General features: G+C 57.9%; 2 long non-coding RNA genes across 2 annotated transcripts; one reads left to right on the top strand and one right to left on the bottom strand.

Moving 5' to 3' along the window:
• Positions 1-32,322: 32,322 nt before the first annotated feature.
• LOC140607225 (uncharacterized) lies at positions 32,323-42,479 on the bottom strand. The gene is made up of 3 exons (XR_012009344.1): positions 41,950-42,479; positions 39,606-39,808; positions 32,323-38,968 (listed from the first exon to the last, which is right to left on the bottom strand). It is a non-coding gene; the product is annotated as an uncharacterized lncRNA (long non-coding RNA).
• Positions 42,480-49,174: 6,695 nt separating this feature from the next.
• Positions 49,175-60,278, top strand: LOC140607226 (uncharacterized). Its single transcript, XR_012009345.1, has 3 exons — positions 49,175-49,580; positions 55,826-56,013; positions 56,290-60,278. It is a non-coding gene; the product is annotated as an uncharacterized lncRNA (long non-coding RNA).
• The last annotated feature ends 6,765 nt before the right edge of the window (positions 60,279-67,043 follow it).

The raw sequence follows: 67,043 nt of genomic DNA on the forward strand, positions 1-67,043 counted from the left end.
CCTAGGTCCTGTCACTGCAGCCAGCATCGGTCCAACACTTAGAAGGTGTTGGTTGAATATGTGTCCAGCAGGAGCTGAGAAAGGGGACTGGGGCTGCAGGGGACCTACAGAGTGCATGGATTGTTCTGGAATGGTGAGGGAGCACCTCTCCTCAACGGCTGCCCCAACACAGGAAAGCCAGAGTGGAGGAGGGGTGGCTCGGCCCTGCCCAAGTGGGGGAGGTCAAGGAGGCTGCAGGCCGGGCCGGACCCTGGATTTGGGGCGTGGAGTGCTGTGGGTGCGCTGGTAGCTGCCTGCATTTAGGGTGAGCAAGGCTGGAGACAGAATTGCTGGAATTAGGACAAGAGATGGTGGGGTGGGGGGGTCTAGGGGGTCGGGGTGCCGAGCGCATAGCTCTCTGGGGAAGACAGGGGGCAAGGTGGATGAGGCGTAGGACAGGGGTTTGGGAAACAGCCCTGGGGAGATCTTGAGGGCACAGGAAGGAAAGGGGATGCAGGGGCTCAGCCCCAGGAACCCCACCACCACCACTGCCACCTGCTGCGAGCTGATGCCTCTTGAGCCAGTGCCAGAGGGCACCCAGCACGGAGCAAACACCCCCGAGTCTGTGTCTCAGGGAAAAAGCACAGGGTCAAGCTGCTCCCTTCCCGGCGGAGCTCAGAGGCGGCCAACAGCATTGCTTGTTTGACAGACTTTCTCTGAAAACACATGAAATTGAGGGGAATGAGGAGCAGACCTTGCAACATCAAGGGAGGCTGGTGGAGGAAGGGCCTAGAAACCAGTGGGTGAAGCATCTGCCCTCGGCTCAGGTCATGATCCTGATCGTGATTCTCAGAGGAGAGAAGAGACACGGGAACCTAGAACCTAGAGCCACAGGCCTCAGGTGGCGGCGGGCAGGGTGCTGGTGCCCCTCCCTCCCTGGTTCCCTCCGCTTGTGCCCTTCCAGAGGGTTCCCGCCCGCCTGTGAGGCCACGCTGCCCCGGAAGCTCCTAGACATCTAAGCCCAGGGTGCGGCGGGGGCACCCCAGCCCGCCATTCTGAGCCCATCCCTGCTCTGGGCTCCCCACGGCCCTCGGCCTGCTGGGCCCCTGCCGACTGCCAGCAGTCTGGGGCTCTCTTCCCGCAGCCCTCCTTCCTTCTGCCTCCCCCCCTCCCCTTCTCGGAGGCCCCCTCCTGTCCCTCTGTTTACCCTCTGCAGGCCGTTCCCCCAACACAATCCTGGGGCATCCAGCTCAGTCCTGGCATCGGGCTCCCAGGGGCTTTAAAATCACTCCTTCCTGGGAGCTCAGAGCAGACACCTGCCCCTGCCCTTCCCCCACACTCCCTCCCACGCACCCCCCCCCCCCAGCCAGTCGCTGGCCCGTAGGCCTTCGGCCCACCCGAGGGCGGTTCAGCACCTTGCTGGGGTGCTGGGGTGCTGGGGTGCTCGGTGGGGCTCCTGCAGGACCCTGGTCTGAAGGGAGCCCCTGAGGCTGGTCAGTGGTGTACACGCTGAAGGCTGTGACCCGAGTGACCAGTGAGTCCTACTCTGGCTGCCTTGGGTCAAAGGTCCACACGCAGGGGGGAGAAGGTCTTTTTCTGCCTGGTCAGAGTGTGTTCTAGGTTCTAGGTGCAGAGGTGGGGAGGGCCAGAGAGCCCACCAGGTGGTCACTCTGGGAGAGGTGGTCAGCCCAGGAGAGATGGTCACCGCGCGAGAGATGGTCAGCCCAGGGGAGGTGGTCAGCCTGGAAGAGGTGGTCACCCCAGGAGAGGAGGTCACCCTGGGAGAGGAGGTCAGCCCAGGGAAGGTGGTCACCCCAGGAGAGGTGGTCACCCTGGAGATGTGGTCACCCCAGATGAGATAGTCACCCCAGGATTGGTGGCCCCTCTATCACTGGCCACTCTAGCGAAGGAGGAGGGGAGAGGAGGCTGAGGGCTCTGGAAGCTTCTGTCCTTTCTCTGCCTGGGAATCTGGGGGGGGGGTGGAGGCCCCCAGTTCCTGACCTGAGCCCTTCAGCCCTTCAGCCCCAGCATTCACACCTGGGTCGGTGCCCTCCTGGTCCTGTCTGCAGCAGGAGCTCCTCCCTGAAGGGAAGGAAAGAGCTGAGTTAGTGTCCTGGGGCCACGGAAACAAAGTGCCACCAACGGGAGGCTTGAAACGGCACCGTATTCTCTCAGAGTTTTTTTTTTTTGGCGGGGGGGGGGGGGGGGGGAGTGGGCAGAGGCGGGTTGCTTCTCTCTGGAGGCCCCGGGGGAGAATGTGCTGTCTCCCAGCTTCCATTGGCTTCCCCCCCCCCACCCCACGATCCCTGACCTGTGACCGTGTCTCCTGAGGCTGCCTGCACCCTCAGGGGGCCTTCTGCACCTGCGCCCCCTCCCTGTCTGTCTCCTTCGGGCACTCTGGTGGGATTCAGGGCCCTCAGGCCTTAATGACACCTGCAAAGATCTTTATTCTACATAAGGTCACACTCTGAGGTTCCAGGTGCACGTGAATTCTGGGGGGACAGTATCCAGCAGTATCCACCATAGCAGAGGAGGGGAATGAAAGCAGCCCCCGAGGGTGGATGGGGCACTCAGAGTGTCCCTGAGCAGGAATGGGCTCCATCAGGTCCAGAGGGCAGAGGGGAGGGGAGCCCCCCACCCCACCTCCCACCTCGGACTCCCCCTCTGGAGCCCTCACCATCCCCATGCGCCTTCTCGCTCCTGCTTGATTGGCGGGGGGGGGGGGGGGGGGGGGGGGGATGCCAGGATGCCGCCTTCCGATTTAATCAAGTTATTAAGAATCAATGATTCAGGAGCAGAGACAAGGGCTCTTCCGGAAGGTGATGAGGACCAGCAGCAGCAGAGAACAAAGGACGAGGTGCCGCCACCGTGGGAGCCGCCGGGGTTGGCTGAGCAGCGGTGGGGAGGGGAGGGGAGGGGAGGAGAGGGGAGGGGAGGGGCGGGAGAGGCCCAGCCCTCCCCCTTCCCGGGGAAGCCGCCCCCATTTAATATGCAAAGGTGGAGAGGCAGGGGAGGCACGGGCCATATTTCAAACAAAGAATATACAACAAAGGGCCCGCGGACGCAGGGATTTGTCAGAATCGGGCGATGGGAAAGATTTATCTAAGCGAGCAGGGCCCGTGACCTTGGGCTTGAGAGCTCTAAAGCGAGCGGCGGCGGCTGAGCGCCCAACAAAGCGCGCCTTGTGATTATCGTTATTTAATATCATGGCCTTAAACTGTCGGGAGGGGGAATTAGGTGGCACAGAGAATTGTTTTTTATTCCAGGAGGTGTAAGGGAGATGTAATGGAGGGGAAAACACGGGGGTGGGGGGGAGCTTGGGGAGATCTCTGAGCGCAGGGAAGGAGAGGGAGAGCCAGTGAGAGGCGGGAATAAACAGGAGCCCTCCCTCCCCGGGGCCAGCCTCAGGCCCGGAGCAAGGGTGTCAGGGAGGGCCAGGTGCAGGGGTGTCAGGGAGGGCCAGGCGCAGGGGCTTCAGGGAGGGCCGGGTGCAGGGGTGTCAAGGAGGCTGGGCGCAGGGGCATCAGGGAGGGCCGGGAGCAGGGCTGTCAGGGAGGGCTGGGCCTCTGCTGCCAGGGGCTGGGGGCAGGTGCCTGTGGATGTGTAGGGGTGCTAGCAGCGCCCCCAGGCAGGTTGTCCGGGGCTGCAGGGAAGCTGGGCGTCACCCTCAAGGATGCGAGGCACACAGGAGGGGTGTGCGCAGCCCGGCGGTCTCCAGTCTCCGAGGACCGGGGTCGGGAACGGAGGCTGGAGGGGCAGAGAGCTGGGGGGTGCTTCCGTCAGGCTCCCAAGAAGAGGCCTGTGCCCTCCCGCTGGCGTCCGATCCCTGGGAGTGCCGGCCCTCGGAGCCGTGGCACTCGGGGTGACCGCAGGCGCGGGAGGAGGCGGCTGGCTGGCGGCCTGGCTGCCAACCGAGGCTGAGAGCCGCGTGAGCCCGTGACAGGTCCCATGTCAGGCGGGACCTGGGCCAGGGCCCCCGGCTTTGGGGCCCGAGCAGGACACCTGCATTCTCTCAGGGCACATCGGCCTCTTGCCCTTTGTGGTCACAGTCTTCTCTCAAAATGCTGCCTCCTCCGCGCTGTGTAAGTCCCAGATCCGGCGGAGATGGGATCGGCTAGGTGGTCCCCACAACACATCCAAGCCCGAATGAATATGCTTCCTCCTGGAATGTGCCAGAAGCCTGGTCCCCCGACAGCTGGGGACTCTGAGGAACTCTAGAGCCAGGTGGGGGTGGGGTGGGGGTGGGAGGGCAGGGGAGCAGCTCGGTCCTGGAGCATTCCAGATGCCAGGTGGGCCACGCAGGGACCCCGTCGCCTGCCCCGGGGCGGCCGGCCATCCACAGCAGGTTTCCACTAGAAGGATTTTCCTCATTTCACACTAGCTGCTCGGGCCACAGGCCAACCCACACTCGCGAGACCAGGGAAGCAGAGAGAAGATGACAGTTTCTTAGTCAGGCTGGAGGGGAATAGGGTCACGCAGGAAAGCGGTTCTGGTGTTCCGAGGGGGCATCCCCGTGTCGGGGTGTGCAGGGGTCCTCTGGGGAGTCACAGCGCAGAAGCTGGATCATCCTTGCCCTGCAGGAACTCGGAGGCAAATGTCCCCAACCTGGCTGTGCGTCGGGGCAGCTACGGGGCCCCGCCCTGAACCTGCAGAAAGCCCTAGAATGGGCCAGTGCCTGTGATGTCCCCAGTGCAGCAGCAGGCCAAGGACCAGTCCTGGAGGAGGCAGGGCGCTCGGCCCCACGGGAGGGGGGGCTCTCGCGTGCAGGCCCCGACGCTCCGCAGGCCGCTGCCTTCGCCCTCTGGCTCATCTCTGGGCGTAGGAGAGGCTGGGAAGCCTGGACGGGAAGAGGGAGCACTTTCTCCTTGACCTCCGCCCAACTACGGACCGGCCCAGGCCAGAACGTCTGTCTGTAAATGGGCTAAGGCCCCAGCTGGGGTTGGGGGTCATTGGCGGGAAGTCTTCCGGTGAGGGCCCAGCTCCAGGGGACGGGGTGGGGGGGCCGGGAGGAGAACATGGGCAACCCGGCATGACCGCCCCATGAGCCGGAGGCATGCCCAGGGCTGTATGGTGGGTGCCGTCGCCCACCCTCACCCCCAGCCTTGCAGGCCAGCCCTGACTGGACCTGTGCCCCTAGGCGAGCTCGGCCACCTATTCAAGGTGGGGCCCTGGGCCTCAGCCTTCTCAACTGTAAAATGGAGTTAAGGATCTGGACCTGTTTATGGGGTGATGTGGGGCGGGGCGCTCTGGAGGTTACAAAGGCCTAGTCACCCCACCCTTGTCACTGCGTCCTCACCCACCTCCTCGGCCCCCTGTGTCTGCCCAGAAGGGAAGCTGCCTGCGGTCAGGGTGGGGCTTTAACCAGAGGGAAGACGTGCCCGTGCTTTATCCTGCAGGTGCAAAGCCGTCAGTGCTCCAAGAGTCTCCCGGGGACCTGGTCAAAGGCTGAGATGTTTCTAGATGACAACAGGGCAAGTGTGGCCTAAACCAGGTCTGCATCTCCCTCTCTCTGTCTCTCTGTCTCTGTCTCTGCACCTTTCTCTGTCTCTCTCCTCCTCTGCCCCACCCCAACCCCCAGTGCCCCCAGAACGTGGGTCGGAAGCTGGGGCTGAGGCTGTGACCTCGTGTCGTCTGGCCCCCTCGCCGCTGCCGTGGTGATTCCCAAAAGGGAATCCGTCCCCAGCCTGGTCGTGGAACATCCGCCGGGAGACGGGCACGCCTGCCTTCTCCCTCCCATTGGGAACTCCTTCTCCTTATCCAACCTACGTCCTCGTGCCGTAGCTTAAACTTATTTCACGGTCTGCCTCTAATTTCCAGGCATTTCTCTACTCGCAGACTCTGATGGGTGGAAAGCGGTCCTTCATCAGGCACTTAATTCTGTGTCTGGACCCCTGGCTCCTTCACCGCCGCAGAGGAGCCCGCAGGGCCTGGTGCTCGGGGATCCGGGGGGAAGCCCTCGGATCGGCCGTCACCCAGCCCCACAGGACCCAGGCTTGGGGCCCTCTCCGCCTTCGCTTCACGTCATTATTAAGAGATGATGCAGGTCTTGGAGCACGAACCCTTTGGCTCTGGAAAAATTATGTGTGACACTTTACATATGGATCAGGTAATTAATGGATGCCCCGATTTCCTCCACCAGAACATAAAGCGGGTGAGGACGGCGCTCTAATTCCAGATAATTAAAGAGCGAGCGAGTCGGCTGGCGCTGCTCGGGGAGGGGGGCTGCTGTCATTAACACAGCCTCCTCCCCTCCGTCTCCACACCTCACTGCAAACCGCGGGCTCCCCGGGGGCGACGCGCTCCCAGCGCCCAGGCGCCCGCCCGCCACGTAATTGAAGTGGCCCCGTGTGCCGCACCAGGGATTGCAGAATAGGGTGGGGCATGCTGTCACCAAGGGGAGGCACGGCTGCCGCGGGGGGGGCCCCCCAAGGGTCAGCCTGCCTCTCTCTGCTTCCCCCAGCTGTGCGTTTGTGTGTGTGCACGTGCATGTGCATGTGGGTGGATGTGCACACGTGTGTGTGTGTTTGTGTGTGTGGATTTGGGATGGAACCCCAGAATGGCCTCCCCGGGGAGGCCACGCCCAACCTTACAGACTTGGTTCCTGGGGGCGGGGGGGGGGGGTGGTGGAAGAGAGCAGGGGGACTTGAAAAGCTCAGAGGCTGTCACCACCACCTGGGGAAATGCGGATCGCACCATAGCAGAGCCACCCCAGTGATGGCACAACATCCCTACACCAGCCCCAAGAAACTGCTGCCCCCCACCATCTCGGGAGACTTCCCGCCCCCCCCGACAGGCCTTGCCTTCCCCAGAGCCGGAGGCTCCCTGGGTTTCAGAAACAAACAATCCTGCTCCAGAGGATCATCGTGCCCACTGCAGGCCAGGGGCACCGGGCTGTCGTTCCTCCTGGGAAAGATGCAAGCGGCCAACGGGCACCCCAAGAACATGAGAGGGCGCGCTGGTGCTGAGAGGCCTCACCAGGAGCGGAGGCGCGGCTGACTGTGGCCAAGAGGACAGACAGATCCCCGTTCAGCCTGCGCATCCGTCACGTCCCTGGTGACTATCGGCCCCTGCCCTGTCAGCCGGGCTCTTTGGGGTCCCCGTGATTCTTTGCCTGTCGCTGCTCGCTCCTGGGGCGCGGGTGCTCGTTCCCACGAGGACGGACTGAGCGCGTGCAGGCACCGGGCTAGTGTCGGGGATGGAGGTGGCTCGTCTGCTGCATGGGACGAGCTGCACGGGACGAGCTGGAGCGGCCCTGGCAACAAGCCCAGGAGCAGGAGTCTTCGGGAGGAGTCCCGGGGAAGGGCCTGGAAGGGAGGGCGGGCACGGGCGGCAAGTGAGCCGTGGGAGCCCTGCAGGTCCCCTGTGCCTCGCTGGCCAACGCCCTCTTCCCGGGGAGCCCGTAGCCACAGCTTTTGGGAAAAGGCCTTGAGGAGGTCGAGGGCGCAGCTGTCTGGCTGACTGGCCATCACTGCCTGCTGTCCCCTGCAGGTCCGGGACAGAGTCAAGTTTTTGCTGAAACCCCCTTTACCCTAAGTCTGCATACAGGTTGCTTCCACTTAGTGAGATTTTTATTTCCCCCCAAATTCCAGAGCCCTATCCACTCCACTTGCCTGCTCACGTGGTCACACGGATAGGACCTCAGGTTCCAGATAACCACAGCCTCTTCCGCTTTTAACCTGCTCCTGCCTCTGCCCTTCCATTCCCAGTTCGGAGGCTTGGAGTCACCCCCACCCCTCCTCGATTCATCCTTAATCCAGTGATGAGTGACCTGATAAGCGAAAGGTGGAGGCGAGGTGAAGGTGGATTTGAGGCTCGGAGACACAGGAGGAAGCCCACGTGACCGCAGAGGCAGAGACTGGGGGGACTTGGGGGGACCACCAGCCCAGAACACCCGAGCCTGCAGGAGCTGGAGGAGGCAGCAAAGCTCCTCCCCTCGAGCCTTCAGAGGCAGCACGGCCTTGCTGACACCCGATGGCAGATTCTGACCTCAGGACCCATGCAACACTGAATTGCTGTCATTTTCAGCCCCCGTGGTTTGGGGTGACAGCGCTGGGAAACTCATGCCATCTGCTGAGGACCCGAAGAAGGGCCTGATTGTTCGTTACAGTATTTGCCACCGTGTGTTGAGAATGAATGTGCTCTAACCCAGCAAGGAAGGAAGCTGAGGCTCTGAGGGTTTAGGACCCTTGAAAGCCCTCCTCTCCGAAGAGGATTCCCGGGCCCGACAGAGCCGAGCCTGGGGGTAGCTGCTTCTGCGCTGCCGCCCACATCCGTGGGCTCTGACAAGTCACCGCATGCTTGCTCCGGTCTGCCGTGGAGGCCGGGTGGCCTGGGGGAGACCCACCGCATGGGGAGCCGCTCTCAGATGTGGGGGGTCCAGGAGCCCGGCTCTGCAGCCCAGCCCTGGTGCCTGCTAACCTGAGCCAGCTGTAGAGAAGGACGGAGCCTCTCTCCTTCCCGTGTGTCCTCCCTGCCTTCTCCTCACCTGGCCTGACGCCAACTGCTTGCGATGGACTGAGGGGCCCTTGACCCTCGGCCTCCCCCACCCGGCCTCCCCAGCCTGTTCCGGCATCTTCTTTGCTGCTCTCAGTGGCTACCCTGCACAGAAGCAAAGAGAAAACTGACTTTACATGGAAGGCATGACCAGAGGTGGAGGCGTTAGGATGGATTCCGCAGGAGTTCGGGGCGGCCGTTTCCCGGATCGATCCTGTATCCAGCCAGACCTGCACTCGGAAACGCAAGCACCCGTGGGGTCATTCGCAACATCACCACCACCTGCCTTCGAGAAATAATGCTGCAGCAATAGGCCGAGAACGTTGTCCTCGCAGACCTCTGTGCACAGTAGGCGTGCAAGAAACGTCGGCTGGATGGATCTGGAAGTCAGCATGTACAAACACAGCCGCGCGTATTTTCCTTCTGTCGGCAGGGCGGACGGCTGGCATTTGAAATCCACCTCTTGTGATAGCCTCTTTCCAGAGCCCCCGAAGGCTCACCCGGGGCCCGGCTCTGGGGCAGCGTGTGGAAGTCTGTACAAAGCACACATTCTCGAGAGAAAGCTGATCACGGCATCGAGTGGAAAACACGGTAAATACGATGGCACTTGTGCAGCGACTTCAGCTGTGCGGAAAATATGTGCAGAGAAAACACCTAGGGGGGAGCCCTTCGTGCAAAGAAAGAGGGTTTTATATAAATAGATGCACAACTGCAAGGGGATGCTTTTTTTTTCCCTGGAAAAACACACATAGAGACACAAAACCTATAAACACTGATTAATTTGAGGGAAAGGGGAAGGAATAGGGCTGACCAGAAGGCAACTTTCTTTTTTCTCTCTTTATTTTAAAGATTTTATTTCTTTATTTGAGTTAGAGAAAGAGAGAGAGAGAGAGAGCCCAAGCAAGAACAGCAGGCAGAGGCAGAGAGAGAGAAGCAGGCTCAGCCCAATGTGGGGCTCGACCCCAGGACCCCGGGATTATGACCTGAGCCAAAGATAGATGCTTCACCGACTAGCCCCCAGGCTGCCCGCAACTTTCTTTATAGTTGATTTCCCTTATAGCCAAAGGCAATAGCAGTCATTTTAAAGGCAAAAGAAGATAATCGGGCAGCAGCAGGCAAAACCATGAATCGGCAAGTTTTGCGGGGGAGAGAGCTCCCTATCTTCCCATCCCTGGCACCCGGACACCTGTCCAAGCCACACCTGCTCTGTCCTTGGTGGCCAGGTCCCTTTTGGACCTGAGCTCCTGGCTCCTTTCTTCCGTGGGGATCCAGGCTAATGCCCTGACTTCCATGGTTTCACCACGCTGGGAAACCCCAAATTCAAGGTCAAATCTTCACGGATAGTTGTGGACGAGGCTGTGGGCGAGACACCGGGCAGAGAACAGGACACATGGGAAAGAGCGCAGAGTCTGCAGGTCAACCACCTGATTGGGGTCCCCGTCCCCCTCTTTACAAGCTGCGTGACTCCGGGCAAGTCACTCAATTTCTCTGTGCCTTGCGTCCTCACCTGTAGATTGTGTACACCCAGAGCTCCTAATGTGCTGATCTGTTGGTTGGTCTTCAACCAGATGATCCCCATAAAGCCTCGGGACATTGGGTGGCACATGGTGACTGCCCCCTAAGGAAAGGGAGCTGCGTTGATTGTGAGCAGCCAGCGCATGGGGAGAAGGCCGTCCTGGCAGCTGCTCTCGGCTCCACGGCACCTGCGCTTCGTGGACTCCACACTCGGACGCTGACTCGGGGCCCAAGGGACGCAGGATGTCCCCCGTGACTCCTGCTGCTTTGGGACGGGGCTCTGGGGGCCTGGGGGTGACGAGGAGGGCCACCGTTGAGTGATTCTCTCCAGCCCAAGGGCAAGGGGCGGTCTGGGGGAGTCTACTTGCCGTCCGGGAGACGCCGGGGCTGCAGAGGGCAGTCTGTCCATCTGTGAGAGGCACGTCTGTCGAGGGTGGGGTGGGAGGGGTGTTTTATTTTTTGTTGTTTGCTTTTCCTTTGCCAGAATCAAAGCTGCCTTTCCACAGAAGAGCCAGGGACAGAGGAGCCGGGCTACGCAGAGCCTGGATGCAGATGGTGGCAGGTGGCCATCTGGGGACTTGTGAGCTGACCTTCCCTGCTGGTCACAGGCAGAGAGGGAGGCTGTGTCTCCAGAGGCCCCTTGAGATCCAGTCTGCAGGGGGGACCAGGATGGGTCTCTGGCCTCTTGACCCTCAGCACCTCTGCAGGCCAGGGGGCAGCTCCGGGTCTCCTCTCTCATCCCAGTGGGTAGGCATCTGCCTAGGACTCGGAGCTCCCCACAAGCACCGCTACCTGCTGAGCTGCCGCAGGGGTGGGACCCGGGAACCTGAAGTCTGGATGAGAGTCCCCAGGGATTCTGATGATGAGGCCGGCTTGGGAAAATGACATTAGCTCTGGGCCTGTGGTTGCCCAGGGCCAGCCCCGTGCGTGGCCTTCCCTGGGGATGTCCTGAGAGCCAGGGCTGAGGCCTCTCCCTGTGTCCCCGGGGCCTGTGTCTCCTGGACGAGTCACAGGCCTAGGCAAGCAACCAGCTCCCGGTGCGTGTTTATTGCCCGAACAAACAAATAAACAGAAGCTCTCTGTGGACCTGCAGAGTGGCTTGGAAGGAAGAATTTGGGTCACCAGGGCCTGGGGGTTGTCCAAACCACAGGCATCTCCGTTGGCAACACTGTAACACAGCGACAAAGGGTTGATTGGCTTTTTGCTTTTTTATTTTTACGAGGTGTGTGTACATGTGTACGTGTGTGTACGTACACATGATTGTGTGCGGCAAGATGCCAAGGGGCACAGGGTTGGGGGGATGGGGGTGTGTGGGGGTTGTGGCTGCTGTTTGGCAGCTCCCTGGTTCCCGCCTCCTGAGATGGACACGTCCGGTGACCCCTCCCTGAGTTCAGGCCGCTGGTCCCCATAGTGCTACGGAGGAGCCGGGCACCGTGAGGGGTAAGGGGACGGTCCCCAGGGCCGGGGAATCAGAGGAAGAGTGGAGCAGGAATCACACTGTCCTCACGGAGCCACGTCAGTGCCCCCCCGAGTCCCTCGGGGTGGGGGGTCCTGCTGAGGCCGATGGGAGAGTTTGCCCAAAGGAGGCCCAGCGGCTTCTCCCTGACTCCAGCGGGCACAGCACCCCTCGAGGGAAAGTGCAGCAGAGGAGCCGGAGAGCAAAAGTGAGGGCTTGGCTGAGAGAAGAGAGGCCCCCACTTCTTACACACACACACCCCCAGAGGAGGAACACAGCCCAGCCTGGGGGGCCTCGAAGGCCGAGGCCAGTGGGAGTCCTACCCAGTCCCGACCTCCCCAGGCTTCCCCAGGCCAGAGCTCGGGGGCCCTTCTCAGGTGCTGGGTGCTACGTGGCTCTCACCAAAGCAAGGAGGGGACAGAGCTGGCTCGGCTGTGGCCTTAGCCATTTGGCCAGGCTTCCAGCGGAAACCCGCCTGGGATGGAGATCTCCGGGGCCAGATCAATGACTTTTCCTCCAGAATTTTCCAGCAGTTCCTGAAAGGGGCCGGCAAGCTTCTCCTAGCCTCTCCTCCTGCCCCCGTCAGGGCCCGACAGCTCTGCCTCAGGCTCTGGGCATCCCCCCCTCATCCTTCCCTTTCCTCTCTGGGCCTGGGTCTCCATCTCCCGCGTCCTGGGGCCACAGGCCGTCTGGCTCCCTCCCCTCGTCCCCGCGTGCAGCCCGAGCTGACAGTCTGAGCCTCTACTGCAGACACATCCACGGGCCGCTCCTGCCTCTGCCTTGTGAGTGCGCCCTTCCCCGGACGCTGCCTCCTACCTTCTCTCGGGCCCTAAAGAGATGCAATTAGCTGCAAGAGATGCTTTTACCAGGCCTGGCTGGGAAGCTGGGTCCATGGGACGGGGTGCCCAGGACATGGGGTAAGCCTCCGGGGGCAACAGTGCCCACCTCTCATGGTCACCCGGGGCCGCAGGCTGGGCCCACCCTGGCTCTGACGCCCGGCGGGGAGGCGGCCAGCACGGCGAACACCTGGACGGGGGCTGAGCCACGGGGAGCTATGCAAGCCCCAGGCAGTGGGTGGGTGGGCAGAGGGAAGGGGCCGGGCCCTTTCCTGTCTCGCTGGGGGAGGGAAGGTCAGCTGTGAAGGTGGAGGGCCATGCTTTTAGCTCTGACATTAACTCTCAGAAGGCTTTACAGAAGGGGATGAGAGACATGGGGAAGCCCATCCACAAGAACCCCGGGCGTCCGTGGACACACCCCCCCCACTTAAAGGAAGGGTGCCGGGAAGCAAGTGCTGCACACAGCAGATGCCTGGGTTTTGCAAAGACAGCAAGGGTCATGATGCGACCCTCTATGTGGGCATAGGGAGCAGTGCCCCTGGCTGCCTAACGGAGTGCCGCAGACCCCGGAGCGGCGACGCAGAAATCCACTGCTCCAGTCCTGGGGACCAGAGGTCCCGGGTCAGCAGGACGGTTCCTTCCCAGGCCTCTCTCCTTGGCTTGTGGGTGGTGTCTCTTCCCCATGTCCTCACGGGGTCGTCCCTCCGTGCATGTCCATGTCCTAATCTCTTCTTCTAACAAACACACCAGTCAGATGGGATCAGGGCCCCCCACCCTGGTGACCTCAGGTCAACTCAATCTCCTTTTTAGAGACTGCTTTCCAAGCACAGTCGCACTCCGAGGTGCTGGGGGTTAAGACTTCAATCAACATATGAATTTTGGGTGGTCCATGATTCAGCCCGTAATAGAACATATATAATAACCATATATTTTTATTTATTTATTTTTAAGATTTTATTTATTTATTCATGATAGACACAGAATGAGAGAGAGAGGCAGAGACACAGGCAGAGGGAGGAGCAGGCTCCATGCAGGGAGTCCGACGTGGAACTCGATCCTGGGACTCCAGGATCACGCACCGGGCGGAAGGCAGGTGCTTAAACCACTAAGCCACCCAGGCTGCCCTAATTTTATTTATTTTTAATTTTTTAAAAGATTTTATTTATTTCTCTATGAGAGACACACAGAGAGAGGCAGAGACACAGGCAGAGAGAGCCTGTGGGACTCGATCCCGGGACCCTGGGGTCACTCCCTGAACCAAAGGCAGATGCTCAACCACGGAGCCACCCTGGCGTCCCAACAATATATTTTTTAAACCAGAAATTATCTCCGATTAGTCTTCACAAGTTAAGTGGGCTGCTAGTTTTCATGCTTTGGACATATCATCTTATGACTCGAATTCTGATAAATATCCAAACGTTCTTGAGATCCCACTATGTTCCAAGTCCTGTCCTGGGAAGAAGGACACATGGATGAGTCCCAGACATGGTCCCTGGCATCCAGGACCTCAGAGTCAGGAAAGGATACAGGTACGCCCACGAATAACAGCAGTGGGTCCCGCGACACTTCCCATAAAGTGAATCTACCCAGGGTCAGTGGGGAGCTGGTGAAAGATGTCAGCCAGCGCAGTGACATGGTCACCCAAGTGTCTGATATAAAAATACATAACTTGAATAAATAATTCATCCACTTTGCTGTTTTCCAAAGCATGGAGTCTGAGTGGAAGGGTGGTCTACCCACCAGGGTCCTTTATGGTGGAGAAGATGGAGATACAGCCCAGCCCGGGGTCCCCACTGGACTGTGTGGCCCCATTGCAGTGTGTTCTGAAAGGGGGTCTCTCCTCCTCCGAACTTTGGTCTCCATAAGCACTGAGAGGGCCTGGGTCAATGCCATCCATTCCAGCTCTAGGACTGCGAGTCTGGGGAGAGCCTCGAGACGGGGAGTGGCGGAGGTGGACCCCGAGCCGAGGGGGGTGGGCTGCTGGGCTGCTCTGACTTTCCACTGCTCCCTGCTGATCCTCCCTGCAGTCCTGAGCTGGAGACACGACCATCCCGTCTCCCAGATGGCCCCACAGAGCGTGAGGTGGGGGACCTTCCCGGAGCTGCAGGGGCTGGGATTCGAACGCAGGTCTCGCAACAGACGACAGCATACGGGGTGATAACAGGTAAGGGCCTGATGGAAACCACCCCGATTTGGACCGTGTGCTTGCTTCCCTCGAGAACGCGCTTGAGAGAGAGGTCGCCGAAGGCTTGCCTCTCCTGTGAGCTGCTGCCAGAAAGTACTAGAGGAAAATGAGCTCCCCGCCCAGGCCGGGGAGCCCCCAGCTGCTCAAAGTGGATATATGTGTTTCTGAAAAACAAAAGCAAAAGTTGCCCCAATATTGAAAGATAGAAAAGAGACTCCAGAAGGATCCTGGGACTGATTCCTAGTTAGCAGCAAAGTATTTGGGAAAGTCCCTTGCTCATAGCAGTTAATCCTTCACGGGAAGAGCTGCTGGTTTGTACCCGCGGTCTCAGGTGGGGGCGGGGAGTCCACTGGGTGGGCTCTTCCACTCCAGCCTTCCCCACGAGTCCAGAAACACACGCCCGCCAACCATCAGGTGTGTCCACTCTGATACATGTTCTGGGACCAGAGACTATCTTGACCTGGGTCCGTGGGCCTCGGGGACCTAATTTAAGTGGACTTGGCCAGGATTCCCTGGAAGAATGACCCCCAGGCCGTCCCTCTCACAGGGGGCTGCGGGAATTTACTGTCATTCCCATCGATAGCATCATAGCATCATAATGATTGTTATGAATAACTGACCTCATGGGCACTCCTGGGCTGGGCACCGTGGTGCATCGCACACACGTTATTTCTTTCAAAGACCCTACGGGATGGGTACCAGTCTACATGTTGTAGATACAGACACTGAAACTCATTGGAGTAAAGCTCATGTGCCCAAGGCCCTACAGAAAGTCAGCAATGGGGGGCAGGATCTGCACCCCGGCTCTTAACTCTACTGACCGTTCCCTTTCCAAGCACCATTTCAACCCATGGCGGCGTGGGGCAAGTGACACAGGTGATGTGGGCAAGAGCAGCAGAAGGAGATGGAGTGTGGACCTGTGTGTGGGGGACCCCAGAAGAAGGCACTACAGAGGCAGCGGCCCCTCTACCCCAAATCGGGCCTCATTCAGGGACTCTGCCCTCTTCCACCTGCCTGACCCAGCTGGTCCCCTCTCCGGCTCATCCTAAACCCTCCCGTTTCAGGTCTCATCTCTCACCTCTCCTCAGCCTGGAGACTCAGCACCACCGCTCTGGCTCAGAGGTTTTGCTCGGCTCACAAAGACCAGTGACCGTGGCAGACATCACCAATCCATCACCACACTCCGGCTTGCCGAGCCTCCCCCTCTTTCTCAGTAAAGGACCCCGGGGAAGCTTCTGGCAATGGTTCAGAATTGCCTGAGGAATGAAATCCATCTCCATCCTGCTTCTAGCCTTCCTCTCTGGCTTCGCTGCTCTGGGCCATTCTGGGGGAGAGCTCGGCCCGGCCCAGCCTACAGTTTGGGGTGCACGGTGATCGGGGCATCCCTCCTCCCCACCCACCCAGGGAAAGCCCTGAGCAAAGCAGGCACCTGCAGCCTGCACCCCTCCCACCCCAACACCTGGTGTCGGGCTCGCGGGCAACTCTCAAAGACAGTCCCCCTTGATGTCATGTCTGCTTCCAGGCTGAGTAGATGTACTAGACGAGGCGTCACCAAGCTGGGCTCCCTGAAACCTAGACGTCTGAGTTGTTTTCAGGATTACCAAATGCCAGCTGACAATTGTAGTTTCTGCAGGTCTGTCCTGGATCCCTGTTTTATACTAGGACTTGTCCCCTCCTGCCTCCAACCCGCCCCCTTACCTTGTGCAATACGCCTCGGTGGCATTGATGTCTCCCACACAACCATCCATAAGAGGCGTATTTGTTGTGTTTACTGTTCGTGCCATGTCCCCACTGCTGGAACATAAACTCTGGGGATCTTTGTTTTGTTCACCAACGTATCTCAAGCACCTTTAACAGGACACTTAGTGCGTGCACAAAATCCTAGGGGTCGAGTGAACGGAGGAAAACCTCTCCCACTAAGTGAAAGCTCTCAAGTCTGGAGGCCGAGCAGGAGCGGTGATTGGCGGGTACATATGTCTTTGATTAATAAAAATGGGGAAACACATTCACACTTACTTGATGCTCTGGGTTTTGTTGGCAACATATTTCAAAATATGGAGTCCTTGCAGGGGAGGCAGAGGGAGTTAAGGACGGTGACAACTGGGAACACGGGCTCAGGAGCGGGAGAAAGGCCAGCCTCGGGTTTGAGGCCCATCCCACAGCCCCATTCACTAACCGTGGGGCCTCCCGCAGACTCTGCTCCCTCTTCACTTCCTCATCTGCAAACAGGTGCCTGTACCTGCCCCGTATACCTGGTGGAGGCGTCGTAAGTGTTCGAGGAGATAATCTAGGAAAAGATGTCAACTTTGCATAACCCTGTAAATTCACTATGTGCTTGCTAGTCCTTAGGGAAAAAGCAATGTCAGGGAAGACTCTGGATCCTTCTGCAGGAGAAGACAAACTCTCCCCTAATGAACACTTAGCCCGGGGCAACGTAAATTAACCACAACGTGCATCCTTGTCTGCACCAGACACTGTTGCAGGCCTGTGCGGGTGACACATCCAGCGCTCGTGAGAGCACACGGGGTCCACCCTGTATCGGGGCTCAATCAGTCTGTGTTGAGTTCGATGAAGCTGCCAAGCCTCAGTGTCCTCGGTTGCAAAAAAGTAGCACCAAGGGCAGCCCCAGTGGCTCAGCGGTTTAGCACCACCTTCAGCCAGGGGTGTGATCCTGGAGACCCGGGATCGAGTCCCATGTCGAGCTCCCTGCGTGGAGCCTGCTTCTCCCTCTGCCTGTGTCTCTGCCTCTCTCCCTCTCTCTCTGTGTCTCATGAATAAATAAATAAAATCTTAAAAAAAAAAAAAAAAGTAGCACCAAGAATACCAGCTACGTACACTTTGAGGTCCCTCTTCTCACAGACTGGAGCATAGATTGACTATTCTGAACAGGGGTTGGGGGGGATTTGAGGGAGACACGGGACCTCTGGTGTAACCAGATCTGAGTTCAAATGCTGCTCCCCACTTCCCAGCTCTGCACCTTTGGGCAAATGACCAGAGCTTCGTCTCCGTTTCCTTCCCGGTCAGGCAAGAACGTTGGACCTGCCAGCGGCGATCATGAGGCCCAGGCCCCTGGTGGGTGTTCTGGAATCCCACTCTGAGAAATAGATGGAGAGTGCCACCGGCCCCAGGAGAAGAGCGTGGCCTGTCATCCAGAGTCCCACTATGGTCGTCTGGCCGCATTTCCTGGGGCTCCGCGTGCCCTTCAGATTTTGCAAGTGTCGGAGCTGGCCGCCCCCCGTCCCCCGTCCCCCCGCGAGGGCGCATCGGCGGCCACCTGGGTGATTTAATTTGGAAACGGCGCTGTTCCGACGTGTCAAACGCCCCTGCCTTTGCTGCTCCTGGCACACGCGGTCCAAGCTGCAGGTCCCCTGCCAAGGAAGCCGTCCTGTGGGCAGAAGGCACCTTTGTGCTCCTGTCCTCTGGGAACGACAGCGGCGAGCGAGGTGAGCCGTCCTCCTTTGGAAAAGTCCACGCCGCGCCCCGCGGGAATCCGCGCCCTGTCTTTATCAACAGGGAGCCTTCCACAGTCGCTGGCCTGTGCCGCTAGCTCTCCGGCTCTCATGTCTGCCCTGGAGCGACTGGTCTTGGGGCGACAGCCAGCGTGCATGAGTCAGTTGGCCCACAGAGCCCTTCGGTGTTGAGGAGCCCTGGTCCCACTTGGAGGGAAGGGACCCAGATGCCCAAGGAGCTGGCGGCGGAGTGAATCCCAACCGCTGCTCTCGAATGGTCAGGCTGGCAAATCTGAGGTTCGAGGGGTTCGAACAGCCAGTTCGACCCTGAGTCCTGGGTCCCACAGCCAGGAATTTGCAGTCGGGGTTCTGGGAGTGGTTTCTATCCACTGCACCGCACTGGCCGCCCCATCCCAGTGATAATTCTTCTCCAGATGAGCCAGATATCTCCGTAGCCGTGCCCCCCTCCGCTGTTTCCTCTGATGGCCGTCCCTGGGGCCAGCTTAGCCAGGAGGGACATCATACCCAAGGGTCCCAAGGAAAGGGACTCCTCAAGCTCTGGGCCTGTTCCAAACCACTCTGACAAAACCTCCTGCTGCAGCGTCTCACGCAGCTAAGTGGGGAACATGGGGTCACAGGTCACCTATGATGCTGAAGGGACAGTCCCACCCTCCATCACGCTCCCCGTCTTCCCAGTTGCAGTCCTCCCTGTGGCCTGGCCGAGCTGCCAGGCTTCCCAAGGCCTCCTGGAGCCTTCAGCAGCAGCGAGGTCACCTCTACCTCTCACCTGGCAGTGGCTGTCTTGCCCACTCATGGCTCGACCTGTCCTGTGCATTTGCACCCCCAGAGCCCAGACAGTCAAAGCCCTGGGTTCCAGAGGCTGTGACTGGCCTTCGTTTAGTTGAGTGACCCAGTCTAGGGGGCCCGATCCAATTAGCTGCTCTATTTCATGAGCCCAGGAAAGAAAAGAGAGAAGGGATTGTGGGTGAGGTACCGGGTCCGTCAAGGATTTCTTCAGGGTAGGATGCAGACATGTGCATATTTGTAGGGAAAAGATGGTAGAAAGAGAAGCAGGAAGGGGCGATCACAAGATCAGTGAGACAAGTTCCTGGAAGAGGCGCCCAGCAGGGAGGGGGGAGCATAGGGGGAAACTGGACGTTGCAAGGGGATGAAGGGACTGTGCCCATCACTGGTTTTAAAAGACATTTGGAGCAGGGGTGCCCTCTAAGACCCTTCTTGGCTTGAGACGGAGGAAATCCCTTCTCTCCGCCTCCCTTGTCGGCGTGGGGACAATGATCCTGGTGACCATCCTACTGCCTTCCTCGGTGCTCGGCCCTTTCCATCCTCATCCCCAGACGCATGCAGGGATGTGTGTGTAGGTGGGACCTGCCCACAGTAATCTGTGCGGGGCAGGTGCTGGATGGCCCAGGGCAAGGTGAAGCCACTCAGTGATACATGGAGCCCCTTTCTGCTCCAGAGACTTCGAGGAGTGAGACACTCACTCTCTGGAACCTCGCAGCATCCGGAAGCCACCTCGCTGAGCCTGATGGGGGCAGGCCTGTGTGGCCCCAGACCCCTTGGGAAGCCGGGGTTTCTCCTCACTCCCCTCACCTGCCCCCATCCTTCTGGCATTCTCTCTTGCACCTCCGAAGGGAAGGCAAACCAGGTGCCACGGGCCGTGTGTCGTCCTGAGGGGCACAGGTGGTGTCCGGGACACTCTGGCTCTAAGTGTGGAAACGGGAGGTGAGAGACCTTTGTGCCCATGAGAATTTTTCTGTAGATAACAGAAAATCCCTCTGGTCACCAGTCACCATAAGCAGAAGAGATTTATTGGGGGACCGGGGTGGGGGAGGGGTGAAAACACAACTGGGGGTGTTGGCAACTGTGGCCTCACACTGGACGGCTTTGCCCAACTCCTGTGGCCTGGAGTCCCCTGCTCAAGGGGCCAAAGCCCCAGGAGACGGTCTGATTGGCTGGGTGAGGACACGCCCACCCCTGGCTGTCCTGGGCGGGGAAGGTGGACACCTGGCCTCACCCTGCCCGGAGTTCTCCACTCACTCGGAAGGGAGGTCGGGACCCAGAGGGAGGCGGGGTGCCCTGGGCTGCATGAGCATGGAGTGCGGGTGCCAGGAAGCCCCCACAGCCCTTGAGCAAGCTCCCATGAAAGTCCTGAGTGCAAAGGGGCGACTGAATGCAGGACGTGGTGAGGCGCAGGGTCCTGGGTGGGGAGGGGTTGCTGGCGGAGAAGCCCTAGCCCAGGGTGGGGGGAAGGGGTTGCGGGGGTGGCCAGGGCCCCTCCAGCCCAGAGTTCTGGCATCTCCTGAAGACCACGTGTTCTATTTAGAAAACTTGGCAACTGGGGTTGAAGTTCAGATAGCAGCCCCCGCGTGCTAGTCTCTGCTTCCCACGGCTCCTGGGAGGCCCGGGGCTGTTCCCCCACCAGGGAGGCGAGAGGGGACCTCCAGGGCTCACCTTCTCTCTCCTCAGCCTCCGTGCTGGCCGTCCTGGTGCGCTGCTTTCACAGAGCCGATTGGAGCCCACTTGCTGGGGCTTTGACCAGCCTTGATTGGGGACCCTCTAGGAAGGGGGGAAACCCCCCCAAATTCTCCGTTCCGTGGAGTCAGCCCTTATTTCAGTCAAGGAGCCTCAGTTGCATGTGTTTCTATTCTTGGGAGCTGTGGGCTTTCCTCTTACAGCTTATGATCTTCAGTTGCCTCTTTGCATAGCCAGACACACGTGGACGAGGCTATGGTTTCCCAGGGGAGGGTGTGGAGGGGCCCGGGGACCCCTGGGACCTGGGTTTGGATGGTTGCCCTTCACGGCTCATCCACGGCTCATCCCAAAGTGCCTGCGAGCTAGCATCTCCCAGCACAGCCTGCACCCGGCGTGGGAGCCTCCCCCAAAGCCAGCTGCCGGCTGCATGCCCTACACCCCCTGTGCCCCCTCAGCCCCGTCAGTGCTGGGTGCAGGTAACTGGCCCCTCTTCACATGCTGGTCCGGGGCTTTGCATCCTCTGTATCCCCCTCCTCTTGCTAGGGTTTGGACTGGAACCTCCTTGACTCCTGCCTGGACCCTCCAAGCCTTTTCTGCACTAGGGGGCTGCGAGGAGCACTGCGGGGAGCACTGGGGGAGCACTGCAAGGAGCACTGCGGGAGGAAGCTTTTCTGTGCCCTCCCCCCCCACCCCTCCACCACTCTCTCATCTTCCCCCTGCCCTTTCCGCTTGTGATTGCTTGTGTTGATTTGCATGCCATTTTGCTTGTGGTCTCCATAGCAACAACTACCAAATGGCCTAAAGATAATAGAGGGGCTCCGGGGGCTGGGGGGGGGAGCAGGTGGGGGAGCCCTGTGAGGGGCTTTGACTTTAAAAATGAACTTGATTCCACTGCATGCCTGGCACCTGCTCTCCATCACTCCAGCCCCCCTAGTGCCCCTCGCCCAGGGCCTGGTCCCTACCTTCCGAGGGGGAGGGGAGGCAGCATCCTGAAAGGAGCGGTGTGCGCTCCAGAACAATGGCAAGAGCAGAGGGAAGCCAAGGAGGCCAGAGAGGAGGTGAGAGCATCCACCCAACCCACCCACCGAGGGCAACAGAACCCTCTGGAAGCGCCTCCAGCTTAGGACGAAGATCTCAGCCCAAAGCTTGCCCACCTTTGCCTCTGCCTCGCTCCCCTTCTTCCCCCCTCCCCAGCCTCCTCTGCAGAAGACACGAAGCGTTGCTTCCAGGACTAGCCTCTGGATCCGGAACCTGGAGAACTAATTCGCCAATTCCTCACCTGCGTCCAGCCCTGAGCTGTTCACAATAAGCGTTCAGAGCCGCAAACCTCGAGCCCTGGTGGGACCGAAAGGCCCGGAAGGTGAATCATCATCCTCCTTTATTTTTTTTTTAAGATTTATTTATTTATTTATTTATTTATTTATTTATTTATTTATTTATGATAGACATAGAGAGAGAGAGAAAGAGAGAGAGAGAGGCAGAGACACAGGCAGAGGGAGAAGCAGGCTCCATGCAGGGAGCCCGACGCGGGACTCGATCCCGGGACTCCAGGATCACGCCCTGGGCTGAAGGCAGGCACCAAACCGCTGAGCCACCCAGGGATCCCCATCATCCTCCTTTAAAAGTGAGGAAATCGGGCAGCCTGGGTGGCTCAGTGGCTTAGCGCCACCCTCAGCCCAGAGCACGATCCTGGAGTCCCGGGATCGAGTCCCGCGTCGGGCTCCCTGCATGGAGCCTGCTTCTCCCTCTGCCTGTGTCTCTGCCTCTCTCTCTGTGCTTCTCATTAATAAATAAATAAAATCTTTAAAAATAAATAAATAAATAAAGATGAGGAAATCAATGCTGGGGCAGCAGTGGGGCAGGTGCAGCGGGCAGAATGGGCAGGACCGGGCCTCCCCCAGCCCCTGCCGCTTCCACAGCCAACTGGAAGCCCCATCCCTATTCTGAAGGTTGTACTTCTGAGTTGGACTAGATTTTGTTGATTTATTGATTTTCAGAGCATACGCCCAGGTAATGTCTCACCTCCTATCCCCACAGTCTGCTGGTCAAGGGGGTCTTCGCCATCCCCTCACTCTCTGCAACGCTTGGCCTTTGTCCCTGGCACCCGGGAACATGGTAAGAGTACGGCATCGGGGATAATGTGCCATTAAAAAAAAAAAGACGACATGAAAACGCATTGCGTCGGGAGCAAGAATAAACCCTTAGCAGGTGCACGAATGAGACCCAGGGATGCTAAGCAAGTTTTTGAGCATGTGTGGACACACGTGCACACACACATGATGTGTGGACACACAATTGTGTGCAAACACATGCTCACACGTGCACACATAGGCACACACATGCTCACACCCACGTACACATGCAAACACACATGGACACAGAGAGTGTTTCTGTTGGAACCAGATGTCACAAAAGGATGAGCCCCACTTGCTGAAAACCTTCCTACTGGTTCCTCAGGGGGCCTGGCCCTCTTCCCTCTCTGCCTCCACACTCCTACCCCCCCCCCAACACACACACAGTGAGATGAGTGCTCAGACTTCTCACCCTCAGGCTGGGGGTAGTTAGGATCGCAGAAGAAACAGTGTGGGAGCAGGGGCAACAAGTGGGTGTTCAGGGACAGGCCGAGGGTCCGTCCACAGCAGGCACGGCACCTGGTGTGCTGGGTCACGCCACCTGGGCTCCGTTTAGGGCAACGGAACACAAAGGGTGGCCTGCGGGCTAGATCCAGCCCTCACCTGTTTCTATAGTTACTGGAACACAGCGTGTGCATTTGTGTGTGTGTGTGTGTGTGTGGCCCGTGCACGCCCTCCCTGTGCCTACTTTCGGGCTACAAAAGAAGAGCTAAAGAGACAGCAGACTGTACAGCTCCCAAAGCCTAAACATTTACTACTTGTCACTTTAAGAACAAGTTTTCTGGCCTTGGTTTAGGGCATCGATCGATCGATCGCAGGCGTGTTCTCAGGTTCATCCTCTTCATTTCCACACAACTGGGTCACCCGACCGTCCAGCCACTACCTGTCAGTCACTGTGTTGGGGGAACCACTCACTTAAGGAACATTGATCGAACCTCTGCTGTCAACTAAGAGCTCGAATAACCGAGGATATACACGGAGGGCGCCCCCTGTCCTGCCCCCAGGGGGCTCGTAGGATCCCAAGGGACTGTGACCCAGGACCACGGTGGCAGGTTACGACAGAGGAGGCGGCTGGATAATTCAGGGTTGGCGGGGCTGGTGTGCTACAGGTGGGAAAGGGTCAGAGAAGTTAGGGAAAGCTTCCTGATGGAAGTGACAAGGAGCCGAAGGTCCCCAAACCACTAGCAGCAGCGGAAGAGGGGAGTCTGAAGACGCCTGGCTTGGAAAGAGGAAGGGTGCTTCGGGTTGGGATGCGTGCAGTTTGAGGTATCGGTGATACACCCAAGTGTAGACGAGCTCCGCGCCGCGGGGTGCGTAAGGGCGCGGGACCCAGCAGAGAGCCTGGGTGGGAGGGGTAGGTAACTGTGGTCGGTGTGGTAGAGAATGCTACCTTCTTCTTTTTTCTTTTTTAAGGATTTTATTTATTTATTCATGAGAGGCACACGGAGAGAGGCAGAGACACAGGCAGAGGGAGAAGCAGGTTCCCTGCAGGGAGCCCGACGTGGGACTCGATCCCGGGACCCAGGATCCCACCCGGAGCCAAAGGCAGATGCTCAACCCCTGAGCCACCCAGGTGCCCCAGGACGCTACCTTCTTGAGGATAAAAGCTTTGACCACCAGGTAAAAGTGGGCGATCATAGCATTTGCCTTTGCTACTTTAAAAATAAGACAGCACTTTAGGGGCGCCTGCGGGGCTCAGGTCATGATCTCGAGGTCCTGGGACCCAGTCCCACATCGGGCCCCCTGCTCTGCGGGGAGTCTGCTCCTCCCTCCTCGTCTCCTCATCTGCCTCTCCCTCTGCTCGTGCTCTCTCTCTCTCACTCTCTCACTCTCTCTCAAATAAATAATTTAAATATTTTTTTAGAAAAAAAGAAAAGATATGACCACACTTTGTACTTCAATATGTTTGAACCCACTCTCTCTCACTTCTCTCGCTCTCTCCAGTAGACTGTAAACAGCTGGCCTTTGGCCGTGGTGGGGTAACAGCTCCTGCCTTGCACAACTAACCATACAGCAAACAGGATGCAGCGATTTCCAAACACGAGACAACAGGCATCGTAGAGCAGGGATCTCTGAAGGAGGAGAGCAAGGGAGTCGGGACCAGCAAGGGCCCCAGCTCACAACCCGCGGAGGGTTTCCAGGCCACAGCACAGGAAAGGGGACCTCCTGGGCCTCACGAGGTAGGGTTCAGAGGCTTTGCAGCTTCAGTAATCGCCTCTGCCTTCCACCACCATCCCAGGGGACCAGGGAACAGAAAGCCTGACCTCGGGTTCCCAAATGACCAACTGGGAAACAGAGGGGTGTGTGGTCGGTGAAGAGAGAGCACCTAGGTCTGAGGGCTTGCGTGACAACGTGCTACAGAGGCCAAGTGGGGACACGGGCATTTTAAATGGGAGGGTCAAAGCGGGTTTTTCTGCAGCAGATGCCCCTCCCACGGCCCCACACAGCATTTGTGACCATCTTCCTAGGATTCCACGGGATTAACGGGCACGGATTTGAGCTGCAATCAACACAACTGTTGAGATGATCATCGCAGTCGAAGGTGGTTTTTGCTTTGTTTGAAGTGCTGTCCCAGTTGCTGAAGACTGACCAGCTCATTCTGTGATAAAGGAAAGGCCCAGTACCTGCTCTGTGCAACAAGGAAGCCACCACCGCCCTGTGGGGCTGAGCACTTGGAATGTGGCAAGAGCAGACAAGGGACCGAATTTCGCATTTTGTCTCATTTCCATTAAGTTTATTATTTTTTTAAGATTGTGTTTATTTATTCATGAGAGACACACGGAGAGAGACAGAGACACAGGCAGAGGGAGAAGCAGGTTTCCTGCAGGGATCCCGACGTGGGACTCGATCCCGGGACCCCGGGATCTTGCCCGGAGCCTAAGGCAGACAGACGTTCAACCCCTGAGCCACCCTGGCATCCCTCCATTAATTTAAGTTTAAACAGTTACACGAGGCCAGAGGTTTCCATACCAGTCAGGACACTGCTGGAGCTGCTCTCATGCTCCCTGGGCTTCTGCCAGCGGGGTCTGGGTCTCCTTCCTCCAGGAAGAGCCTGGAGGGTGTTGGCCGTGCGGGGACAGACGTCCCCATCTGCTGAGTTGACAGGTGCACGCGGAGGGAGGCATGCGCTGACCTCCGAACAGCACAGCTGGCCTCGCTCTCCAAGGAGTCCCATCCCCCCACCTCCCATCCCCTTCCAGGACCCGGCACGTGGGCACCGCATTGGACAATTGGCACTCACGACCGCTCCGCTTGCCAACTCCCGCCCACCTGCCTCCCTCCTTCCTTAATTAACTCAGCGGCAGCAACTTTGTCTCCCTTTGCCAAGATCAGGAGCTGGCATCCTGGCATGTGCCAGGCCCCGTGGAGCGGAGGTGAAGCAGGCAGCCCAAGCCGGCACCGCCCCTCCCTGGAGCCGCCTCCCTGCACCCTCCCCAGAAGCTCAGGGTCCCCCGAGGAGCTGCTGGCTGGCTGAGCCACAGTCCCTGCGCTCAGGGATCTGCACGTTAGTGAAGCGATCTGGCTCCTCCCAGGAGCGGGCTGGGCGCACCGAGCCGTCTCCATCCTGGGCAGGCCCATCCTGGGAAGGCCTGGCCTCCGCCCAGGGGAGGGGCTGGACGGGAGAGCGAGAGGGAGGGGCGGAGGCTCCTCTCCAGATAACTGGGCCCTCCAGAGGGTCCTTAGAGGCCCTGCCCGCTAGAAACCTCTGCTGCGCCTCTGCCCCAGGCCTGCCATCAAGGCATCTGGTCTTTAGTGCCCGCGGGGCTTACCTGAGGGGGAAGCCGGAGGATGAGCAGATTTCCAGGCCCCAAGCCCAGCTATTTCAACCCCCACATCTGGAATGGGCCCCCGGAGTCTGCATTGTCAGCAACCCCCCAAGGTGACCCTGAGACTTGTGGTCCATAGGCCATATTCAGATAACGCCTAACCAGGGAGAGGCTGGGCTGGAGGGGACCCCTGCCTCGGCTCGTCCAGGTTCGGTGGCACTGTTGTAGATGGAAGCCCAGAGCCCCAAGATGGGCAGCCCACGGCATCCGGTCACCCAGCGAAGACCAGGAAGGAGAGGAAGGAGCTCCAGACTCTCCTCTTCATCCCACAGCCAGGACACAGTCCTGATGCAGAAGGTGCCCCCGGAGGGGTCATATGGACCCTATGACCCTAAGTGCCCAGGAGTCGAGTAGCCTGCCTGTGGACAAGGACCGAGTCCCCGAGGACCATGCCCAGGGTACCTGCCCCAGTGCCCGGCTCCAGGTTAGGACCCTCTGCATATGGAGAAGACACCTGACCTTGGCCCTCCTAACCCTGTAGGTGACCCTTCATGGCCCAGGTGGCTCTGACTGGGTCCCAGGGGCCCTGCTCTGACAGGCAGAGGGGACAGGGCCAGTGTGGACACAGGACTGTGGGAGAGTGTGCCTCCCAGAGCGGCTTCTCTGCTGTCCCCTTAAACGGCCCCAGGTGGCTGTCTTGCAAACTGGGGCTGAGTGAAGAAACGACAGAGGACATACCTGCACAGGGAGGGCTCTCCAATATTTGTGGAAAGGGAGGGAAGCCAGGAGGCAAAAGGGAGGAAGGGAAGGAGATGGGAGGGAGAGAGGAGGAGTGGGAGCAGGGAGGAAGCAACCATTTCTTAAAAAGCTGCTGGGGAAGCAGAAGAAGAGAGAAGTGGATCTAGAAGCCTGGTGTTGGCCTTGCCCTCTCCTTCACTGGCAGCGCGGCCTGGGGCTTCTCTCCTCCAGACCCTTTTGGGGAGCCCCTGTCTCCAGGTCCGTGTCCGGATCTGCAAGGCACAGGTGGGCCCAGATGCCCTGACATTGGCTGTGACATTCTAGGTTCCCAGCCCTCCCTGGGCTGCTGGGGAGCAGAGGGGGGTGGGGATCATCTCCCGAAATGGTGCTGATGGCGCCCGAGCTCCCTCCAGCCTCCCTAACCGGGCAGGGAGTGCAGGTGAGGCTCATCAATAAAGACAGGAAAGGATGTCAAGCTTCATCTGAAGCCACCAGGGGCCCAGCAGCCTGCTGCGCTTTGTCATAAAATATGTTGTCACCTGGGGAAGAATCATCACGGATGAAATATTTCAGGAGACAAAAACAAGAGGTGCATTGATTTTTCCACGAGGTCAGACAACTTCTGGGAAGCCTCTGGTAACTCAGCTGTCACCGCGCCTCTCCCTGAGCATTCATTTCCCCTACGATGATGTCAGCGGCCTCTGACCCAAGGGGCTCCCTGCCCCATCACAGGCTGCCCTTCCCGGAGGCCCGCAATGCCATCCAGGCTTCCCAGACCCCGGGGACTGCGGACCACCCGGACCTGGGAACGATTCCTCTCCAAATTTGCCCAAACTGGCTCCGAGAAAGTTCTGCACAGGTGGCTCCACGAGGGACTCTGCTGATGAGCAACATTTGTCATTAGTTTCTGACACGCGTGGAGATGCCTGCCGGTCCCCCGACCGCCACCCCCATCCACAGAGCCAAAGCCAGAATGTTCTAACATACGGTACATTAGTAGCAAAGTTGCATAGCGAGGCCACCAGATCAAGAAGAAATTGCTGCTGCAAATATAGTTTGTGACTCACGGGGCCCAAGAAGAGGGGGTACATCGAGCCTTTCGGGGTTGCCCGGGGAAGCACCAGAGGCAGCAAAGGGGAAACATGCACACACACGGGCAGGAAACTTTATTATGGTTTCCGTGGAAAGGGCCCAGTGGGTCAGGGTAAGCAGGTTTAGGATTGGTGAATTTGAGTAATTTCAGGGGGGCTCTGGGGCATAGGAGCTGTTCCTAGATGTCTCCCTCCTGGTCCTGGGGTCACAAGGGGAGGAGGTTGGGCACCCAAAGTGGGAGAGCCCAATAAACCAGGGTGTGGGCTCTGGATTGGTTGCTTTGTATTTGGAAAGCACATTCGGGTGAGTTGTTTACAAACTCTAGGGATGGGCTCCCCCCTGAGTGGGGTGGGGGGGTTTTCTCCGGGGTGAGCAAAGCCCCAAGTGTCAGAGCATCAGAATACAAAACAGTAAAAACCCTGCCTGTCTAAAGGGAGAGGAAGTGACTATCCTTCATTTGCATATGCAAATCAGAACCTATACAACAAGGCGGACAGCTACACAGAGATTGTAACTTTTTCTTTTTTTTAATTTTATTTATTTGAGAGAGAGAGTGCACAAGTAAGGGGAGGAAGGGACAGAGGGAGAGGGAGAAGCAGACTCCCTGCTGAGCACGGAGCCCAGTGCAGGGCTCGATCCCAGGACCCTGGGATCATGATCTGAGTCGTGGGCAGACGCTTAACCGACTGAGCCACCCAGGTGCCCCTGTAACTTTTTTTTTTTAAGATGCATTTATTTACTTGAGAGAGAGTGTGGTGGCAGGGACAGGGGTGCAGAGGGAGAGAGAGACACAGAATCTCAAGCAGACTCTGTGCTGAGTGCAGAGCCAGACGTGGGGCTCCATCCACGACTCTGAGATCACAACCTGGGCCGGAAACAGGAGTCAGATGCTTAACCAACTGAGCCACCCGAGTACCCTCACGACTATACCTTTTTAGGGGTCCTAGCAGGTGCCCTTCAGGAACAGGATGTAGGCATGAACGACCGTCCACCGTGAAGGCCACCAGCCACATGCGAGTCTTAAGTTCCTGACGTGCAGCTTGTCCAAAATGAGATGCGCTCTATGTGTAAAATACACACTGAATTTAGAGACTTAGTACGAATCAAATATTGAAAATATCTCATTAGTAATTTTTATATTGACTGTGTTGAAGTGATAATATGATATGTGTTTCTTTTTTTATTGTATCTACTAGAAATCTGAAATTGACCTAAGTGGCTCATAATCTATTTCCAATGGACAGCGCTGCTCTTGACCTGCCCCAAAGAATGGGCCCAGGTACACCTGGGTGTGCTCCTTTACTCTCTCTTTCCTGAGCTCAAAGGATCCTAGAGAAGGGGTCAATCCAGCCTCTCCAACCCCAGGCCCCAGATATACACACAACTGTCTGGTGAGAACCCATAGCCTCAAAGTTGAGATCTTTCCCAAAGCTTCATGTTTGACCCAGCCTGCTATAAAGCTTCAAAAAAGAAAAGAAAAGAAAAGAAAAGAAAAGAAAAGAAAAGAAAAGAAAAGAAAAGAAAAGAAGAAAAAAAAGAAAAGAAAAGAAAGGAAAAGAAAAAGAAAAAAATCAGGGGCACCTGGCTGGCTCAGTCAGAGGAGTATGTGACTCTTGATCTTAGAGTCATGAGTTCGAGCCTCATGTTCCATGTAGAGATTCTATTAAAAAAATCAGTATACAATAAGAATAAAAATAAAACTCTGTTAGTCTTAAATGATTTGATGGAGATGTGGGCAGTCCAGTGTTTTCTACTTTGACTGAGAATCCAATCTTTTAACTGGTATGAGTCGTCCTAGGTCTTCTGAACTTGCCCAGGCCGGTGCTGGTGTGGACGGGCAGGGCAGGCCTGGGGTTGGGACGGGCTGGTCCAGCTGGTGGACTCCTGTGAGGTCTTCATAAGAGAGGCTCGGGGTCCTGGCTCTGGAGGGGTCCCCTGGCCCTGATTCGCCAGAGCCACTCGCTCTTTCCCTGGCTGAACCACACACCTCCTCTTTGACTGCATATAACCTCACCTCCGGGCACTTGATCTGCACTGGCCCTCGGGAAAAGCTGGCCCAGTGTCCTCCCCCTGTGAGTCCCTCACCTGATGCCCCAGATCCGTGAGGGTGAGCCCAGAGACGGGATCCGGACAGGTCTGAGCAAGGCTTCTGTGTCCTCCACGGACTGGCGGAGGCGGGACTTGGATCAGGCTACCCTCTGGGCCTCAGCCAGCTTTCGGGATGACGCTGATAACCGCTCTCTAGTCTGATGAAGAAGATACCTGCTCTTTGTCCTCAGTTCTGGGCACAGATCTTCAAAAGCGCTTGGACTTTTGAGAGTGATAGGAAATCCTCTTTGGGATGCTAATGAGCTGCCCCAGGCAGGTCTGTAGGTGGCCTGGGGTGGGCCGGCCCAGGATTACAGAGCCCCAGGAGGGACAGAGGGACAGAGATGGAGTCTACCCTTTCCAGTAAAACAGGAATCAGAGCATAGCACTGCCCTGAGTTCTGGGAGTCATTTCAGGGAATGGTCAGACCCGAGAGGGTCAGAAGAACTCCTGAATTTGTGCCCAGCTGGTCAGAAGTGAGGGTGGCTTGGGGACCCCTGGCTGGCATCCGAAGCGGGGGCAGTCTTCTGAAGGACCCAGTCCTTACTTTGTGGGACCTGACGCGGACTTGGGGTGGCAGTGACGACAATGAACTGCAGCTCGCACAGCTGGGGTGGGGATGGAAGACCTGTATAAGGTCATTGAAAAGGTCAAATGAACAAAGAAATATAAGAAGTCAGCCCAGTGTCACACCCACACCCAACACTCAGCAGATGGTAGCTCTTACTTATATTTGACCGTTTGAACACAAATGTCTTCTTTGGCTTCTGCCGAACGCTGAACTCTAGGACCAGTCCTGGCTTCCAAACGAATTTGAGGTCTGGGGACGGTGGAGCCACCTCCCGGTCCTCTGTTTCCCTATCTGTGAAAGGAAGACCCGACAAGATCACTTATAAAGTGGGCTCCGACTCTAAAAACCTGTGACTGAGTGTGCCAAATGCTACCTAACAGTGTGCTTTGAAATCTCAGAAATACAATATTCTATGGTACTCTGGGCTTACTGATTAATAAAATATTCTGCTGCGAGAAAGAGATTCGTTTTCATGGAAAATCATAACCGACTGGCAGTGTGTTTGTCTCCTCTGGGACCCATGTTGAGGTTCAAACGCAGCGTGGCTGTGCTCCAGGTGAGAGCTCACCCAGATTGCGGGCAAAGTACCTGGAAAATCTAATGTTACGGAGCGAGCTCCATTCTTGAGAGGGAAAGTGTCTGCTCTCACGGACTGGAGATCCCCAGGCCCGAGCAGCCGAGATTTTTTTTTTTTTTTAATTTATTTATGATAGTCACAGAGAGAGAGAGAGAGGCAGAGACACAGGCAGAGGGAGAAGCAGGCTCCATGCACCGGGAGCCTGACGTGGGATTCGATCCCGGGTCTCCAGGATCGCGCCCTGGGCCAAAGGCAGGCGCCAAACCGCTGCGCCACCCAGGGATCCCTGAGCAGCCGAGATTTGAGCAGGACCTTCAGCGGCCTGCATTCAGAGTCCAGCCTGATTTCAAAAAGCCGTGCAAACCGTCCCAGGCTGAATCGGGCTCTGCTGAGTGTGTTAAAAGTATTCCGTTGCGTGCCGATCCTTTTAAGTCCGTGACTCTGTGCTACTCAGATGCAGGGCCCCATGCACCTGCGAAGTGCTGTGTCCCCAGAGGGCTCCAAGCTCCCTTCCCTCACCCTCTTCTTCCCCTGTCTCTTCTCTGCTGCTCACCCCCACATCACACCGCCTGCTTTCTCTCGGACTCTTGAGCCTGAGACTCCAAGACATTCTTTGCTTCCAATCCAGGCTCGTGCTTCACTGAGGGTCCAGCCCCAGCCTGGAGACGCTGGCCGGGAATCTAGCTCTGGTGTTCTGCTCATTCCAGAGCCTTGCTTCATCCCTGACAGGGTAGCAGAGGGGGACAGCAGTCGTTTCTGCCAGTCATGAATTTGTTTCCCCCAAAACAATGCAAATACTGTTAGAACCATGTCACCTTTGTGCTACGAGGATCTGGGGTGTCTTCTGAAAAACTCCCTTTATTTACCAATGGGGAAGGTGTGGTGCATAGAGATGGAATGGGGGCTGGCAGCAGTGCAGGCAGTGAAAGAGTTCCCCTCAAAAGACAGAACAAAGAGAGAGAGAGAAGTTTATTGAATACACAGCAAGGGAGCAGCGGGCAGGACAGCAGAGGCGAGACGGTCTGCTATGAGGTGGTGGTAACGGGGCTATAGTCGTAGGGTGGAATGAGGGAGTATGAGATTGCATGGGATTTCCCCCTTTTTGGGTAATCTTAGGAATCGTGCCTGGTTGTAATTGGTCAGTTAGAGGCTATTGCTATTTGGAGGTGGGTCTCCTAGTGAGCCTGTTTGCAGCAGCTGGAGGTGGCTCTGGGCCCTTGTGTCTTGCTCTGGTTTCAGTGGTCAAGCCTATGGCCTAAAAGCAGCCTCTACAGAGAGGACTTAGGGGGACAGGGAACACATACCTGAGCATACATCTTGCACGTGGGCAGGTGGGAGTTCAGGGGCCCCCAGGACCACCCACACGCAGGCTCCATGATTCACTAGAAGGGCACAGGGCTCAGCAGGGCCTCACACCCCCGTGAGGACCGTCCATGATAGCAAAAGGACACAGATGGAAATCAGCAAAGGGAAGGGGTGCCTGGGGCCGGGTCTGGATCCAGAGAGACTGGGCATCTTGTCCCAGTGGAGCTGTGTAGACGGGGTTCAGTTCTCACAGTACTCTGTGCAAGAACGTGCGCATTATTGCCAACCAGGGGCGCTCACCTGAGCCTCAGTGCCGGGGTTATTTACCGGGTGTCCTAGTCAGGACTGTCCACCCATGTGGCTGACCTCGGGGTGCAGCCCTTCCAGGGTGGAGCAGATACTATGCAGCCCAAGGCCCCCTGCTGCTCAGACAGGAGCTTCCCAGAGCTCAGAGGTGACCTCCCAGGAGCCAGGGGCAAGGGGTGAGCCTCTCCTTGGGCAAGGCTCATGCTTTACGGCTCGGAAGGGATCCCACGGTCCTCTTTTGGACCCTCTCCATACACACCTGAGCCCCCAGGCACACAGCAGGCGCCTAGGACTACATGCTTAGTGAGCCGAAGGCATTAACTGGCCAGCTCCCACTTTCTCCGGCCTAATCAAACATGATTCTTCTCACTTCCCTCTGGGAGCCTCCAGATCCTATCTCTAGCAGCACACTGGAATCAGGACAAAGGCAGAAAAGGTCCCTGAGTAGCCAAAATCCTTATCACCCAGTCGCATCCTTATCAGCCAGAACTGGGCCTTACTCACGGTCTGCCCCGCGGTATCTCCTTCCTCAGTTTGAACACGGAGAGTTTGGGTTTACGACCCACAGCACATTATAAGCAGCAGGTGGGGGGGGGGCAGGGGGACAGGGAGAGAGCTGGGACAGAGGCGGGGAAGAGGGAGGAGGGGGTGGACAAAATACCAAGAAATAGTCAAGAAACCAAAGATTACGGTTCTGGGACAACTTCGTTGGGGGCATGTTGTTCCTTGTGCGGCAGCCACCTCTGGTACCAGAAGGTACCAGAGGGCGGTGATTCGTAGCCAGCGGCCTAACCCCCAAAACATCAGGAAAGTGGCCAGGGTGGCTTATCCTTGGAGAAGGCACGAAAGCAGCCATGCGTTTTCGGGAGATGGCTGCGGTTGGTGGAAAATCCTCCGGCCTGGGGTGCCCACTACCCCACCAGCGTGGGCTTAGAGCATCGTGAATGGGACCTGTGCTCACAGACTTCTTCCGCCCCTCCTCCTTCTACCCGTACGTCCGTCACACGTCACTGGGACTGGGCGCAGGGCCCACGACGTCTGGCTCCCAAGCACCACATCCACCTCTGCCTGCAAGGCTGCCTCTCCCAAGGCGGGCCAGCCGGGGCAGTCACAGCAAAGGGCATTTCCCCCCATTACCCATGACCTTGAGGCCCCAGGGAAGCTTGCGGGGCCAGGGGGTGGGTGCGGTAGGGACGTGGAGGTGACTCAAAGAAAGCAGATTCCTAGAATCACAAAACAGGGGCAGGGTCTGGAAATGTCCTCGAGGTTCTGGAGGCATGACCCTGGAGCCAGCAGAGGGGAACGGGCATGGCTGGACCCCCAAGAGTGAATTTCCCTCCCAGGGGGTCCCAACAGACAGTTCTCATTTCACTTTGATGCTCTGGGGCTTTGATTCTCTGACACAGACCCTGGGCTCTCGAGGAAGAGCCGGGCCTGAGCCCAGAACAAGGACTGGCTAGAGAAACTGAGTCTGGTGGGCCCCTCGCTCTCCCCCTCCCTGGGGCCGTGAGGCTGTCTTCCCATCTGAGGCTCATCCCTGGGCTCGCACCCTCTGCTCCTACCTCCAGCCACACTTTCTCCCTGCTGCTCCCCCTCAAGCACTCACCCTTCCCTGCCCGCCTGGCTCCAAGCGCCCTTGCGTCTGCCCTGGCCTCCCGTCCCCCCGCTCTGTCCACACTGCTCCCCAACATGCAAGCCGAGCTGGTCCCCACCCATGTGTCCCCAGTAGAAACCTCTCTGGCAGGTTCCCATTCACTTTCCCCTCCGGTCTTAACCTTGTGGGCACCACAGACCAGTGAGAGACTCCGACACGACCATTCACCAGGAAAGGCCCACGTGTGACTTCAGGGGGTCTGGGATCACCCCAGGGTCACCCACCAATCCCTGGCCATCTGTGGACCAACTCCGGGCTGAGATCCTGAATCCAGAGGCCTTTCCTACAGGAGCCTCTCTTGGGCCATGTCCTCATCAGCCGGCTCTTACAGAGGGGCGACTGCGCGCCAGGCCTTGGGGTGGCACTGCTGGGACCACCAGGGAGGCCGCTCCCGCTCCCGGAGCTCTTGGCTCACGCCTCTGTCAGGGTGCCCTTCATCCAGCGCACTTTACACGTGTGCACGGCCACCTCCCCAGGCACCCGGTGTCTCCCCAGCAGGTGCGGTGGGAGATCCACGTCCCAACACCCAGTGCACACTCAGCGCCCCGGGGAGGCCCGTCAGGTGAACGAAGGAGGACACTCGCGGCCAGCGTTCACTTGGGGTGAGACGTGCAGCAGGTGCTTTGGGAAGAAAGTGTCTTTAAAGGCCTGTGCGGTGCCTGCCCTTCTCCCGACCTCCCCGGCGCAGCCAGCAGCTTGTCCTCAGAACCGTGGGAGCCTGGTGTGAACACCACCGTCCTGGCTTGCTTGCACACTTTGCACAAAACGCTCTTTGTTATATTTACTGAGGAGGGCACGTAGGTATAGTTTCCTTTCTGCGTTCCGGTGTGGCCGAGGAAGCCGAGGATTCTTCTCACCTTTTAGCTGTTACTATAATAATACATTTGGAGGGTCACAGGCCGTTTTGCAAAGTAACTGTAGATGTGCGACCTCATCCTGACCTCGCAACGGCCCTGTGAAACCAGTGGGTAACAGCTCCGATCTCCAGCAGTAACACGAGGCCCTGGAAACTTCCAGAGGTGAAATTACTCATGCAGGGCGTCCTGGTCACAATGCAGCCACTCCCCCTGGCCCTCCGAAGACACTGTCCTTCTCATCGGCTCCCCGCCGGCCCTCCATCCCTCGACCTCCCAGCCTGGGGAGCTTGCTGGCCATCCCAGCCCCCCACCCCCAAGACTAGACCTTTGAGAGCTGACCCTGCCCGTCTTTCCCCAACCCTGCTGTCAGCCGTTTCCTGGTGGGGATGCTTAGGGCCCCGGTGGGAGTTTCTGCACCACAGAGCTCGGCCGCGGCTCGGTGTCCATCTCCGGCCGGCTGTCCAGCTCCCTCTACGCTTGCATCTTCCCCCCGCTGGTGCTGGTCAGGGGCCCGGAGCTCTGGCCTCCCAGAGGGGAAGCGCAGGGCGGCGAGGGATGCGCTGGGGGGACACCCCCCCCCCCCCCCGGCGCTGAAAGAGCCTGTTGGGAGTAGATGGGAGTCGGGAGCCGGAGTCTAACCATGATGAGCCTTGAAGCTCATTCTCCCCCAGTCGAGCCTCCTTCAGAGCCTCCTTATAAATGCCAGTCAAACCTTGTGATTTTCGTCTTTCATTATTCATCGAGGGGAAAGCAGATTAAAAATACATGATGGCATTTTCCAGGTCGGATCACTCAGCGTGGCAAGGGTGTTTATCAAGGGTCCTTGTTCCCGCTGTGATGTCTGCGGCAGCCCCCGGAGCCTGCCCGGCCCAGAGCCCCTCCGCCTCCGCTGGCCTGGTCGGGCATCTGGGAAACTGCAAGCACGGCTCCTGCCAGAAAAGGCAAGGCTTTTGTGCTTTATTGAAAGAGACAGGATTTATTTTCATTTCCCTTTGCCTCCTGTGCTTTGAGGTTCCCTAAAGCCAGGGGATTCCAGAATAAGCAAAGAAACCAGATCCCCCATAAGAGTGGCTTTCTGGCTAATTGCCTGGCTAAGGATTAGCTTCAAATCCTCTCCTGCTTTGAAATCTGCCTTCTCATTAGGCTCTGCTGATCCTCAGGTAGGACAGCTCCACCCCCCCCCCACTTTCATTTTGGGGATGCTTCTAGGGACCTCGCCCTCCCTTTGTACAGGGCTTCCGTGCAGGGTGGAGGGCCATGCCGGCCCAGGCTCACCTGCGCCCTCAGCAACCCCCCCACCCCAACTCAGGCCTCCCTGACTGCTTCCTCCGGGGCCCCCCAGGGTGTGCATGAGGCAAGGGGCATCTGGAGAAGGTGAGGGGTCTTCTGGAGCAGGGTTCAGAGCCGTCCATCCCTGCTCGGCTCCAAGGGGCTCTGGAGTCTGCAAGAGCCAATTCCCTGCTTAGTGACATCACACTGACAGCCTGAAATGGGTCCTGGTGGGAGCTTTTACACCAGGGAAACCCAAACACCACCTTCGGGGCTTTTGTTTGCTGGAGAGCCAGTTTACCAGCACACCACCTCCCCTCGCCCGCCGCAGGACCTGGTCCACCTGCCAGGCACTTCCCTGTGGGAGAAGGAGGTGAGCGGGAACCAGGAAGGTCGGAGGGGAAGGCTGCTTTTCTAGGTAACAGAACTGGAACTTAACTGCTCCTGGGTGAGCAGGCTTCTCTGTTTACCCAAACTGGCACGAGTGGGGGGCTGTATCTGCAGAGGCCCCCACGGGGGTGAGCTAGACACGGAGAGACACCTGTCTCTTCCCTCAACCGCAGCCTTTGGTCCAGTGTCCGTTTCCCCCTGAAGACAAGGTGTCTGGGTCTGGGTTTGGGAGCAGTGAGTAGGGAGTGTGATGGGGCACCTCTGACAACTGCTGGACACCCCACCTGGGAACCTGGCAGAGGATGAGGCCCTTGAGGTCCAGTTTGGGCTCGTCGACCCCGGGCTGCCTGGGAGAGCCCAGCAGAGGAGATCAGGACATGCCCAGAAACTGGACCAGGGACAGCCAGCCCACTGGGAAGGCAGGACAGTCTGGCTCCCTGCCCTCTCTGGTCACGCTGACCAGTGAATTGTCCTAGAGCGGCGAGTCACTAGCCACTCCCTGGACACAGCTGGCAGCTGGGTGCCAGCCCAGGTGAGAGGCCTTCCCTGGCTCCTTCTGGTTACATGGAGGTTCTGGCCCCGCTCCCAGGAAGGCACAGCCCAGCTGCATGATGACGTCTCTAACCTCCTCTGCCTTGTCCCTGCCCCCCTTCAAATTAAAGGGGTTCTAAAGTCCAATTACGGCAGGGAACACGTCGCTTCTTTTAACCAGAGAATCTGACTCTGCTCAAGGGATATTTGCAATTGCCTGCAGCCTCCCCTGAGCTAAAAAATTATATGCTTTCTCTCTTTGCTAAATTACCACATCCTCAGATTGGTGCTGAGGGGGTCCCCGCCGGAAAACCAAAGTGTCAACCCTTTTTGCAAACTCTGAGCCTGTAATTGGTTTGGAAATACCAAGTGAATAGCTAAAAAGGCTTCAAGGGGATTAATGTCAAATAACACGTCCCCTTGATGGCGTGGAGAGCTGTCGTGTGGGCATCGGTGGTGGCAGGCGCAGTTAATTTCAGCCCACGGTGCAGAAACATCATTAGGATTCAAGATTTGGGAACATTGCGTCCAGAGCCCCAAACCAGCGTGCAGAGCTGAAGGATGCCGCAGACCTCTTCCGCAGGGCGGGTTGGTGGGGGTGGCCACACCTGTACCTGCCTCTGAGTGGCACCGGGCTGCAATGTCCTCCGCCCGGAGAGCATTCCCTGAGCTGTAAGCAACTCGAGGGCACGTTTCTTCTCTTCTCCGGCCTTGAACGGGGTCTGGGCATGCTGGGGAGGATCGGGTTTTCAGGTCAGACACCAAGCCGCGTCTAGCTCATCAGCCATGTGGCTCAAGGCAAATCATGCAACCGTTCTGAGCCTCAACGTGCTCATTTGTAAAATGGGAAGAATGTTTCCAGCAAGTCACTATGAGGATGACATGGTTCCATAGATCTTCCCCACCCCACCCCCCTTCCCGGTCACCCAACCAAAGACCGTAGTCTAGATTCTTCCCAACTCCCTCCTGCCGAGACACCCATGATCCCTTAGGCTGTGTTGCTCTCTTTCCTTACGCCAAGTAAGAAACCCGGTTTGTTCAATGGCAGGTGCATTCCTGGTGATCTTTGCTGGAGGACACTGGCCCTCGCTACCTTTCAAGTCTTCGGTAGTCACACGTGGCTAGCGGCTACCATGTTGGGCTGCCTGGACATAGAACAATTCCTTCATTGTAGAAAGTTCTCTCCGGCAACCTTGCTCTACAAGACCTGATTCCGAATCCTGGCTGTGCAGTTAATCAGCTGTGAGAACATGGGCGCATCATGCAACCCCTCTGGCCTCCTTGTCTGTAAAACGGCAGTAATAATCATTGCTGTAGAATCAAATGAGATAACACACGTTAAGAACCCAACATTGTGCCTGGCATGGTGTTTGAAACCATGTCCACTGAGGCTTTGATACTCCTCCCTTCGAGAAGAGCAACCACTCTGGGCACCTGGGAGGCTCTGCTGGTTGCGCATCTGACTCTTGGTTTCAGCTCAGGTAGTGATCCCACCCCATGGGTCATGGGGTCTCACGGTCCAGCCCTGCGTCAGGCTCCACGCTCAGTAGGGGAGGGGGCCTGCTTGAGATTCTCTCTCTGCTCCTCCCCAACAGTGGTGCAAACACTCTCTTTCTCTCTCTGAAATAAGTAAATCTTGGAAAAGAAGAGAGAGAAGAGAAACTTCTCTCTCTTGAATGTGTCTGAACTTAGGGACTCACTTCTTTTTTTTTTAATTTATTCATGAGAGACACAGAGAGAGATGCAGAGACACAGGCAGAGGGAGAAGCAGGCTCCCTGCAAGGAGCCCGATGTGGGACTCGATCTTGGGACTCCAGGATCACGCCCTGAGCTGAAGGCAGGCGCTAAACCGCTGAGCCACCCAGGTGTCCCCAAGTCGCTAAGTTTTGAGGTCATTTGTTACCCAGCAATAGGTGACTCACACACGTGGATTGTGGCAGTGCTTGATTCCCGTTAGCCGTTCTGGCCAGCGTCCACAGAGCTGGCCTACAGGGACAGCACCCGGATTTGCCACACGAGCGATGCTGTCTCCTGCTGGTCATCCTTACTGCAGATGAGGAAACTGGTCTTCTGGCCTTGACGTCAGCCTGAGTATGGGCGGTGCGGCCACTCCCAGCATGGTCATCTGATGAGAAACACCAGCCAGGAAGTGAGCAGGTGCTGGCAAGTCAGGGATTTGGGTGCCAAGGGCTCAGGACCACCCTGGAGGCCCCTTCCAGCCCCCGAGGGCCTTTCCAGCAGGACCTTGGTGTCACCCTGTTCTGCCCCCATCAGCCTCGAACACACGGCAGGCTGCCCAGGGGGCTGGGGATGGAATCGCCCTTTGCAAGGAGGGGAGTTATGAGATTGGAATGGGGGAGAGAGGGCCAAGAGTTCCCCTCTCTGGTGGCAGCCCCTCCTTAGCTGTGCCCCAGAATCTCCCCTGGCCCAGCCTGGACCCTGTCAGGCCTCATCCCCTCGGTGGCCTCCCTGCTTCCTGGGACACCACCTGCCAGGCAGATGGGCAAACAGAGATTGCGTGTCCCACTCAGGGACCTCAGTGGCTCAGAAACAGCAGGACTCCCAGAACCCTCCCTGCACCTCTCCACGAGGACCCCAGGGAGAACAAAGGGACACCTCCAAAAGTGGGAAGACGGGATGGGCCAGCACAGCCTCTGCCACACATTTCTTGAAGAGCCGTAGTGTGTAAGTTCCAGACCTGAGTGTGTGCGCAGCCCTGGTTGTCTCTGGGAGCCCCAGGGCCCGGGAGGGAGGGTGATCCTGCCAGCAAGCACTTAACAAATTGGCCTGAAATGCCCCATCCCTGGCTCCCAGACCTCCCGGCGCCCGGAGGGAGCAGGGAGGGGAAAGCCCAGAACCCAGGCAAAAGAATTAATTGAAGGTTGAACTCTGTGCTCAGAGGAAGAGGCACATCCTCTCGGGTGAGTGCACGGTCCCAAGGCTGCCACCATCCTCTGCCAGGCCCTGCATGTCAGCGCCTGATGGCTATGCAAAGCAGGGGGCCCCTCTCTTTCGAGTGAGTGAGAGTAAGCCGTCTACACCAGGGTTAACAATCTATATTTATGAGATGTCGCCAGCTGCTTCTGTGTTTCACATGTGTTTGTTAATGAGAGGTAACCTGAAGGTCAGGTTATTATGTAAATAACTCCAAGGAGGGGGGTGGAGGTGACCCCCCCCATGAGTCTGCAGCTTTCGGGAGGCCCTAATGAATACTGGGGCTTGTCACTTGTCCCATGATGGGAACTCACTTTACTGAGCAGAGGGATGGAAAGGACGGGTCTCTCCCTATCTGAGCTCAGATGAGCTACTTTCCCTCCATTCCCACGTGACCAGAGTAAATTCCAATTTTCCTGCCTCCCCCTCCCCGCTGCACCTGCTCCTGTATCCCCACGCAGATGGGGGCGGGAGGAGACGCAGACGGGGACACTGGCTGCAGGACCTTCTGGCTGCCGCAGTCTGCAGTGTCAAAACTGCAAACCATCCCCACCCACCAGGCCCCGAACCAGCCTCACGCCTCTGGCTCAGAAATCACCCGCTTAGGCCTCCCAGAAAATGAGGAGAAGGTTAGCCAAGGAGCGTGAGTGGCCTTCCAGAGTCCCCAGCGGAAGGCTGACCACAGAGTGGTGGACGGCAGTGAGCAGGGGAGGCAGGGGTGCCCCTGGCCCCGCTGGCAGCTGGATCTGGGGATGCACGGCAGGTCCCCGACCCCCGCAGCCCACCCCGGGAAGGGGACCCCCGGCCTCTGTGGAGGACTGCCCTGTGGGAGGAGCAACAGAGCTGCCAGGCCCAGGGGGCACCAGGGGCAGGCACCTGCCCGGAGACCCAGGAGCTGGGCGTCCCGGTGGGGCAGGTGGGCCGGTGGTCATGCAGAGGGCTCCCGGCTCCTCCTGGGGGCTGGGGTTTGTCCAGCATCCAGGCTGGTGGCGCCGACAGTCCGTCCGCAGGCAGGGGGCAGCTGGTCCTGACTGAGGAGAGCTGCCCGCCCTGCTCACCCTGCCCACCCGGCAGCCTGCTCTGCTCACCCTGCTCACCCTGCCCACCTGCCCTGCCCACCTTGCCCTGCTTGCCCACCCTGCCCACCATGCTCACCCTGCCCTGCCCACCCTGTACCCCTGCCTGCCTGCCCTGCTCACCCTGCCCTGCCCACCCTCCCCACCCTGCCTTGCCCACCCTGCCCACCCTGCCCCGTCTGCCCGCCCACCCTGCCCACCCCGCTCACCCTGCCCACCCTGCCCTGCCCTCATATCGTTTGTGCAAAGCTCACACCTGGCTCTGAGCAGTGCGGTGCAGCCACCAGAGTGTCTCTACGAACGAGATGCTGCGTCCCCCTAGACTCCTCTGGCTGAATAAAAGCTGAATATAAATCACGTGCCTGCGTCACGCTCCGGCTTTGCCTTTGACTAGAGGGAGCATGCCGAAATGGTTGATTAAAAATAAATAATATTAGGCTGTTCTGGGTCCTCCAAGCGGGCGGCCGGCTCCCCTCTCCATGTGCCAGCGAGATAAAGCAGCCCGGCCCGTGGGAGCTCCTGCGGAGCCGGTGCGATCTGGTTAGGGCTGCTTTTATGGCCGCTGTATGATTTACACCCGCATGCAGACGTGTGCAGTGTTTGAGCAGTAATTGTCCCGTATATATGGTCCTTGAGTGTCGGAGAAATGTCCCTTCGGGGGAAGGCGGGTGTTCCCATCTTTTCTGTCAGAAGCAAGGGTGGTGGGAGGCAGGACATTGGGGATGGTTGACAGGCTGGACGAGGGGACAGGGACACAAATGAGCCCAGCATGGCTTTCCTCTGCCCCTTCTTGGACACGATGACAAATGCCACTGCTGGAGGCCGCCACCATTACCCACCTTCCCCCGCTGCACCCTCCACAAGCTGAAGGACCCCTGGGCTTCTCTGTCCAAAGCGGAGGGGCGGCCCCTCCCCTTTACCGGCCGACCTCAGAGCAGGTGCAGGGCTTGCACCTGTGGCCGCGCTCGCCGAGGGGGTCGGGGCATCCGAAGGGAGTCGCATCCTTCTTAAGCAATGACAACATGATGACACAAAGATACTGATAGTGACATGTGTCGCATGCTTCCTGCACTCGCACTTGCCATGCACGGCCACGTTTAAGCCTTGCAGTGTCCCTTAAAGCAGGCTGTGGGCGCAGCCACTGAAGTGGCCGGGGAAGTGAGGTGCGCGGAGAAGGAAGGCCCAACTGGAACCCTACCCGGGCTTTGTCGTGCTGCAAACTGGAAAGTCCAAGAAAGGAGAAATCTGGCCAAGCGGTGGGGTCACGGTGCATTCAGCAGACACCCCCAAAATGCTCCCTGAGTGAAATATCTGATATTCAGTCAATGCATGGGCTTCATCCAGTATGGATCTTGCTTTCAAGTTCTAGATGATGCATCATCAAGTCCATTCCATTTCCACCTCGCGGCAGCTAATCCTGGCTCCATTTTCTCTCGTTCGTGGGAGGATCTGTTCCTTCCCTACGACAAGCTGTGCGAGCCGCGGGAACCCACTCCACCTGGCTGGGTCGCAACCCTTCCATCTGTAAGGCAAAGGGGGTGTACGGTGCTCAGTGAAAGAAGCCAGACACGGAAATCCACACACCGTGTGATTCCGTTTATATGAAGTGTCCAGAACAGGCAAATCCATAGGGACAGAAAGCTGACGAGTGTTTGCAGGGTTGGGGGGGGTGAGGGGATGGAGAGTCACTGCTAATGGGGATGGGGTCTCCCTTTGGGGTGATGGAAATGCTTGGGAACTAGGTAGAGGTCGTGTTGCAGCACGGTGTGCATGCGCTAAGTGCCGCCGCGCGTGCACTTCAAAACGGATGACTTTGTGTTATGTGAATTTTATTTGCATTAAGAATCAAGGAGGGGATCTGGGTGGGCTGGCCTTGCACCCTCGGGTATGATGTTCTATTATTCCGTGTGGCCAGGTCGCTGCCCCTCCCTCGGCTGACATCCCTATGTACCATCCTGACACCCTCGTGGAACCACCCATCATATGGCTCAATTGATGGACAAGTCAGGAACCTCACAACTCAAGGTACAGGTGGTACAGGAGGAGGACGTGCTCCAGACCGCACGAGAAGGGTGGACAGTGAAGTGACGGCGTCAGGTCAAGGGCAATTTGAAGCGTGCTGGCTTGGTGAGAGGCTGAGAGGGGGGACACCAGGACAGAAGGGTCGCCAGGGCCCTCAGGGGAGGGGGCGCTCCCTCTGCAGAAGCGGGGATGGGAGGAGGCTTCAACACAGAAGGACAGGGGCCCCAGGCAGGGGGGCAGCGACAACGGTGTTATAGTCCAGGGACATTTCTTGAGGGAGCTCGTGGTACCTTCCTCCTAGGGACCCAGACCTTGGGATGTGAGGAGTGCATCCTCATCGAGACACAATTTCTCTTTAAAACTATGCCGTCAATGTGCGGGTGAGGGGTCTGTGCTTCCAGAGGCAGGAAGGGGGCCCGGTAATGCCCTGGGGAGGTCAGGAGTCCTGCCTGCACTGAAGGCACATCTCCGTGGGCAAACCCAGAGGTAAAGTGGCCCTCACTCTGCCCTCTTCCAGGCCGTGACACCCCTGCCCCTGCGAGCAGCCCCCTACCCGGCTGCAGAGGGGTGTGCTGCGGGCCCCGACCCGTCTAAAGCATCCATTGTCCACTTCCTCTGTGATGAGGGTGACACTCTCAGTGATAGAAAGTTTTGTGCTCACAGAAGAGCATGAAGAAGAAGACTGAGACCCCCCTCCTAGCTCTCCCTTTAGCACTTTGGGGAGCATCTTTATGCACAGATGCCAGGCCAGCTCCTCATTTTGGAGCAAGACACACTGCATTTTCACTTTGCACCAGGCCTGCGAGGTAGCCAGTCCTGGGTACCCGCTACTAGCAGCAAACTGGAGGTCATATACTGTTCATACTACTGTAATGAGTTATCTGTCACCGTGCGCTGAGTGTCCTGTCCTCCAGATCAGATGTGGGTACCTAAGCCTCCCGGTGGGTGGTGTCAGGAGGCGAGGCCTCTGGGACGTGAGAGGTCATGAGGGTGGAGTCTTCATAAATGGGGTTCACGCTCTTATAGAAGAGACCCAGAGGGCTCCCTTGCCCCTTCCTCCCTGTGAAGACACGGCCAGAAGGCAGATAAGGGACATCTGTGAGCCGGAAAGGGATCTCTCACCAGACACCCAGCCCCAAAACACCCTAATCTTGGGGTTCCAGCCTCCAGAACCATGAGAAACAAATTTCTATAGTTTACAGCCACCCTGTCTGTGGTAACTCATTACAGCAGCCCAAACAGACTAAGATATCCATTTTTATTTATTTAAAACAGAAGTTGTTGAGTAATAAACATGTGGTTTCAAAAAATCAAAATATATGGAAAATCCACCAGCCTGTCAGCGCCTGCTGCCCCAGGGCAGCCTGGGTATCTGGCACGATGCAGCCAAATGGGCGAGTGAAGGAATGAATCATATGCTGTGGGAGAGGTTCCCAGGTCATCGGGGCCCAGGGTTCTCAAGCTGTGCTCCAGGAGCTCAGGGTGGGTGGCAGGTGGGTTGGGAGCTGGGTGTGCTGGAGGCATCGAGGGAGGGTGCCAGTCTCCAGTGCAATCAGAGGCCCTAGGGGTCTATCTCTTGTATGTATGGAGTTCCAAGCAAGATTTAATTGATAAAAGTGTTCTGCTGCAAATAAGCAACCACAACGAGCTTGCCCACCATATGCTTTTATAAATAAAGTTTTATTGGAACACGTCACACCTGTTCATGCACAGATTGCCTATGGCTGCTTCCATGATGCCATGCAGCGGAGGAGAGAAGTTGCCACAGAGACTTTCTGGCTGCCAAAACCTGAAATATTTCTTACCAGCCTCTTTACAGAAAAAGTTTGTACAACCCCTGATCTAATCGAATCCCCCCCCCCCATTAAATAGATGAGCAAGCTGAGCCTCAGAGAAAGATTCGAGGTCACAAAATAAGATAACAGGAGACCTCGGAATAAAATTATAATCCAGGGACATCCAGTGCATAGAGATTTCTGAAAGCCACCTGTCTCCACGCCCCCCACAGCTCACATCCAGGGAACGGCCAACCAGAAGACCTGTTTTCTACGTTTTTCAAAAAATCTACAGGCTTTCTGCTCTGGCTCATTGTTTCCTCTCTTGGTGAGCCTTGGGGAGACAGGGTGCCATCTTCCATGGGTCTGAGGAGGGCACAGAAGAGAGGCTGAGGTTGGACAACTAGTAAAAACAATCAGCCTGCGTTCCCTCCTTCTCCTTCTAGTGACATGCAAACAGCCACTGTCGCCTGGGCTTGGCCGTGGGATCTGCCCAGGCCATTCAGGAAGCACAAGGGGCTTTCTGACACCACGAATAATGAGCAGAGAGCATGGATTTGCTGATGATGGAGGGACCTTCTGAGAAGCAAAACAACAACAAGAAGGAGCCTACGCTTGCCCAATAATACAGATGATCAGAGTAAGTGGAGTGGACGCATCATTAACACCAGCTTGGCACAATAATTACATGCAAAGGGAACCCGTCAGCAAAAAATGAAAGCAAGATAAAAGCTGTGTAGTGTCTGGTTTTAAAGGAGGGTCATGGGTTTCCAAAGTCCGCGCGTGTTTGTGCGCCGATGCCTGGGCAGACCGTGAGAAGGGCTGGGGGGCAGAGGGTTCTGTCCTAGTGCACAAGCAAGCGGCACCACTGTGGGAGCAGAGCTGTGAACAGAGAGGCCTGTGTGGTTCTGAACTAGTTGTTAAACCTTTCTCAGCACCGGTTTGTTCATTTGTGGTGTGTTTTTATTCCAAAGGGTTGTATGAGTAATTGCCTTGGCCATTTGGCTGGAAGGGGTAGAAAACTTCAGTTCAAGGTAAAAGGGGGTACTTCTAGCAGCAGTAATCATGATATGATACAAATCATGGATTTATAACCCACTCTGAGGGAGCTTAGCTTCCCAACGTCCATGCATTGCTGACCTCTGCCACACTCCATTCCCAACTCAGCTCACTGCCTGCGGGGACACATTCTGCACCAGAGGGGAACACTCTCCCCTGGCTCCCTCAGTGCTGTGCCCAGAGAAATGGGAAGGATGCCCCTCTACATTTTCACGGAGTCAGCACTGGGCTTGGGAGGGGCCCCTGCCTCTCTCCCATACTATTCCCTCCTCTAGAAATAGCTTCCCCTCCTTCTGTCTGGCCAAAAACTGCATAAACTTCATAACCCAGCACAGCCTTCTTTGCTGCCACTGCATCACAGCTGTGGCGGCAAGAATGCAGTCTCTGTGAAGGCAGGGACCACTGTCCACCATCATTATCATCCTGCAACCCAGCACAGCCCTGACACGTATCCAATGTCCAGTAAATGTGGGTGGGTGGATAGAAAGATGAATGGAGTGATAGATGGACGGATGGATGGATGGATGGATGGATGGATGGATGGATGGATGAATGGATGGGGTGGTGGATGGATGAGTGGGTGAGTGGGTGGATGGCTGACTGGATGGAGTGATGCATGGGGTGGTGGATGGATGGATGGATGGATGGATGGATGTATGTATGTATGTATGGATGGATGGATGGATGGATGGATGGATGAATGGGTGGGTGGGTGGATGCACGGGGTGGTGGTTGGATGGATGGGTGAATGGACAGCTGAATGGAGTGATGGATGCGTGGGTGGGTGGGTGGGTGGGTGGATGGATGGATGGAGTAATGCATGGGGTGGTGGATGGGTGGATGGATGGGTGGGTAGATGGACTGATGCATGGGGTGGTGGATGGATGGATGGATGGATGGATGGATGGATGGATGGATGGAGTGGTGGATGGATGGGGTGGTGGATGGGTGGGTGGGTGGGGGGTGGATGGATGGGTGGGTGGATGGACAGATGAATGGAGTGATAGATAGAGTGATGGGTAGATGGATGGAGTGATGGATGTGGTGGTAAGTGGGGTGGTGGATAGATGGTTATGGTGAATGGGTGGGTGGATGGATAGGTGGATGTCAGCACCCAGTAGAAAGAGCCAGTTCCTAGCTTTGGCGGCCCAGTGTCAGCAAAGGGAATGGGTCATCCCAACCCAAGGCAGCCCAGAGAACATTTGAGGGCCTCTCCCTCCAAGCCTTTCTGTCCTATGCAGTGGCCTCCACTCCCCTGGAGACCATGAAAAATGACTTGACAACAGCCCAGAGGAAGCGTGCCTCTTCAGGCTACAGCTTTCAAAATCTTCTCCTGTCATCAGAGCCTGCAAATAAAATGGTAGCTATGCCTGGCAACCTCAGAGGATCAAAGGCAGCAAGAGAAAAGCAAAATCAAATTACCCTGGAAGGCAGCAGCCCTGGAAGAAGCATGGCTTGTGAAATTGAAAGCAGAGACACTGGAGCCTGCCCCCCTCCTCTGCGACCGCCCCGCCAGCCGCTGGACGTTTGAAGCAGGGATTGTAAACTGCTCGGGTGAGGAAGGAGAAGCCAGCCCACAAAAGGCTTTGTTTGGCCCGTACCATGCTTTCTCATTTTAAAATCTGGGTGCCAACATCTAAAATCGTGTGCTTTCACATAAAAATCTAGTTCACAGGTCTGGTTCCTCCAAAGAAACCAGATATTGCAGGTGACTCCAGGTTCCCCCATGACGGCAGTTATCTGGAGCTGAGCAGGGGCTGCCTGTTGGATGTGGCACTCCCCAGGTGACCACAGGTCCACCCACCACCAGTACCTGCCTGGCCCCCGAAGGTGAGTGGACGGACACCCAGCGTTTCTGTTCACGGAGGACTCTGCTCCCCGCCAAGAAGCACAATTCCGTGGCTCCCAAAATGTCCGGGTTTGAGAGGACTCAGCCTGGCATTTCCAGGATGCAACCAACACAATTGCTCTTCCTCCTGACTTTCTCCTGCTTCTGAATTTTCTGGGAGACCTCAGACCAGGATCAGGATGCTAATTCCCTAATCTCTGTGATTTGTCTGCCTAAAAACAGGAGGCCACTGGGGGCAACCAGGGGTTCGTCTCTGACCTGCTCTCAGCTTTCCATCTCTGCTGATGCTGAGTCAAGGGCCGCATGGGGGCAAGACGTGCCTCTCTCCCCTTTGAGGACCAGAGGGAAGCTCGCGAGGGCCTCACTAGCCCACTCCAGCCGGTGGATTGGGGTCCCCGTGGCTCCTCCAACATGCAGGCTACCTTTCTGCAGGTCACCAGCCACTGGCTCTGGACTCTGCTGGTGGAAGATGGTTGCCAGGCAGAGGGAGGCGGAGAGAGGAGAGAGAGAGACCGGCGGGGCTGTTTGCACATGGATAATGCAGTGGGGTTGTGTGCAGGGAGGAGTGCCGGCGAGGGCTGTTTGTTCTGGGAATGGTTAATCCTTGTTCAAATTTATATCCTGAATCTTTAATGCAACTGTGTCAATGAAGAGTTGGCCGCCTGGCTCCGTACAGCTGGGCCCGACTCCCGGAGTCATTGACACGCTCCAGGGGTTCTGAAGGACATGGGAGTGTCTTGGGCTCCCCACCCCACTCGCTCACACTTCCAGGAACCCCTGGAACCGCCAACTTCCAGGAAGGTTGGCTCCGGGAGAGGAACAGATGAAAGCTCGACATGGCTAAATTTTGCAATGGGTGATGCTGACCAGGCTCTGTCTCCCATTCACTGGGTAAAGAAATCAGGCTGCCATACGGCTCTGGGTGGGGACCTGGTCTCGTTCAGTTTAGAAGCATTTATTTTTTTAAAGTAAGTCCTGGTGTTGACTGGGAGTTGAGGGTCTGAGGCCAAGTTAAAGCAGACCGTGTCGACGGCGAAACCCCCTCACCGAGGGGTCAGCAGCTTGGGGCAGAAGGGCGGGCTCCATGCAGAGGCCTGAGAACCAGAGGAAAAAGCAGGCCAGGGCACCCTCCAAAGCAGCCCCCCAGAAAGGACCTCCATGGGGTCCCACCAGGGTGTGCTGGTAAGTGCTTGACCAGCTTTTTGGGTGGGGGCGGGGAGGGTGGGGGAGAAAGGCCCTGATTTGTGGCACTTGTCAGTTCGCGCGGTGTAAACGCTCCCACTTTGGCCAAGGCCGAGCTGCCTCTCTGGAGACGCTAATCTGCACGAGGCAGCGCCAGCACAGCCCTCAAGCCCCTCGTGTGCTACTCTGGGTTTCATTCTCTTTTCCGCGGAGCTGCACCCAGAAGACGTAGAACACGTGGAGGGAAAAGCAGGGTCTTTAACTGAGAAGCAAACAGCCAACACCTTCGTCCAATAGTGAAAGGACGAGAGGGCCGGCTAGAGGTCAACCTGGCTCTGCAACCTCTGTAAAAGCTGGGAGCCCCCAGACACCCCGGCCCAAGGCAGCAAGGTGGCAGGGGTGGGGGGCCTCGCAGAGCCCAGCTGAGGCTGCTCACGTCCCCAGGGCGCAGGTGGGGGTGGGCCCGAGGCAGAGGGAGCCACTCCTGAAGGAGGAATCCAAAGCTGGTGCCATGTCAGAACAATGATAGAAGCTCGGGTTCCACGTCTGTAAAACGGGGTGATGGTCACACACCCCCTGCCGAAGGTTGTCATGGCAACTGCACGAGCTGATGTGTTGAGTGCTTGGCATGCTGCCTGGCACACAGGATGTGTTTGCCCAGAAAGAAGTGTGGGGTGTGCGGGGCAGGGGCCAGTGGTGGAGCAACTGGAAAGCGTGGCTCTGGGGGGTGAGACACGTCCATACGTAACCCCACCACCCAGCCCGGGGAGGGGGGAGACGGATCTCAAGCCATGGGCACCGACTCCGGGCTTGGAGGGTTTATCGCCCCCGGAAGGGCAGGGAGAGATCTTTATGGAGACTGGATGGAGGGGCGGGTGGGGGAGGCGAGCAGGACGTCTGAGACTCTCAGGCTGCAGTGGGGAGGGGAGGCCACAAGGATGTCTAGCAGAACCACATGAAGGAGCGAAAACATGAGCAGGGCAGCAGCTGGAGAAGTTCTGGTGGCAGAGGCCACGGCTGAGTGACCAGTGACAGGGCTACGGGGACTTGCGAGCTCCTGCTCTGGCCTTAAGCGTTGCTGGTGAATTCACGTGTTGTCCTTCTCGGACATTACTCTTACGTTTTACGCAGGGCCTCTGAGTGGCCTTGCCGGAGACAATGAGGAGGTGGCAATGTCCGTGGTCGTCGTCCGCTGGGCGGGGGGGGGGGGGGGGGCTGGTGCCCCCTCCTCCCCTTTCTTCCCCTCTTCCCCTTTCTGGGACTGACGAGTCCGTAGGGAATCGTGCAAAATGAATGCAGTGCGCTTGCGGTGTGGGGAGAGTCTGTAGCAGGGGGTCGGAGGCGGAGGCGGAGGAGCCACCGTCCTGCCGGGCTCCTGAAGCCGCACAGCGCTGGGCGAAGCGTCACGAACACGGAAAGGCGGGGCCCTGGGTCGGTGGGTGGGTGCCCTCTCCCTACCTGGAGGCCGGGCAGTGGTTCTGAGGGTGCTCACATCTTCGGTGGCCTCTCCTGGCTTGAGCCTCGCCTCTCCGCTCACCGTGGGCCCCAAGTAGGGGCCCGGGGAGATTCCTTCTTACCCCAGACGTGGACCCCGAAGAGCTGAGGACAGCACCCCCGCCTCGTGTCTTCAGCCAATCCAAGGAGGGAAGGCTTGCACCAGCCCCTCCCCTGCCCCTGCAGCCTCCCCACCTCCTGACCTGCCACCAGCTTGCGGCTCCGCAGCCCCCAGAGAGGGGCTTTCAGCACGTGCACAGCCCGCGTCCTGCCCCAGCGTCTTGTTAACATGATTCAGGGCTAAATGATCTGATTCAATGGGGCTTCCTATGGCCCAGCTGGAGGTGAAAAGCTCCAGCAAGGAATTTGTTTTACCTCAAACTGGGAGGTTTAACCCCAGGAAGGAATAAAACATCCCTCCTCACTCCCTTGCCCCCCTCTCCCCTCCCCACCGTTCATGTCGCTTATGCCCGTAGATGGGCTGAGCTGACGGGCCATTTGCAGGGACGGTTGGATGGAGCCAGATTCTGTGTCGGGAAATGGCATCTCTCGTGGCCACTTAAGAGAAAGTAAAATGTGAGCAAGGCAGGAGCCGAGGTTCTTCCCGGGTTCTGGGCCGGAGGGGGGTTGGGGGGCTTCCGGTGCCAGGTGCACAGGTAGCAGCGGGGGACCAGTCTGTGTTGGCCACGCACGCGTGAGCGTCTGCCACGCTCCCCGGGGAGGTGCTGAGCACACAGCAGTCCTGTCCACGGGCCAGCCTCTGTGCGCGCAGCCTCTACGGGCCCAGGCACGGGCCCAGAATCCCACGTGTTTGCGGGGCGGCAGAGGGGCCTTGAGAGCACAACTTGGTCCCACGCCCGGGGATCTGGGTCTGAGTCTGGCCCTGCTGTTGACTTGCTGTGTGACCTTGGGCAAGTGACTTCATCTCCCTGAGCCCTAGGATCCTGGTCTGCAACTTGGGGATAACCAGACAGCCTCCCTCACCACGTGGCTCTGACAGTTGAATGAGACACAGTTGAAGTGCCCGGCAGCTGGCGTCCAGCAGGGCACAGGCGATGGGAGAGATGCCGGTTACGACGGAGGAAGAGAACTCGTTCTGCACATTCTCCTTGCCCGTGACCCCGCTGCCCCATCCCAGTAGGTCCATCGAGGGGACACTTTGCACATGCAGATCCAGGGACAAATACAAGAATATCTACAGCAACTTTTAGCAAAACACCAGGGAGGAGGGACCAAATGTCCATCAGTAGAAGGACAAATAAATGGCTCTATATTCGCCGGTGGAGTATTACGTAGCTTGAACAAGGCTGGACTCCTGCCACATGCCCCCGACCTGAGCGATTCCCTTGCAAGGGGATGCTGAATGCCGAGCTAACCAAACTGAGACAAAAACCAAGATCCTGACCAAGGCACACATCGTGCAGTCTGTCTTTTTACTTATTTTTATTTTTTAATTAAAAAAAATTTTTTTTTTTATTTATTCATGAGGGACCCACAGAGAGAGACGGAGACACAGGCAGAGGGAGAAACAGGCTCCCTGCAGGGAGCGCGATGCGGGACTCGATCCTGGGACCCTGGGATCCCGCCCTGAGCTGAAGGCAGACGCTCAACCCCTGAGCCACAAAACAAAAGAAAGCGCACCAAGCAAAACGAATGCTACAATGTTGATAGGTGCGTTTCAAGGGGGAAAACTCTTTGAAAAGGCCAAGAACGATACACGTGGAATTCAGGGCTGCCCCTGGGTGGGCACTGCCCCTGGGGGAGGCAGGGCTGGCGGAGGAGGCGGCAGGGAGGCCGGTGGTGCTGGGCCCGACCTGTCTCTGCAGCGCCAGGGGTTTTGCAGCTTTCATCCCTTTCTACCTGACCACCTACACATACATGCGGCACAGAGTCTTTTCCATGCATCAAGGTGATTTTTGTTAAGGTGATGAGAAGAGACCTTTTAAACAGCCCTCATCCTGGCTTGCGAATGAGGGAGTGGGGAGGGAGCCAATGGGACTGTCCCACACTGTCGGGGTTGGGAGGGTGTGCGGCCCCGAAGGTAAAGGACCCGACACTTTGGAAAGCAGTTTGCAGTTTCTTATAAAGTTTACTATCCACCTACTGGATGACCCGGCGATTCCATGCCTTGGTATTTGCCCAAGAGAAAGGAAAACACGTGTTCACACAGGGGCCTGTAGGCAAATATTCACGGCAGCCTTATTCATAACAGCCCCAAATGGGAACCAGCCCAGCTGTCCATCAACAGGTGGAAGGGGGACACTCTGAGGAGGTGTCTCCATTCGATGGGATACCAATCAGCAATAGAAGGGCACGAGCTGCTGGCACGCACGGCAGCGTGACGGATGGACGGCCAGACTGCTGTGCTGAGAGAAACGTAGCCAGACTCAAGGGGTTGCATACTGGAAGCTTCCACACACAGGAAATTCTGGAAAAGGCAAACTGTAGAAGGCGAGATAGCAGAGTAGTGTCGCCAAGGTGTGCTTCCGGGATGGGAGAGCAGTGGGGTCTCTTTCACCTGGATCCCAGGCCCCGGCTGATCCCGGCTGGCTGATGGGGGAGCCTATCCCAGCCTGTCCAAGGTGCCCTGGGCTTCGCTCCGCCAGGAGGCCCCACGGGTTTTCCTACCAGCTGGAGCTACCTGGCCCCATCCCAGGCCACCCGGCGGCAACCCGGGGCCCTTACGGTGTCCTTCATTGTCCAAGCCTGCTTAGACCTCAGGCCCCTGCCCTACCTCAGAGTAGCCATCTGTCTCCCAGTGACTCAGCCCCACCCCACGGCCTGGGTCTTGCCCAGTGCTTGCAAGACCACCTGGGACACCTGATTCCACGTGACTCCGTCTGGTTCCTACTGGAGACCCTCGAGAGGCCGCCTGTGGCCATCCTTACCTCCCCTTCAACTTCCTACCAGGACATCCTGTCCCCCCCACCCAGGCTACCCCCAGCCTGGACCCTGGCCCAGCCCGGCCCCAGTCATCTTCACTCTCTCCGCTGCAGCAAGCCCAGCTCTGTCCTTCTCGTAACCTCCTGTGACTAGGGGGGCCGAGCCCCCACCCCCAACCTGGCCATGCTGCTCCTCTGGCATCTGGGCTCCTATGGGAGGGTCCAGACTCAACTGCACAGACCTCAGAGCCTGCCCATGTCACCTGCGAGCCCTCTGGGAGCTCGGGGTCCAAGCATGTACAGCGGGGGCGAGGATGCTCCAGAAGTCACCACAAAGGGCGTCCTCGTGAGGTTACAGTGATGCCGGGGGGGAGCAGATGCATCCCGGGCCCCCACACCAGAGTGTGTGCGTCCCCAGGGCGCTGCTGCTGGCGTCACCTCTTGCTGTACAAAGTCACCATCTGGCTCATCCAGCGCCGGTTGGCATTGCCAGCTTGTCCTCGTGCTGCCGGGCCGGCGGGGTGTTGGCGGGGTCCCGGGTCGTCTGGGCGGCGGCGGAAGAAGCCAGCATTTGCGAGAAGTTTGGGGGCCTGACAAGGCTGGGTGGGGGCTGCGTGAGCACGCTGCGCCTCTCAGTCAACCTCTGGCCCCTCTGCTGTGACGGGGGACAGTCTGCTGAGAGCTGTGAGGTGTCTTCTAGAACAGGGGCTATCCCCCCAATTTGGCCTTTCAGCAGTTATTCCTGCAGAGTGTTCCCCTGGGGAGATGGCTCCCTCTTTAGAACAACGGTGGGGCGGGGGAGGGGCGTCTGCACCTGATAGGGAGTTTCCCAGCATCCCCTGCGCTGTGATGCATCAATGACAGGGCGCTGCTTTCCCTGGAGAACAGGAGGCGGCTTCTGCCCGGATTTTCTTCCCAGAGGAGCCAAGGTTCGGTGACCCTCGGGCTCTGGCCAGGTCGTAGGATGCTAGAAGGTGTCAGAGAGGGCATCTTTGGGCTCAGAACCCAACACTCGCAGGTCTGCCTCTCTGCCTCGTCTGTGTCTGTAAAACAGGATGAAGACCTCACGGGTTACTGGGAAGAACAGATGAGATAAGACGAGCAAGTACTTTGTAGCTTCTCAGGCACCAGACCCGTGATACATGGCCATGCATAATGGCATGTTCCAGAACATTCCTATTTAAACTCCAGCCCCTTCCCTGGTGCAGGGCCTTCTGCACATTAGTGTTGACTATCTGGGCTGCCGACGCTGTGGATGGCCAGGTATTCCAAAACAAAGAAACAAGCAGGCCTCATAGGAACTCCCGGCAAAGACCAGAGCTGTGGTTCTGGGCCTCCGTGGCCAGGAAGCTGTGATTTTGGCCAAGTCATTAGCCACGTGGGCCTCCGGCTCCCTCACTGGAAACATGGCGAGCGCAGCCACTGGCCGGTTTACGTCCAGAGAAGGCAGGAGGATGGAATGTGACGGCTCCAGCACCAGAGCACCACGAGCCTAAGACCTCTCATCGTTTCACCCAGAAAGGTCCCAGGACAAGGTCAGGACCCCAGCGGCCACCAGCCCCAGGCCCCTCCCTCCCTAAGCGACCCAGAGGTCATCCACAGTGACAGGTGCACCTCCCAAGATCACACAGCCAAGCATGGTCGTGTGCTGGAAGACCCAGGCCTCTTACCTTCCGAGGCTTTTATCAACATCCACACTTTGGCTACGTATCATCCCTGGGAACTCTTCACTGAAATGTATTAAAAATGTACCGCACGCCGGGCACTACTCTAGGCACTTCTCGTGCATCATTACTCTGAATCCTCACGGGAGCCCTACAAAGGCCGCTGTTAACTGTGACCACTGTTGCTGTTTTTCCCATTTAACAGATGAGGAAGTCGGCACTCAGAGGCTGAGATGGCTCCAAGGTCGCACAGCAATATGGACACAGGTCTGCATCCCGAAAAGCTTGTGCTCTGACCGCTACACCACACTGTCTCCTACCCTGCTTCCCCCTGTGGCCAACCATGGGCCTGCCCATCCCATCCAGCCACTCGAGCTGGAGGGGGGACACCTGGTAAGTGGGACTCACTGCTGATCTAGGGTTTCCAGAGTCCTTCAGGGTCTGCCCTTGGCCCCTGGCCTCTCCCTGCCCCTCAGCCTCTCTGCCAGCCTGCTCAGTTTTCCTGCCACACCTGCTCAGTTTTCCTGCCACCGTGCAGCCACTTCACCCTGGCGTCTGCCCCTTCTCTCCTGAGGTCCTGTTTCCATGGGGAGGGTGAGAACAGGCGCATCCTGGCTGTGGAGAAGGATATGGTTTTGTGGCCTCTCACATCACTTATCTGTTCTCCAGTGTGTCCTAAGCCCCTACACCGCGCCAGCTGCTGTTCTGGAGGCTGGATGTGCAGCCGGGAAGAAGCTGGAGGGGCCTGCCTTCAGGGAGCTGGTGTTCCAGAAGGATGCTCAGCTCCCCACAGCCCGAGACAGACAGACCCTGGCTGTCCATGGCCGCCAGCCACTGCCCTCCAGGTGACAGGATGGTGGGGGGTCGGAGCCAGGACGCCCGCCTGCTCTTCCAGGAGGAACGGCGCGCACGAAAGCGTGAGCCCCAGGGAGCAGGGGAGGAGGCTGAGCCAAGCAGGCGGCAGGCGGGATAAAGGATAAACGTAGCGCCGTGACGCAGCTGCTCCCTCCGTGCAGGGCTGGCCGGCAGGGCCCTGGGCCCCAGGGGGGCCACCTAAGCTGGTGGTCACGGCCTCCCCCCGGCGATGCACCGGCCCGGCCCCCGTGTGTGGGTAAGGCTCCCCACTCTGCCCAGACGAGGCAGGAGGACCAATGGCAGAGGCGGCCGTGGATTCTTGCCTGGCAACAGCTGCAGGACTCGGGGGCCGGAAGTCGCCCCTCCCACATCCTCCCAGTGCCCTGGCTTTGCCAATGCAGGAAACTGCCAGCCTGGGCTCCTCGGATCCTCAAGAAGAGCTGGCTCGCCTGTTGGGAGGGGGGATTGCACGAGCGAGCTGGGGTGCGCGGCTGTCCCACGGGGAGCGGCACCCTAAGGTCCGGCCAGGAGATACTCACCGGTGCCCAAGGCGGGGGGTGGGGAGGAACTGCCCCCAAGTGCCCCCCACCTGCAGGGGCAGAGAATCAGCTGCCAGGCGGGCTCCCTGGAAGGTGGCAAAAGTGTCCCTGTAGAGCCAGCTGACTGCCCCCAGGAGCCCTCGCACCAGGCTCTGCTCAAGACCCTTCCCGGGACAAGCCGAGCCCCCCCAGTCAGGGCCCTGGGCCCAGGACCCCCGGGAAGGGGCCCACCCTCCATCGTCCAAGACCAGAGCCTTGTCTTCCTGGAGCCCCCTGTCCCCACCACAACCACAGGAAGCCTTCACCCCTCCCCTGGGGGCCTCAGGACACAGAACTCTCCTCTGTCTCAGCTTTTACTCCCAAATACTTTTTTGGTCCATGGAGACTAGAAAGCCCCAGAGTGAGGACCCCATGATGGAGGAGTCTGGGGGGTAGAAGGTACAGACAGGTAGGCACGGCAGGCTCGCTCTGGGCCATGGGGCAGGGGCAGCCCCTCAAATGCGTACCTTCCGGAACTTGTTTTATCAGTGAAGCAGGGCAGCTAGATCCCAATAAGGAATGGGTCTAGAAACAAGAAAAGCCACTTCTTTCCTTCACCCTGGGCCCACAGCACGTCCCCATTCTGGAGTTGCATCCAGCCCAGAGGACCACAGGGGAGGCCAGGATGGGGACCTGGAGAGGCCTGCACCCCATGGTCAACATGCTTTCCCAGCTAGAAACTGGGATACATCAGTCACAGCGTTTGCTCTGATGTGCAAAGCACAGTAAACCAAGCTGTATCTGGCCGGGAGTTAACGAAGACCCCCGTGGACATGCTGGACATCAGCACGCTCTGGGTCCTGCCTCTTGGGTGCCCGAGATGCCCACGAGGAGCCCCGTGCAGGCCCAGATGGGACAGGATGGTTCGGGCCACCGGGGGCAGCGCTGCCACCAAGGCATCTCTTCCTGGCCCCCCTGTAGCCCCTCCTCTGTCTGCCTCTGCGACCAGACCGCCCGGTCCCCCATCTGTGGGTCAGCAGGACAGACATGGCAGGAGGTCCCCGAGGGCTGGCTCTCCCTGGGACTTGCCTATGTCCTTCTCTGGACTCAATGCAGGGGCTGCCCAGCAGCTCTTGGTGGTGCACCAAGGGTTGAACATCTTGAAAATGAGAAGGGGGTTCACTCTACACGGTTACAATGGGGTTACTTAGCCTGGTAGCAGGTGGGACAAAGACGGGGGGTGGGGAGAGAGAGAGGGCTGTCACCCCACCCCTGCTCCTCCAACAGGCTCCCTCTCTCCCTGCCCCTGCTTCCCCTTCTTCCCACGCCCTCCTCTCCCCTCCTCAGACTTAGAAGGGTGGACCCTGGTGGTGCGCCCCCGGGTGGGGGGGATGCTCAGCCCTCACCCCCACCCTTGCTCACACCCTCACTCTGTGTGCCCAGACCTCTCAAATCCAGCCAGGTAAGTTTACTGCCAGTTGATCTTGAAGCAGGGATACTCAGATTGGGCAAATGTGTCCACGTGTGGCCCAGGATGCAAAGCAAGGGTGCTGGGGACAGGGGGGCTCTCACACACCGGCCCTCTTCTGTGGGTAGTGCTCAGGTTGGCTCCGACCCTGAGATGGAAAGTGTTTTGAAATGCAGGTGGAGAGGAGAAGGCAGCGGAGCCCCCCCAACCCCCCACCCTCCAGGGACCTCACTCACCTACACTCAGCACCCCGGCCCCCTGGTCCCCATCACTGACGCCCTCTGTGCTCCAGGTTCCCGTGTGGACCCCGCTCCCCCACCCCGGAGCTCTCTGCCTCGCAGACTTAGAATGGTAATAGCACAAGCGAGGCTTTTCTCTCTCTTTTAGTCAAAATCAATGACAATGACAGAGTTATAAGGCGAGCCGTGGGGAGGAAGAAGAAAGCGCCTGGTGTCAAAATTGATGCAGGAGCAGTTAGAGGAACCTATTAGGATTTCAGTTGCCTTAGGGTGTGCTGCTCAGCACAGAGCGGCGTGATATCAGCGAAACCCACTGGCAGGCAGGCAGCCTTCTTCCCCCGCGCACCTGTCATTAATGTGGAAGGCGGAACATCGCAGCTATTAGTTTAGGGGGGCACACGTGGAGATGTCTCAGTCACACGAGGGGGACGAGAGAGTGCCACCGGGAACCTGAAAACGCGGTCTGGGGAAGGAGAGAAAGGGGAGCCCCGAACCGGCCGCTGGGGTGTCCCTGGGTGTCCTGGGGCCTCCTGTGCCGCACACAGGGACTCATCCCTGCAGGTAGGGGGGAGCCTGGACGGGCCCAGGTTGAAGCAGGGGTGGCCAGCTGCAGCCAGTGGGGGTCCCTTCGAGTTTCTCCTGTCGTTCCCCCCCCCCAGACCCCCCCGCAGGAGGCCAGCACACCAGGTAAGGCAGCCGCCTGCCTCGGCATCCTCCCCCTGAGCCCCAAATGACAGGAAGGCAAATGGGGTTGAGGGCATTGTTGGACCCCGCCCCCATTGTCTGCTGCAGAGAGATCCGTGTGGCTCAGGTCTTGTGGTCTTGACTGTGATGACCCAGAGGGACACGGAGGGTGAGGAGTGAAATCACGGACAGAAGCACGAGCACCAGCGTGGGGGCGCGGGGACAGAGGTGGTGGGCCTCGGAGCAAACACCCAAAAGCATAGCCTTCCTCCCTGGCACCCACCATGCCAGCCTTCACTGGGTGCCTCACGGGAGCCCCTGCCCTGGTGACCGTGACCATGATGGTTCCGTGGTGGTGCCGCGGCAGCGCCCCTCTCATCAGGGTGCTGGGGGCGGGGCCCGTCCTGGAGGCCGACGGGACACAGTGGACGCGCACCCAGCACCCGCCAGGCTTCCCCGGGCTGCGTCCCTGAGTCTTCACGGCCACCTGGGGGGGCATGGGGGGTTCTTCTCTCCATTTCCCCGGCACTAAGGAAGCTGGGCAGCAGACAAGGTCAACAACCTGCGCAGGACGCAGAGCTCCCAGCAAGTGGCAAAGCTGGAATTTGAAGCCGGTGCCCTCTGATTTTGCTCTCTTCCCCCCAGACCATCCTGTCTCAGGACCAAAATCTGTGACTCTGCGTGACTCACCCCATCGCAGCCCAAACGGGGGATCCCTGGCCGCCCCCCCAGCCCCGGGGATGAGGGCTGTCCCACTGGCCGGCAAGTTCCTGAGTTGGCACCAGTCCCTGCCTCCCGGGAAAGGCAAGGAGCGCGGAGAAGGCGGCGGTGGACTCGGTGTGGGATCGCATGTGGCTAATATTCCCATTAAATAAATACATTTTGCTAATTGGATTACTCAGACAGTATAATATACTACTGGATTTCCAACATGATGCTAATAAATTGTGTGAAGAACTTAATCATGTTAGCATCCCGAAAGCTTGTAAGAGATGAAATTAGAAAATCAGGCAAAGTTGACATCCAGGGCTTTGGCGAGGCTTTCAGAGCCGCGGAGCTTCCGGGAGCTTCTGTGGGCCAGGCAGCGGGGGGCCCCAGGACCCTGGGTGCAGTGACGGGGAGGCAGTACGGGGTGGGGGGGCCGGTGCCCACCCAGGAACCTTCCTCCCTTCCCTGTGGTCCGTGCGGAGGGCAGCGCAGGGCGGGTGGTGGGGTTCCCGTGGGGGTCCACGCGAATGGTCGGCAGCGCCCCTAGCCCGCGGCCTCCCCTTGCTCCCAGCCCACCCTCTCGGTGGAGAATCGCCTCTTCCAGGTGCCTTTTAAGATGTGTTTCCGCCCACATGCCTCTTCAGAGAGAGACTCCCAGCAGGAAGGGCCTGCGGCCTGAGCCAGGTGGTGAGCCTAGGCCCTCTCCTCTGCAATGCAATATCCCCCTTCCTGGGGGCGGGGGGCGGGGGGGGGGCTCCAGAGAGAAATGTCTCCTCTTTCCCTCCCCCATCTGGAAGCGGGGGCGGGGTGTTGGTGTTTAATTAACGCTGGCAGTAGACGTGACAAGTGAAGGCCTAATCCGAGGGCTTGTGACTTCTGCATAAGCCTGCTTGGCCCCCAGACCCCCCAGGAGCGGGTGAGGGACAGCAGTTCTGCTGGAGGGACTATAAAACTTGCCGTCCCAGGGCAGCCCGGGTGGCTCAGCGGTTTAGCACTGCCTTCTGCCCAGGGTGTGATCCTGGAGACTCGGGATGGAGTCCCGTGTCGGGCTCGTTGCATGGAGCCTGCTTCTTCCTTTGCCTGTGTGTGTCTCTCTCTCTGTGTCTCTCATGAATAAATAAATAAAATATTAAAAAAAAAAACTTGCCGGCCCCCCCAGCACGCCAAGGTCTCAGTAGTAGGCAGACCCTCCAAACGCACGTGCACACACGCGCACGCACGCACGCGAGTTCACCTGCTCGTGGGCACACCTGCACCTGAAAGCAGCCCACAAACAGGGGCATCTCTTGGATGACCAGAACCTCATTAAAATAATCCCTGGCTTCTGGGGCAGCTTGCCAGGTATTAATGCAAATGTTTCTCTAACTCTCCAGGTTCAAGAGCAACAGTTTATACAATTCTAATTAGCATAACAAAATCCAGTTAAGAAGTGGGGGGGGGGCTCCTCTCCTGTGATGCTTCCAGGTAATTGGCAGGAACAATTATCACAGCATCAGGAATTTTCAGCCCCGACGATGCCAGGGCCCCACTTGAGCACCTCAGGAGTCAATTTCCAGAAGTCCGAACGAGGCCCCCGTGGGGGCTGCTCACCCCACGCCTGACACGCGTGCTTGCCAGCGAGGAGCGTGCACCTGCTTCTCCGCCGTCCCCACTGCGCCCCTAGGCCCAAGCAGCCTACTTCCCGCCCCCACAGAGGCCCACAGTCACGCGCCTACTCACACACACACCTCACCCATGAGCTTACCCGAACCATCCATTCATGCAACAAGAGTCCGTGGAGCCCTCCGCAGACCAGACCTTCTGCTTCGTGCCCTGCCCTGCAAAATTCTTGTTCAGTTTCTTCGAGACACTCCTGGCTGCCCTTCTGTGCGCCTGCACTGGTGGTAGAGACACAGGATGAGAACCAGACAGCCCTTGTCTTCAACAAGGTCATGTCCAGGGGCGCCTGGGTGCTTAGCCGGTTAAGCATCACCCTTGGGTTCTCTGTTTGTAATCCCGGGGTCCTGGGATGAGGTCCTGGGTCAAGCTCCTGCTCATTGGAGAGTCTGCTCCTCCCCCTGCCTTTATCCTTCCCCCTGCTCTCATGCTCAATCACTCTCTCTCTATCTCAAATAAATAAATAAAATCTTTTTTTTAAAAAAAAAAAGAATGTCATGTTCAATATACACGGGATACAGCCCAGGAGACAAAGCCTGTGCAAAGGGTTCAAAGGGTGCCCATCTCTCCTGTGTGGGCAGGTGAGCAGCGGTAAGAGGAGCAGAGATAACACGGACACAGGCACCAGGGGATAAAGTCCCAGCAAGAGGCATCAGGGGGACTCTCGGCATGGCGGTGGCCCTGGCGCAGGAAGGACACAGCTGGAGGCGGGCTGAGGAAGCAGGTGGCGGAAGGGTCACGGCAGGTCTGAGCTAGAGCCTTTGCGGCAGGCCGGAAGGAACCAGAAAGGACGCCACTGTCCTCTCCAGGTGAGGGTGGTGGGCAGGGACAGTGGACCCAGGTTCAGACAGGGAATGAGACACAGGGGAAGGAGAAGAAGTCCAGAGGGACTGTGGGGTGAGGAGGTGTGGGCTGGGGAAGGACCACAGGGACGGGGTGGCTTGAGGCCACCTGAGCTGGGGGTGGGGGTTGCTGGGAAGAAGCGTCCTCTCACATAACTTAACGCATTCATGTGTGGGGTGCGGCCTTCTGCACCGCGTGTGTCTATTCGGAGCTATACCACCGTCTTTGCCAGCTACCCCAGGGGAAAACACACACACACACACACGCACACACACACATGCACACTGCTCACAGACACACACAGCTCACAGACAGACACCGAGGCTCATGCAAGCACGCATGCCCAGCTCACGCACCCTGATTCGTGGGAACCAGAAGAAGCCACCTGAAGTCATGAGCTGGGTGACTGCCCCCATCTCCGCCTGGGGAACACGTGTGCCGGCTGAAAGGCAGCCCTCGCCACCCGTTCCAAGGCTTCACTATCAAACCCCCGACTGGCCCAAATCAGTTTGCATCTGCACGTGTGATTCTGCTCAGGTGCCCAGCAGAAGCAGGGACACCCGGGCAACTTCTTGCCCCATAAGAACCCTTGAAGGGCACGCATGGGTCCCCACTGTGCTCCTCCACCCCTTCTGCTGGGCAGCACATGCAGTCCTGGCAGCGGGTGGGCAGGCTCAGACTTTCGGACGGCCTGCTCTCGCTCGTGCTCCAGGCTGGAAGACAGAGGTCATGGGAGCAAGTCCCATGGTTGACTCCCAAAGCCAAGGCTGGAACATGAAGGATGTGTGTGTCCCTGCATCCTTCATGTCCTACCTTGTCTTGTCATCTTCGTCCCTGGAGAAAGGGAGAGTACCAATGGTCCTTCAGGAGGGAAGCCTGTGGCTCCTCTTAGTGCCCTTCTCAGCCCTAGCACAAGGCTCTCAGGTGTATGTTGGATGAATGAATGAATGAATGAATGAATGAATGAATGAATGAATGAACCAAGCAGTCTCCCACCTCCCCCCACTCCTGGTTTGAAGGTGTGCTCAGCACTTTCTCAATTATGAGCATTCCCAGCTCCATCCCCACGTTGTGCTTTCCGAGCATTGTGATGCTTCTCCAGTGCAGGACGAGGACGAGGACGTGGAAAATCCTAGTTTCCTTAGACTTCATGCCTCCTTTGTCCTGCCCACTAGTGTGTCTCTCCTTTGAGATTTATGTTCTTGACGTGCCCTTCTGATGAGTGGGAAAGGCCGGGGGACCAATGAAGCCATTCGAATGCTGCTCCCCGCACCTGCAGTGCAGCCCCGGAAGCTCAGGGTGGGCCCGGGTGGCCAGCGGCAGGGGACCTGCTGGCTCTCGGCGGGGTCTCTCCCTCTCCCCTCTGCCCTCACCTGGGCTGCTCAGCGAGGCCGGGAGCCATCCAGAGGTAAACAGAGAGACCTCAGTGACCATAACAGACACCAGGCAGTGATGTTATTTGCTGTAACCGGAGGTAAGATAATAATATGAGTAATTTAAGCCCAGGCTCCAGGGATCCCTGGGTGGTGCAGCGGTTTGGCACCTGCCTTTGGCCCAGGGCGCGATCCTGAAGACCCCGGATCGAATCCCACATCGGGCTCCCGGTGCATGGAGCCTGCTTCTCCCTCTGCCTGTGTCTCTGCCTCTCTCTCTCTCTCTCTCTCTCTCTGTGTGTGTGTGACTATCATAAATAAATAAAAATTAAAAAAAAAAAGCCCAGGCTCCAGATTGGAATCTACAAGCAATAGGAAGGGAAAGGAAGGGGGGGTGAGAGGGGAAGGGGAGGTAGGGGTGTCTGGGCAAAGGGACAAGGAGAGGAGAGTGTCCGGCAAAGGTGGCTGTGTGTGTAAAGCTCAGAGGGCGAGGAAAGCTCGGAGAAATCCAGCGCGATCAGAGTAAAGAACCAGTAGCCCGAGGGAAGCGAAGGGCTGGCAGGGGCGCTTGCAGGGGCTGGGGCAGGGCTCGCGTGAGCCAGCTTCTATCCACGCACCAGATCCGGTTTTTAAATCATCGGGACTCCTGTGGACTGGTTGTCAAATCGAGCCATTTCTTTAAAAAAATTCAATTCTATAATCTTACAATTAAATACATTTTGTTAAAAACAATGACAACAAAAGCTCGAACCCTCCCCGATACCCTGGCCCCCCCTTCCTAATTATTTGGCTACATTTTATATTAGCTACACTCTTGAGATAATTTGTATTTCTTGCATCTGTGCGCTGGAAAAGTTATATAATGGTGACTACCACACCTTGCTTTCCAGGGCCTCACTCGGTGATGTCATGCTGTGAGCTTGAAATTGGCCGCAACAGGAGGATTTACACCATGGAAATTGGCAAACTCTACAAATCAGGGCGTGATTTATGCGGTGGCGTTGATTGTCTAGCCCCGAGAAAGCCGTAGAGAGAATGTTAATCATACAGACTCAACGTCAAGTGGGTTGACTGCCATTACGTTGTGAATGTCACAAGAAAAGGATTGTCAGATTGGGGTTGGATCCCGACCGCAGGGCGCCTACAGACACAAGAGCTCGGCAAAGACCAGCGAAAGCATTCTGAGTGTCAGTGGGGTACGTGGAATCTGCAACAAGGAATAGTGTATATTTTGTTATTACTTGTAAATTGGCGCCCCACATCCTTTCTATCCGTAAAACTTAGGATCAATGCACACTCGTTTGTTTTTCGGAGAGCGGGCTGCCCAGCACGCAGCAGCACACCACGGGCTGACGGCCACGTTAGGTGTAGCGGCTTCGTGCTGGATTACGAGGATATCCCCCTTCGCTGGGACTGTCATCGCACCAGGTTTTGGACACTGGCTCGAGGTGGAGAGGAGACAGGAGGCCACCGGCTAGGGCGCAGGGACGGGGCTAGGAAAGATGCCCAACGCCGCGCCTGTGTAGCAGCGGTGGCGGCAAGCGGGCCATGCGCAAGGACACTGCCCAGACGTCAGGAACAGAGCCCTCTGCTCACTGTCGCGGCCGAGGTTATGGCCTGCAGCCACCACCCTGTGCTCCTTTACGCGAGCCTCAGGGAGCACAAGCCATCCTGGGGGACCGTGGCTGGCCAGACTCACACCGTAAGTTGCCAAGACGGAAGCTTGGCCTTCTTTTGAGGCGTCTCCCACCGCTCCCTACTCAGGGCCTGGGCTTCTCCCTGTGCAGGTGGACCAGGTGTCCAGTCATCCGCCGTCCATGGCCTCAGCCACTGTCACTCAGCGCCCCCCTTACAGGCAGATGGAGCCACTTCTGGATTCCTGCAGAGGCCACTATCTGGGGGGGACCCAGCACCAGACTGGGCGGCTGAGGCTGGAGATGCTGAGCCCTCCTCCCTCCCAACCTGGCTGCCTGCGGGGAGCCCCCCACCGCCACCCCCACCCCCAGGGCCATCGCAGGAGCTCAAAGCTGCCGACAGCAGCTGCCCATGTTCCGAAGAGGCTTCCTCACTCAGCAGCTTTCCGCAGGCCGTGGGGCCCCGCGCCCCGCACCCCGCGCCCCGTGCCCGCGGGCGCAGCGAGAGGCCAGCAGCCAATTCGGCGCATCGTGTGCAGCCCCTGCGTGGTGCCGCCGTGGCTCCTTCGTCCCCACACCTGACACCTGCGCCCTCGGCCCCTCTGAAGCTCGGGAGACGGATCGCTGATCCGCCGAGGAATCGTGCTCTACAAGGTTAAGCGTGTTTGCCCAAGAAATACGGATAATGCTCTTATCATGTATGACCTTTACTATGTGTGGAACACTGTCCGTGACAAAAATGCCATCTTTTAAATGGTTTTCACACCGGGGTATCCAGCCATTAATCATGGTGCATGCGAGTGCCCGTGGCGCTGCCTAGGAAATCCGCGGGCCCGTCGCATCCTGGCGGCTGCGGACGAGCCTTCACTTCATTATGATGCTGGGCTCGGGCCTGGAGTGTCCTGGGCCTGCGGGTCTCCGAGGGCTGGGGCCAGGAGCCCGCCACCACCTGCTCCTCCTCCCCTTCCTCCCCCACTTCCCCCTCCCCCCCTTCCTCCTTATCCGCAGCAGCAGCAGCATCCATGCGGGCCTTATTTTAAGGTCTCCTCGGACCCCGGGAGCCGATAAACAACTGGTGCTCGATGCCCCCGCTGAGGCTGCATGTTCATCAACAATGTCGGTCTTGCTGCCCGGCCTTCCCTCTCCTGCTGGAAGCTGGGTATTGTTCGGCAGGGGATGGCTGCCGCCCGCCTGCTCCTGCCTCCCCCCTGCACGCCTAATTGGAGGACTGGCAAGCAGCAGAATTTGGGATATTCTCTCCACAAAGACGTTCTCTGATGTCAGCCGGGAGCATCTGCACTCTCCAATTAGGTGGCCACCAGCCACACGTGGTGGCCCGTGAACACTCGGAACAAAACTGCCCCCGACGAGAGAGGCTGTCATGAATGGGAGACACGAACCGATTTCAAAAGCTGGGGACTTGGGGATCCCTGGGTGGCTCAGCG

Source organism: Canis lupus, chromosome 16 (assembly GCF_048164855.1).
Source record: "Canis lupus baileyi chromosome 16, mCanLup2.hap1, whole genome shotgun sequence".
Lineage (NCBI taxonomy): Eukaryota > Metazoa > Chordata > Mammalia > Carnivora > Canidae > Canis > Canis lupus.